The sequence below is a fragment of the Chenopodium album genome, chromosome 18, assembly GCF_948465745.1.
Source record: "Chenopodium album chromosome 18, dcCheAlbu1.1, whole genome shotgun sequence".
In the NCBI taxonomy this organism is placed as follows: domain Eukaryota; kingdom Viridiplantae; phylum Streptophyta; class Magnoliopsida; order Caryophyllales; family Amaranthaceae; genus Chenopodium; species Chenopodium album.
The window spans coordinates 30,609,338-30,681,426 of record NC_137851.1 but is presented as its reverse complement, the minus strand read 5'-3'; the positions used below and the strand labels follow the sequence as shown (position 1 = coordinate 30,681,426).

At 34.1% G+C, this 72,089-nt stretch overlaps 5 protein-coding genes, 1 long non-coding RNA gene and 1 other non-coding gene across 9 annotated transcripts; 4 read left to right on the top strand and 3 right to left on the bottom strand.

Annotated features, from left to right (window-relative positions):
• Positions 1-16,268: 16,268 nt before the first annotated feature.
• On the bottom strand, positions 16,269-23,515 carry LOC145592370 (uncharacterized). 3 transcript variants are annotated; one of them, XM_081648814.1, is made up of 3 exons: positions 23,140-23,515; positions 17,736-21,825; positions 16,269-17,294 (listed from the first exon to the last, which is right to left on the bottom strand). In XM_081648814.1, exon 2 carries the CDS (start codon positions 20,238-20,240, stop codon positions 19,140-19,142), a length of 1,101 nt encoding a protein of 366 aa, XP_081504940.1. In that variant the 5' UTR covers positions 20,241-21,825; positions 23,140-23,515; the 3' UTR covers positions 16,269-17,294; positions 17,736-19,139. The 3 variants fall into 3 exon arrangements, with proteins under 3 accessions (XP_081504940.1, XP_081504942.1, XP_081504941.1); XM_081648816.1 differs by having other exon boundaries at positions 16,271-17,294; XM_081648815.1 differs by lacking the exon at positions 16,269-17,294 and having other exon boundaries at positions 17,671-21,825.
• Positions 23,516-26,399: 2,884 nt separating this feature from the next.
• LOC145592369 (uncharacterized) lies at positions 26,400-30,653 on the top strand. The gene is made up of 3 exons (XR_014102379.1): positions 26,400-26,635; positions 28,924-28,962; positions 30,351-30,653. It is a non-coding gene; the product is annotated as an uncharacterized LOC145592369 (long non-coding RNA).
• A 9,142-nt stretch (positions 30,654-39,795) lies between these two features.
• On the bottom strand, positions 39,796-39,902 carry LOC145593242 (small nucleolar RNA R71). The gene has a single exon (XR_014102614.1). It is a non-coding gene; the product is annotated as a small nucleolar RNA R71 (small nucleolar RNA).
• A 3,582-nt stretch (positions 39,903-43,484) lies between these two features.
• On the bottom strand, positions 43,485-45,118 carry LOC145592056 (disease resistance protein RGA2-like). The gene is made up of 4 exons (XM_081648522.1): positions 44,777-45,118; positions 44,522-44,682; positions 44,109-44,419; positions 43,485-43,993 (listed from the first exon to the last, which is right to left on the bottom strand). The coding sequence occupies exons 1-4, from the start codon at positions 45,116-45,118 to the stop codon at positions 43,485-43,487; spliced, it is 1,323 nt and encodes a 440-aa protein (XP_081504648.1).
• A 7,107-nt stretch (positions 45,119-52,225) lies between these two features.
• LOC145590769 (uncharacterized) lies at positions 52,226-53,990 on the top strand. The gene is made up of 3 exons (XM_081647167.1): positions 52,226-52,331; positions 53,286-53,375; positions 53,471-53,990. The coding sequence occupies exons 2-3, from the start codon at positions 53,307-53,309 to the stop codon at positions 53,771-53,773; spliced, it is 372 nt and encodes a 123-aa protein (XP_081503293.1). The 5' UTR covers positions 52,226-52,331; positions 53,286-53,306; the 3' UTR covers positions 53,774-53,990.
• A 14,059-nt stretch (positions 53,991-68,049) lies between these two features.
• LOC145592055 (protein FAR1-RELATED SEQUENCE 5-like) lies at positions 68,050-68,733 on the top strand. The gene has a single exon (XM_081648521.1). It carries the CDS (start codon positions 68,050-68,052, stop codon positions 68,731-68,733), a length of 684 nt encoding a protein of 227 aa, XP_081504647.1.
• Positions 68,734-68,793: 60 nt separating this feature from the next.
• LOC145592054 (protein FAR1-RELATED SEQUENCE 9-like) lies at positions 68,794-70,056 on the top strand. The gene is made up of 4 exons (XM_081648520.1): positions 68,794-69,528; positions 69,601-69,746; positions 69,849-69,863; positions 69,990-70,056. Exons 1-4 carry the CDS (start codon positions 68,794-68,796, stop codon positions 70,054-70,056), a joined length of 963 nt encoding a protein of 320 aa, XP_081504646.1.
• Positions 70,057-72,089: the final 2,033 nt, after the last annotated feature.

The window sequence follows — 72,089 nt, the reverse complement described above, 5'->3', positions numbered from 1 at the left end:
TATTTGATATAGAGTATTATTTGACTCTGTTTTGGGACTGCTTACTGCTCATGTTTATGTAATGTTAGCATTTCTCATTTTCTACTCTTTTTGGTTTTCAAGTCATACTAAATGATCCGTGGCCTGGAAAATAAGTTGAGGAAGGCAATTATATTATATGCCATGTTCTATGTCTGTGCAACTACTGCAGCTGCTGCCTCGCAAGGCTGTTGTGCTCCTAATGCTGCTGCTATGCTCTATAACACTGTTGTTCTACTCTCGCTGCTGTTAATCTGCTCTACTCTACTGTTTTAATATTATTACAGTCGATATGTTTACAATATAAAACTATATTCTGTTATTTTTTGTTAATTAAAATTGTAATTTTACAGCAATATATTAATGAACATTATAAGTTTATATATATATCTTAGTGTTTATATATCAATTTAAGTGAAAAAAATGCAAAAAAAAAAATATATTTTATTTTTTGGGCCATTTTTAGCACCGGTTTTGAACCGGAACCGGTGCCAAGAACCCCTTTTTGCCACCGGTTTCGAACTGGTGCCAAAAATCCCACTTTTTGGCATCCCTCAGATGCTTAACGATTCAAAACCGGTGCCATATGGGGGTTTTGAATCGGTGCCATTTTATATTTTTCTACTAGTGCATTGGGGACATTGTGAAGTTTAGCTTGGGGGAGGGATTACTTTCTGCTTCGTATATCGTAGTTAGTTTTCTTTGGGTTGATTTTTAGCGTCTTTATACGACTATGCCTCGATGATGATATGTAATATATGTGTGATTTTAAAAATTGAAAAACTTGTGTTTTAAAAACCCATTCACCGATTGGCTTGGAATTGAACTTGTTTATGGCTAGAATGGTCTCCGCGCTCGAACAATATGGATAGATTGAGTACCTATGTGATACTTTTGAGCCATTGTTGACTAGCATATTTTATTTCAGTCATTTTTTTCATGTGTGTTAGATTTTCCTTCATGTAATTTGATTCTTGGATTTGCTTTGCGATTATTTGAGACTTTATGATGCAATGTGGAAGAGTGATTGAAGTTCCTTTTAGAAAATCAGAGCCAAAAACATATTAAGTGCTTGATGCTTCTTCTATTTTCTTTTTGTAAGGAGGGTGTGCCCATCGTAGGGGATCATTCTCCTTAGATGCCCATGGCCCTTTAAAAGCCTAGGACTTTACACTTGTTAGGGTGTACTAGGATTTGAATTCATGACTGTTTGGGGGACCTTGAATTAGAATTGATCCTATCATTACGCTTTTTTGTAAGAAACAAGTAGGAGTCGCCAATAAGCTTTAGGAAAACTCATAAACCTCGTTCATGCCTTTCTCCCAAGTAGAGTTCAAGGGATATTTAGCAAGAATCGTAAGTTTACCCATGCCCAAATTGGTCTACGTGTACCAGAAATGAGGTCGGGAGCGAGGTGTAAACTAACGTTCTTTTTAGGGAGGAATCGCTATTCTAGCCCTAGTGTGGCCTCTACTAGCTCTTCCTTTTTCACAATTTCATCACCAAATAATATACGCTACGTGGCTCCTAAAAACTAAGTTAATTAATTTTATATACAAGCATTAATCACGTAGGAATTACATTGCAAAAGTCGTTATTCTTTTGTTATTCAAATTCGTGAAAAGTACAAGAAATAAACAATGTTTGCCTTGACTTAGGTGATAAAACAATCAATTAATTATTCAAATTTTAGTCTTAATTAACACAAGAATACTATGTGAATTAAATTAATTAAAATTTTGTTTAAAGTTATCAAACAACACTATTTATTCAATTGAAATTATTGAAACAATAAAAGAAAAGTAATTTATCTAAGTGCTCAGGAAACTAACCGTTCTTCATTTATGTTAAATCTCCGTTTCATGCGTTTATTGACTTTCTTTCTCCTTTGTACCTCAAAGGACTTCAATGGATTCAATTAGGGTTGGAAAGTATTTGGGAGGAGAGAAGAAAAGTAGTATTATAGTAAGAGAGCTTGAGAGATTAGGGTTTTGAGAATGCTAGGGTTAGAATTCTGATTTTTCCGTCCTCTTTAGGGTTAAACGAAGACCCCTATTTATAGGCGTAGGAATCTAGGTTTAGGGTTTTAGAGCAGCGCCGTCAGGTGACGCAACTCTCTGAGTCGCGTTGGGTGCCGCGCGCATCTCATTGACTTGCGCGCGTCAGGCACGCGCAGCTCACTAAGTTGCGCTCGGTGTGATTTTCCTTATACAAAAACGCGTTTTTAAAACTTCCATAACTTTTGATTGCAAAGTTGGATTATGGCGTGTGAGATATCATTAGAAAGCTCTGAATTTCATGGATCAAAAGATATGGTTGTTGGAATGAAAGGGTGTTGGTTTTAAGGCCCGGTTTAGTGTTTTGATCATAATTTCTTCGTTTTAACTCGGAATTGGGCTTATAATATACCGTTGGAAAGCTCTTTGAAAGGGATATCCATCTGTATAGGCCTTGCATAGAAATTTTTCGATTGGTTTATTTGATTGGCTCGGTTTTTAACAATGTAAGATCCAGTGGATCCAATCATTGCTTTTGACGCATTTGAGTCCGTTATTAATCAAGTTTAAACATGTATGAGCATGTTTTCGGCCTAATTAGTAATTGGAAAAGGCTCTAAAATAAATTGGTCTCAAATATGGGTTTTACCTTACTTCATAATGCATTTCATAATCCATAAACACTTCAACTTTGATCTAGCATGAAGAACGGATTTTTGTAACATTATCGCACTTTCTGTCGGGACAAGAGGCCAAAAGTAGGTGTCTACATTTAGCCCCCACTTTGATCGATTCTACAATAGATGATGATCAAAGTAGCCAAGGAAATAAATCCGAGAATCATTCTGCGCAGTTCCCTAAGGATAGAGAATCTTTTAGTAATGTTAAGGATGTCGAAAAGGTCCTTGATTCGCTAAGTGTTTGAGACAAGTAGATATTAAGGATAAAAAAAGTATTTTCTAGTCTTAACACACTAAAAAATATAGATTGATCCTTTGCAAGTGTATAATGCTTTTATAAGTAAAGGCTGTCTTGGGTGATCTCATGTCTTGAGAAGATATCGGTTTAAAAAAGAGTAAAGAAGGTGATATCCTCTCAAGTATGGCATCGTTGATCTAAAGTCCCTCGATATGTCATTGAAACTTTAGTCTGATTTTAACAAGTTAAAAGATCATAAAAGGACGGGTGTTTCGGCATTCGTAGCCTAACACGTGAATAAAGTTCTTGACACTCGCTTGCCAAAACGCAGTATTTGGGGTCTACAAGATAGAAATACAATGTCTCGGGACTGGAGGAATATATCAAAATCCAGTGAGAGAGAAGAAAACCGGCAACTCTCTCAGCAGTTTTGTCCACAAGATGGAAACACGTGTTTCAGGACTGGGGGAACGCGCCTAAATAGATGCGACATCGCATGTCGCTCTTTATACAGGGGGTGGACCGACACCCTAACTGTCCGGTAAGCCAATAAGGTCACTAACTACCGTATTTGCTTCCAATCGAGAAGTGTTTGTTCTCGATTGGTTCGACGCGCCAGTCGACTTGTTTAGCTAACGCCTACAGAAAGACATAAATTCTACCGTTTTAGTTATAAGAAGTAGATCACGTTGCTGGGAAGAGGTGAAATTTTACACAACACCTACGCCATACAATTTTACGCTGTATGATAATGCCATCCTTTTTGCTGTGGACGCCAAAAACAAAGAAAATGCCAAACTTGTGTATGGGAGCTTTTATGTAAAGCACCACTATGGAACGTCTTAACACATGCTCACGAAAAACGTCCAAAACTTATGCTTAGGGAAGGCACAAAGCACGGTGTGCATGAAGGATGATGCAAAAAAAACTATCAAAGAAGAAAATAAACTACAAGATGCAAAGCAATTTTAAAACATTTTGATAATTTGCTTGTTATTACGTCTAACAACGTACAAAACCGTTGGGAAAAAAGTTTAAAACGGATCGAAATCGAAGTAAAGGTCTTTTAAGTGACTAGTGTCCGCGCGCAACTTAGTAGGTCGTGTTGGCCATGCGCGTGCAAGAAACTGGGTTGCGCTGGGATACCACGCGCAACTTGATGAGTCGCGCGCAACTCACTCTCTTCTTCTCCTCTTTCTCCAATTTCGATCTCTTTCCATTTTTAGTTGTCGTTTGAAGCTAAGGAAAGTAAATCTTGCTCCTTTTATTTTACCGAACTTTGAACTTGGTCAATAAAATGGAGAAAGCTGAATGAATGATCCTAACTAGAAGTTGGAGTTTTTTATTCGACTTGTTTTCATGAATTTGTTTGTGTTGTACGTTGTTGTGATATGTTTAAGCAATATATTGCAACAAATTTCATGTGAAGTGGTAAAGTATTGATCCTGTATGAGCATGTACAAGCATATATGTATTTTTCTTTTGTTCATTTAATTTTAAATTTGTGTTTAAACTTTATTTCTCTTTTTTGCTCACATAGACTATACTTGTTAATTTTAATATAAATTGAAGTGTTTAAAACAACAATTATGCTTTAAAATCATAAATGAAATTTTGAACTTTGATGATAGCATGAAATTGTTCATGTTTATTTTTTTCATGCGTAAGTTGCAAAATTGGTTTTATCAATGATAAAAATAACCGATGGTTATTATTATTCACTTATAAAACTGTGATTCCAAGATTTGCACAAAACATCATCAAACTAGAGTAGTTTGGCTATACTTCGAGCTTTTGAGCCCCCATTTTATATTTTTGAATATTGTAGCCCCCAATGTTGGGTGACTTTGATGACTTGTTTGTTTTTAATAATTAGACCCTTTCATGTTGCTTGAAATGGGTCTAGAAATCATGTGTTTCGTCTTATTATGATAACAACTAGGATCTTGGAAATGATTAAACTATTGTGTTTAGATAGTTTTTGACCATTCATAGTTTTAACAAAGGAAATTTGCTATGTCTAGTAATATTGGTCATTCATTAGATTAAGTAAGAGGGAAAATGAAATGTTGTTCAAATTTTTCCTCTATTCTTGCTACTTTCAAATTCTTTCTTTTAAGTTCAAATTTTGTTACTGATTTGAAGCTCGAGAAAGTTGATGTTATCCTCCTTGTGAAATTCCAATGTGTGCAACAATGAAGAATAATTTAAAATGAAGACTCCTTAATTTAGAATTTAGAAGTCTTTTGTTTACATTCTAATTCATGAAATTGTTTGTCTTATGTTAATAAAGTGTCTTGATACAATTTTCATGATGAATGATTGAGTATTTAACTTTCGTATGAGCAGGCATGTTGTATACGTTTGGACTCTGCTTTGATAGTCATGATTTTGTTTCTTTCTCTCTATACTAGTCATACTCTCTAATCTCTAGAGTAAATTGAAGTATTGAATGCACTAAGATTAGTTTTTGAAGTTGAACTTGAAAATGGCTCGAATATGTGATATGTTTGTAGTTTGTTTCTATGGCCAAGTTTAGTTGCAAACTTAGTTTTCAAAGGAACAAAATGATTATTGAATCATTGTGATGCTTTTGAAAATTGTAAGGCTCGAGATCTGCGTAAACCATTTGTAGTTTAGTTGATTCTCGAAAGTAGCTTGAATGGCATGAATATCTCATTTTATTTATTGTGGACATTGGAGCCCCCATGTGTCGAGTTATGCGCATTCTTGCTATTTCACAAGTCTTGGAGCCCCTAATATGGGATAGTTCTAATGACTCGCTTTTGTTTAGGCCATTCATATCATCATGATGTTAGAATGAGCCTATGTATCCTATGTTTTTGTGTTTTGAGAACATTTTAGGACAATGACATGGCTAACGCCTTTTAGCTAAAGCCATGTTTTAAGGAAGAAAGTTAGTTCTTTGCTTGTTTATAAACCCAAAACAATTACGTTTAAGGTTTAGTAATCTTTACCTAATGTCTAAACGTTCGTAAAGATCATTATGGTGATATTATTCTCAAAGTTGATCAAATGATTTCATCGTTCTAATCAATCTTTGATTTTAGTCTTGTAGGTGGTTCGTTTACCATCCCTAAGCCAATATTCGCAGGATGACTAGGCAAGAACAAGTTCAAGTCAAGAAGAAGTCAAATCTTAGTTCGTTCCTTTTGGAAATATTTATGCATATACATGTATTATCCAAAGGTTATTAAAAATCTAAAAATTTATTTATTTGAGAAAATGAAACAAAAATTCAGAAAGGAAATTTTGAAGACTATTTTTTAGAAATATATTATTTCGAACAAGAATTCAAAATTTTGAGGGGGTCCATTAAAGTTAATGAAAGTTTATTTTGAAAATAAAATGAAGCAACTCTTCTAGTGAACAAAATACATAATCATATTATTTTCGAAACTGGACCCAAAATGGAAGAAAAGTCTAGCTCGTAATTGAGTGTGACTTTTTTGTCCAAGATTGATGAAGGTAAGTTGGAATTTGCAACTTATTTCAACAAATATATGAAAATGTGAGCAAACTTTCGTATATGTAATTTTGTTTATGTTTTTCTTTTTAGTTTTTGTCATCATTGTCATATTTCTTTAATTAAAAGTGAATTTCTTCCAATTAAATAAGCACCGTAGTTTGAGAATGAATATTTATCAAACTTAGGTTTGATGGAGTTTTAGAATAATTTATAAAATCATTCGAATCACTTTCCAAAATATGGTCTCACGATAGTTAAGGTGAAACCCATATTTTTGTAGCCCCCGAGTGTAGAATTAGGTGACTTTCAAAATTCATGTATTCATATGCTAGGGGATGTTTCTCGTGTTTATTTGGAGCCCTATGGTTTGTATTTTCAATTTGTGAAATATCGCATAAGTTTATCACGAACTGTTTGATCAAGTAACATAATTAATTATCTTGGTCAAATAATAGGAAGTGGTATTCTTCGCTTTGTCATTTAAAGTTATTAAGATGATAAGCTTTGCCTGACATTGATTTCGTAGCATAAATAGCGTGTTCAAATCTATAAATAGGGAGAAGTGGTGATGTCTTGGCTTTTAGCCCCTAGTTTGAGGCAAAGAGCGAAACAATTATACTATACTTTTTTTTCAAGTATTTTAGTTGCCAAATGGGAGGGATCATCCCGACTTACCCCTTAAAAAAGAAATGAATAAAAAACAGACAGATTTGCATAAAAAAAAGGATGGGGAATCCAACTTTCCCATATAAGAATAAACAAAAGGTTTAGACATGTTTTCGAAAAAAAAGAATTATCGACTTAATAGTTGAATCATAGTGATGACTTGGCAGTGAGGTACACATGTAATAGCGATAACAATTATTTTTCTTATGTAGCGATCATGTTCAATCAATGTTCCTCGCTTAGAGAGGATGAAGATATCACACGCATGCGGACATATTAGTCGCTCATGATAAGTGAGAAGACCAATGCTCAATAGTTGTAAAAGACATCTAAAGTTGACGTCAAGGTTCTCGATATATCTAATCAATTTACTGTATTAACTCGTTTTCTTTCTAGGCAATGTATATAGAAATTGAATAACCTTGTTAATAAAAAGCCCAATTATTAAAAGAAAATAAAGTGATAGTCACTATAGGGAATAATTTCAAGCATCCCACAATTGAGCCCCACTGTGATCATACACTTAAGCATGGTGGCGGCCAAAGGGAAGGAAGCTAGAGCAAAAGAGTCGCCAACAAGTTTTAGGAACTTGTAAACCGTTCATAGGGTGAAGGTTACACCCCTTCACGATCCATGAGATTGCTAACTCCATAGTGGTCTGGAACCATAACTTGATATTCAGGGATGAAGGTACAAATCCAACCTAAAAGAGATTGAACCTGCCCTAAAAATAGGCCTCTACTTTATTCTTCTCATATTCATGTGCGCTTTCTGACTAACATACAATCAATATATTAATCCTAAACCTGTTTAATCTATGTTGGTTGAATATTAATGCACAAACAAATCTATTATTGGCGATCACTTGAATTAAAATCACATTAGCCTAAATAAAATTATTAATTATCTTATTAAGCGTGATTACAAGTACAAATTCCCTTTAAACCTGTAAGAGAGGACGTGATCAAGCAATAACATAATAATATCAAGCAACAATTATAACAACAATCATCTTAATCATAATAATTTCAATCTCATCAAAGCATAATAATAGCAAGATCTTAGGCATGATACTAATAAGAGTAATAACAAATCCTAGCATGTCACTAAACAATAAAAATCAAATCTTTAGCCCTAATATGATACTAACATGATATAAGAAATAGGAAGCAACCTAAACATGATACTAGAAAGCAGTAAATAACATCCTAACATGATACTAGGAAATAATATAAACATGCTCTCTACAGAAATATAATAATGAAACCACTTACTTTGTTGCCTCGTACCTCTTTCTAATAACAAAATACACACGTTAGTAACTTCAATGAAAATATTAAATCAAATAATTTGTTTAAATAATTGAAATAGGGATTTTGGACCAAACCCTCAGAAATTATTAACCTTTCACGTCTAGGGCGAAGGCAACTTTGAGCTTGGATAGGTGTTTCTAGAACTTGTGAATGCGGTATTTTGTTTGAAAAGGGAAGGCTTAGAAAGAGGGAGAAACAATAAGATATTGCTTAAGAGAGAGAGAAAGAAGATTGTTGATTATTGTGAACGATTGTTGACGATTGTGAATGAATAAAAACGGGGAAATACGACCCTATTTATGAGAAAAATAGTCCGAAAACGATCAGAAAAAGACCGAATCCTACCTGGAATAAAAGTGCCTCTGCCGCACCACGACAGGGTCCAGCACGACGCAACAGACTTGTCGTGGCGCGCCAGCTTTGTCGTTTCGCGATGGTTCACGCGTTTTCTAAAAATCATACGGAATCCTTAATCTAATTAAATTCGATTAATTATTGTCTATACTTATCTTTGAAAATCAGATTTATTCTCTTTAAAACACTTGTTTTAATCCAAATAGAATTTTTTATTTTCATGAAAGATATAATTATTAATCCTAATCCCATTAGAACTCAAAATAACCTTCTAGATTATTCTAGAAGATTAAATTCAATCCTAGTAACTTTAGGAATATTAATTAATGGGCCCTCCACTTGATCATTAGGCCATAAAACCATTTCTGGCCCAATTTAGTATTTTGGCCATAACTTCCTCATTATTCTTCGGAATTGGGCTTATAATATATCGTTGGAAAGCTCTTTTCGAGCCCAATCCAACTAAAATATCGTTGGACACTTATCATGGTCCAAACTAAATTGGACTGGACATCTTCATAAATAGAGTACATTTTCGAAAACAGAAAGAAAAGATATTTTATTAAAACCACCACATCACAAGAATTTTCACACTTTCATATCCCTCGATAATCAAATGACGCGAAAGATATTCATCACTGGGTGGGGTATTCGGAAGACACGATTAGGTGCCTACAGAAGCCCCCACTTTGACCGAGTTTGGAGAAACGCATGTTTCGAAAACAAAAGTCAAAGTAGCGATAGGGACGGAGAATGATTCAGAACGTTCTGCGTTCCTAAATCATTCTTGTAACACCGATACCTGCAAACTAGCGTTAGTTAAGTAGATAAAACAGTTAAGAAACGTATATCTTGCACCGTCGAGTACACGCCTCTAGGGTAACCGCTTTTTGCCATTTGTGACGACCTCCACAAGCTAGGGGATATCACCTGAAGACTGCTCCGCTTGTAGCTACCTTCAATTTCCGTTGTGACAGTCTTCCTCATCTCAGGGAACACAATAGAAGATCGCTCTGCTTGTAACAATCTTCTGCTATTTTGTGACCATCTTCCGCAAGCCTGGGAACATAGCCGGAGGTGACTTTACTTGTAGTCATCTTCAGTTTTGCTGTGACGTCCCTCCTTGTCTTGGGAATTCTATCGCGAACCACCACGTCTTGAGCGATTCATTGAATGGCGGTCTTCCGCGCCTTAGGAATTCTTCTTGTGAACCACTACGTCTCGAGCGATCCATTGGATGATGGTTTTCCATGCCTTGGGAATTCTTATCCTGAGCTCCTGCGCCTTGAGCAACTCACAAATGAATGATGATAAATTTCTTCACCTCGGACAACATGTCGTAGACTCCTTCGTCTTGAGAAGTCTTCTGAATGATGATTTTCCACACTTTAGGAAATCTAATAGTTTAACAGTTTCCACGCCTTGAGAGTCCTGTCATGAGCTCCTACGCCTTGAGTAGATCTTAAGTGAAATTCCACTAAGTACCCACGCCTTGGGATGCAATCGCCAACTTCTACGCCTTGGGAAGTGTGCATCAATTGACATTTTCCCTTCGTATTGGGAAAACTTGTCCAATAATTATGGGTCTCTTCGCCTTGAGAATTTTTTTTAGTCGTCCGTGCCTTAAGACACAATCAATTTTTTGTTAAATCAAAGTTGTTTTATTCGACAACCTCCACATCTTAGGGAACGCCGTCCAAGATTGCTTCGCCTCGAGCTATCTTCTCAAATCGGGTGACAACTTTCTCATCCTAGGGAATGTTGTCGAAGATCACTACGCCGTGAGCCGTCTTCTCAAATTAAGGTTACATCTTCCATAACTTTAAGGGATATTGTCAAAGACCACTACGCCTTGAGTCGTCTTGTCAAATTCTCTCATCTTCACGCCTTGGAAGTGATAGCTTGTCAAGTCTTGAAAAAACTTGTGTCTTTTGCCTTAAACCTTTGTAAAGATCACCTGTCCATATGAGACTTAGTGCACCAGCATATATGTTTTGGACTATAGGACTTTGCTTATGTTTCTCTTAGGGTTGACCTAAGGTTTGTTGTGCTTGACATTATGATTGCTTTGACTTAAGGTTGACTCAAGGTTTAATGATTGACTGAATTGAGGTTACCTCAATGTGATTTAACACGTGTGTGTAGACTCCACTCGATGTGATATGATACGACATGACTTAACGTACATGACTCGTGTGTGCATTGTTTTGTAATGTGCTTGACTCAAAATGCAGAAAAGCAAAAAAATTTCGTCATTTTTGTGGTGTTCGATTGGGTAGATGGAGCGTGAATTCCCAAGGGGTTATAGCCATATGTAAAACACATATGGACTCTGAAAAGTGAGAAAAACTCAATCAGGAAGTAAAATCGAGCAAAAAGTACTAGAACTGGTCAAAGCAAGAAGGTAAATTTCTTGCTATATATTGGAAGAACTTAGCGCAAGACAACAGGGACCGTCACGAGACAATGACCCTGTCGCCATGCGACATTACTGTCGCACAGCGACAGTGCCATCGCACTGCAACGGGCACTGTTTTCTCAGTGTCAGTTCCTACCTGCCTCGGCAGCTTTCTGTTCTTAGAATTTTCCAGTTTTTCATAGCGTTATTTCAATTCAAGTTGTGAAAGATATTTCCCAAATTTCCTACGTGTAAAAATCCTATGTTTTTGACGTATTATGGATGGTCTATCCAATGTAGACCTTTTTATGCATATGCAATTCATGTCAATCAAAATTACGCAAATGAATACTTAGAACGTTTCGAGTCTCATCCACTCATTCTAAATTATAGCCAAAATAAATTTTAGGAATCAATATAGAAATCCTCCCTAGTGGAGTCGCCAAAAACTGTAGGGAATAATTTCAAGCATCCCACACTTGAGCCCCACTGTGATCATACACTTAAGCATGGTGTCGTCCAATTGGAAGGAAGCTAGAGCAAAAGAGTTGCCAACAAGTTTTAGGAACTTGTAAACCGTTCACAGGGTGAAGGTTACACCCCTTCACGATCCATGAGATCGCTAACTCCATAGTGATCTGGAACCATGACTGGATATTCGGGGATGAAGGTACAAATCCAACCTAAAAGAGATTGAACCTGCCCTAAAAATAGGGATTTACTTTATTCTTCTCATATTCATGTGCACTTTCTAACTAACATACAATCAATATATTAATCCTAAACCTGTTTAATCTTTGTTGGTTGAATGTTAATGCACAAACAAATCTATTATTGGCGATCACTTGAATTAAAATCACATTAGCCTAAATAAACTTATTAATTATCTTATTAAGCGTGATTACAAGTATAAATTTCCTTTAAATCTACAAGAGAGAGCGTGATCAAGCAATAACATAATAGTATCAAGCAACAATAATAACAACAATCATCATAATCATAATAATCTCAATCTCATCAAAGCATAATAATAACAAGATCCTAGGCATGATACTAACAAGATTAATAACAAATCCTAGCATGTCACTAAATAATAAAAATTAAATCTTTAGCCCTAACATGATACTAACATGATATAAGAAATAGGAAGCAACCTAAACATGATACTAGAAAGCAATAAATAACATCCTAACATGATACTAGGAATTAATATAAACATGCTTTCTACATAAATATAATAATGAAACTACTTACTTTGTTGCCTCATACCTCTTTCTAATAATAAAATACACACGTTATTAACTTCAATGAAAATATTAAATCAAACAATTAATTTAAATACTTGAAATATTGATTTGGGATCAAACCCTCAGAAATTATCAACCTTTCACGTCTAGGGCGAAGGCAACTTCTAGCTTGGCTAGGTGTGTCTAGAACTTGTGAATGCAGTATTTTGTTTGAAAAGGGAAGGCTTAGAAAGAGGGAGAAAGAATAAGCTATTGCTTAAGAGAGAGAGAAATATGATTGTTGATTATTGTGAATGATTGTTGACGATTGTTGTAGACACCCATTTGTGTCTCCCCAAAACCAAACCTAGCGATGAATAACTTTTGCGTCGAATGATTATCGAATGAGGTGAAAGTGTGAAAGGTCAAGTGTTGCGGTTGGTTTTTATTAAATTCTTTCTTTTCGTTTTCGAAAACAACTCTATTTTATGAAAACAGCCAATCCAGTTAGTTTGGTCCACAAAAAGGATCCAATAATAGTGTAGTTGGATGGGGCTTGCAAAGAGATTTCCAACGATATATTATAAGCCCAATTTCGATGAATAATGAGGAAGTTATGGCCAAAATACTAAACTGGGCCCGGTTGATCTTTACATGCGGCCCGATGATCTAGGGGAGGGCTCAATGTTAATTATTATTCCTAGAGTTATTAGAATTAATTATAGTCTTCTAGAATTCTCTAGAAGGTTCTTTTAAGTCCTAATAAAATTAGAATTAATAATTATATTTTGATAAGTTTTACTTGGAATAAAATATTATTTTATGAAAAATACGATTTCAGTTTCCGTACGGACTTTACAAATCTATTTTGATTCATAAGTGGACTCCGTGTTTGAAAGCGCGTAGGAATCAAGGCTGTCGCCAAACGACAGGCCTGTCGCCACGCGACAAGCCTTGTCGCCACGCGACAGACCTTGTCGCCTGGCGACAAAGTCGGTTTTGCAGCAACAGCGTGGAGTTTTATTCCTTATCAAATTCTACCTATTTCCGGACTGTTTTTTTATAAATAGGGTCCTGAACCTCCGTTTTTATTCATCTACAATTCACAATCAATTTTCATCATCAATCATCCATATTTTCTCTAAGCTCTCTCTCTAGCTTTTCTCAAACACAATTCCTCATACATTAGCACTAGACACACCTAGCCAAGTTCGAAGTTGCCTTCGCCCTAGACGTGAAAGGTTTGATATTTCTGAGGGTTTGGTCCCAAATCTCGATTTCCATTATTTAATTTGATTGTTTTGATTTTTATTTTCCTTGAAGTTACTAACGCGTGTATTTTGTTATTAGAAAGAGATACAAGGCATCAAAGTATGTAATCTTATTGCTCTATTCGTATGGAAAGCATGTTTAAATTTGTTTAATTCCTAGCATCATGTTAGGATGTTATTATTGCTTTCTAGTATCATGTTTAGGGTGCTTCCTATGCTTTCTAATATCATATCAATATCATGTTAGTATCATGCTAGGGCTAAAGCTTTGATTTTTATTGCTTAGTGACATGCTAGGGTTTGTTATTAATCTTGTTAGTATCATGCCTAGGATCTTGCTATTATTATGCTTTAACATGATTATTATAGTTATAATTATTGTTTTTATAATTATTATAATTATGATGATTGTTATTATGTTGTTTGATGATTATTTATTGTTATTGCTTGATCAAGCCTTTTATGCATGTTTAAAGGGAATTTGTACTTGTAATCACGCTTAATCAGATAACTAATAATCTTGTTTAAGGTTAATTTGATTATAATTCAAGTGATCGCCAATAATAGTTTTCTTGTGCATTAATAATCAACCAACATAGATTAAACAGGTTTAGGGTTAACCTATTGATTGCATGTTAGTCAGAAAGCACACATGAATACGAGAAGAATAAAGTAGAGGCCTATTTAGGGAAGGTTCAATCTCTTTTAGATTGGATTTGTACCTTCATCTCCGAACCCTATTTGGTTGAAAACCTTTTGGAGTTGAGGATCTCATGGATCGTTAAGGGGTGTAATCTTTACCTTGTGAACGGTTTACAAGTTCCTAAAACTTGTTGGCGACTCTTTTTCTCTAGCTTCCTTCCCTTAGGACGCCACCATGCTTAAGTGTATGATCACAATGGGGTTCAAGCTTGGGGTTAATGGCTAGAAATATTCCCTACAATTGTGAATGAATAAAAACGGGGAAATACGACCCTATTTATGAGAAAAATAGTCCGGAAACGATCAGAAAAAGACCGAATCCTACCTGGAATAAAATTGCCTCTGTCGCACCGCGACAAGGTCCAGCGTAACGCGACAGCCTTGTCGCTGTGCGACAGACTTGTCGTTGCGCGCCGGCTTTGTCGTTTCGCGATGGTTTACTCGTTTTCTAAAAATCATACAGAATCCTTAATCAAATTAAATTCGATTAATTAACGTCCGTATTTATCTTTGAAAATCAGATTTAATCTCTTTAAAACACTTGTTTTAATCTAAATAGAATTCTTTATTTTCATAAAAGATATAATTATTAATCCTAATCCCATTAAAACTCAAAATAACCTTCTAGATTATTCTAGAAGATTAATATCAATCCTAATAACTTTAGGAATATTAATTAATAGGCCCTCCACTAGATAATTGGGCTATAAAACCATTTCAGGCCCAATTTAGTAATTTAGCTATAACTTCCTCATTATTCATCGGAATTGGGCTTATAATATATCGTTGGAAAGATTTTTTTGAGCCCAATCCAACTACACTATCATTGGACCAAACTAAATTGGACTGGACATCTTCATAAATAGAGTTCATTTTCGAAAACAAAAAGAAAAGATATTTTATTAAAACCACCGCATCACAAGACTTTTCACACTTTCATTTCGCTCGATAATTAAATGACGCGAAAGATATTCATCACTGGGTTTGGTTTTGGGGAGACACGATTAGGTGCCTACAGTCATCTCATTTTCTTGGCAAAGGATATGGAAAACATCAAATTTAGTTTGATTCGATTGCTTTATTAACATGATGTAATCAAGCCGATGGCTGTCAAATCATCAAAATTATTTGATTTTTTTTAAATGATTCTGTAATCATTACTCAACACTTTATGCATTTTATGTATGGGCATAACTACTCAAAAGTAGGTCCATATGTGCAAAGGCCTAAGGTGGACCATATTTTCGTAGAATGATGATTTTCGTGGTACATGGTTATGGTCTACCTCAAGAAGGACCTTTCTAGGGTTGTAACGTGGCTAGGCTCAAGGTTATGAAAAATGGATAGGCTTAAGTATACTCCCTTAATCCCTTACTCTTTTTTTTTTCTTTTCTCTCCTTTTCTGATAAGCTTGGTTTTGGCTTTAGAACTATTTTGCATTCAACCTTTCCTTTTTTTTTGGGTTTAGACTAACTTTGTGTCACCCTCTTATGTTTCGTTCCCCCAATTTTTTCATTTGTATCTCTTTGCACCATTCCCATCCCAAGGTTTCGAATAATGTAGGTTGAATAAGTAAGGCTCAATTGACGAAGCTCAAAAGGGCTAATAAAAAGATGGATTGTTCTAAGGTTATTAACATGGGATTATCTACGTGGAGTTTCAAGTTGCCTCCTGTGTTTGTGTAATCATCACATCTCTTCTTAGTGGGCCAACAGAAGGGCCTTTTTTCATTCGGTAAATCTTGTAAGCTAAAGCTAATTAAGATTCTTAAAGTTTTGAGTATGTATGCCTTTTTTTTTATATTTCCTTTTTGCATGTATATGTTTTAATTCGAGCTGATAACAACAAAAAGATTGAAAAGAGAACAAGATAGACGTACTTGAAAAATTTTTATTCATTAGTTAATGAGAGTACATAATAAGTAGATTCGACAGCATGAATCTCTTAGTCTATAATAAACAAAACAAAAGAAAAAGAAACAAAACAAGATCTAGGGTGCTACATCTTGAGTTATTGACAACTTCTTGAGATTGCATCTTCGATCTTTGTCCATTTCCAACGTAGGTGAAATCCACTCTAATAATCTTGTCCATCTATATGATTCATGGTTTCATTTATCAAGTCCCTTTCAAATAATGTTCCCACAGTATAGACTTTTTGAAATGTGTCTAAACCAAGGTATTGTAAATGGCACTTGTATGGTGGAGACATTTGTCTATGAACTTTGGGACAAGTTCATGATCCGGAGGTCTTTGTGAAAGAAGAGAAACCTTTGATCGCCACCTGAAAAAGAAGTCAGTAAAACCTTCTTCCCCTTGCTTAAGCAATTCAAGATCGCGCAAGTTAGTTCTGAGCTCGATGTTATCTCTATATTGGGTTAAGAACGCTTTTACAACGTCACTCCAAGTGGAAGTTTGTTTTGCGTCGAGGTTATAAAACCATGATCTAGTAGTTGGGTCCAATGAAAAAGGAAAAGTACATGCATATAGGCTTGGCTCAACCCCTTTCATTGCCATAATTCCAATAAAGCTAATTAAGTGAGTCCTAGGATATTCTGTAACCTTAAAGGTTGGTAAATCCGTAGTCAAGAACTTTTCTGGGAGAGTCTTGCCACTAGGTTATGGTGCAAGCTCATAATTAAAGTACTTATTCCCTGAGCTAGCTCGAAGGACAAGTTTCTCCAAGGCCTCTACTTTTTCGGCTCTTGCTTTTTCTTGTAGAATGTTTTCTTTTTCTTTCTCTGCTTTTATTTTAGCCTTTTTTGCTATTTTATGAGTCTTCATTAAGGCTTCTTCTTCTCGTAGGGCCTTTAGGTTTTGGAGTTCCTCTCTAAGTTTCTCCAATGCTGCTTTGTCACCCATGATTGGACTAGTATGCGAATGTGGAAGATGATCTAGTAATGTGTTTCACGAGAAATTGAGCGCGTTCACTTAAACCTTTTCTGCCAAGCATTCAAACAATGATCAAAGGTCAAAATGATTGTTTTTTTTTATCCTTGTAATACGAATTCACTATAAGCAAGTTTATTGATAAAAATATCAAAAAATTCACAAACAATCAGTAATGGAATGTCATGATTTGTGTTGACTTCATGGCACGACTGTTGCGTGTCTACCAAAAATAAACCTAACTAAAACCTCCTAAAATGTAGTAGGGTAAGCTAGGGTCAATCCCACAGAGAATTGGATTATCAAATTATTACTTGTGTAAGTTAGAAACCCCTGTTTTGAACCAATAATGATATGATATAATAAATAAGCTACTAAATAGATAACAAATAAAGTACGGAGAAATAAACTAATAAAAATTGAAATACGATAAAATCAAGAATAATGAAATAGGGAATCGGGAGATGTATTATAAGATTGGAGTATCAGCATACCATGGAGTTCCTGAGCTCAAGGCATGAAGATGCTCGTCGGGGAACTCTTCATTGATTGGAGCTTTAACTTCATCAGCTACAACAACTAATCTACTCAAATGATCAGCAACACTATTGTCAGAACCTTTTTTATCTTTTATTTCAACATTAAATTGCTGAAGCAATAAAATCCAACGTATTAGCCTAGGTTTGTACACATCCTTTGACCATAGATATTTCAGTGCTGCATGATCTGTAAACACAACAATTTTAGTACCCAATAAATAAGACCTGAATTTATCTAAAGAAAAAACTACAGCTAAAAGTTCTTTCTCGGTTGTAGTATAATTAGCTTGAGCAGCATCCAAAGTCTTCGAAGCATAGTATTTGGCATGAGGAATTTTCCAACTCGCTGCCCTAACACTACACCCACGGCATAATTAGAAGCGTCGCACATCAGCTCGAACGGTAACTCCCAGTTAGGAGGTTGTAGAACAGGGGCAGTAACCAACTTGTCTTTCATCTTATCAAATGCTTGCTTACATGCCTCATCAAAGTGGAACTCCACATCTTTTTAGAGTAGTCTGCATAGTGGTTGGGTAATTTTCGAAAAGCCTTCAATAAACCTTCGATAGAAACCTGCATGCCCAAGAAAAGAACGAACTTCCCGCACAGAGGCGGGGTAAGGCAGAGATGAAATAAGATCTATTTTAGCTTTATCGACTTTTATTCCTTCAGAATACACAATATAGCCTAAAACTATACCTTGTTGAACCAGGAAATGACATTTTTCTGAATTAAGCACAAGGTTAGTTTCAAGGCAACGTTTAAGAACCAAAGTGAGATGTTCTAAGCAATTATCAAAAGAATCTCCTTGAACAGTGAAATCATCCATGAAAACCTCTATAAAATTTTCAAGATAATATGAAAAGATGCTTACCATACATCTCTGAAAAGTCGCTGGAGAATTGCACAATCCAAATGGCATACGAAGATATGCAATTGTGCCATACGGGCATGTGAACATCGTTTTTTCTTGATCCTCCGGAGCTATAGGAACCTGCACATAACCTGAATATCCGTCAAAAAAACAGTAATAAGCATGACCAGCAAGACGTTCTACCATTTGATCAATAAAGGGTAAGGGAAAATGATCTTTTCGAGTCATAGAATTAAGTTTCCTGTAATCTACACAAACTCTCCACCCATTTTGAACTCGAGCGGGCACCATTTCTCCCTTATCATTCTCCACCACTATGACTCCTGACTTTTTCGGGACCACTTGCAAGGGACTGACCCAAGGGCTATCTGATATAGGGTATATCACCCCCACTCCGAGAATCTTTAATACTTCTTTCTTCACCACTTCCACCATAGGTGGATTAAGTCGTCGATGCACTTGTCTCACAGGTTTAGCTCCCTCTTCTAGTAAGATTCTATGCTGACACATAGAGGGCTAATTCCTTTTATATCAGCAACCGTCCACCCTAGAGTTGTTTTATGCTCCTTAAGAACTTGCACTAGCGTTTGCTCTTGAGTCGGAGTTAGATTACTCGCAGTTATGACTGGAAGAGTGTCATTCTCTCCCAAAAATGCATATTTCAAGTGGTCGGGCAGAGGTTTTAACTCCACTTCAGGTGGTTGTACAACAGAAGGTAAAAGTCTATTAGATGTAACAGGCAATTTCATAAATTTATCCGCATACCTTCCTTGCTTATTTGGAAGCACCTCCAAGGAGGAGAAAGCTTCCTTGACATCATTTTCGAGCTCAAAATGTTCTTGCAGGTTAGTGTATTGCTCTTTTTCTATAGGTCCAGTCAAAACAACATCTAATCCATCATGACCAGAGAGAAAAAATACCTGCTCAGTTAGTGTATCAACGACATCTATACTAGAAACAGATTCACAATAAGAGGGGTATCTCATGGCATCAAATAAATTAAATCGGATAACCTCCCCATCAAATTCCATGGTCAAAATCCCACTATGAACATCAATCTTGGTTCTAGATGTTTTTAGAAAAGGTCTCCCTAATAAAATTGGTGTTGCATTAGAGGATTCATCATTTGGCATATCTAACACATAAAAATCAGCAGGAAACACAAGTTCATTTACTTGTACTAAGACATCCTCAATCACTCCTAAAGGATAAGTATTAGAACGGTCAACAAATTGAATAATCACACAAGTATCTTTTAAAGGTCCTAAGTTCAGAGCTTTATAAATAGATAAAGGCATCACATTAATAGAAGCTCCTAAGTCTAACATGCACCTCTCATATCTCATGTTACCTATTCTACAAGGTATTGTAAAAATACCTGGATCCTTGCACTTGGGAGGAATTTTCCTCTGTAAAACTGCAGATACATTCTCACTTACACTGACCTTCTCATCTCCATTCAATTTTCGCTTGTTAGTGCACAAATCCTTCAGAAACTTTACATAACGCGGCACTTGTCTAATGGCTTCCAGTAAAGGTATGTTCACCTCTACCTTGGGAAATACATCTAGCACCTCCTTTTCCATCTCTTTTTTCTTATCCTTAGAAGTTAACCTGCTAGGGAAAGGAACAAAAGAAGAAAAATGGTCAGTTTTGGATGAAACAAATCACTTACCTTAGAGGGCTGCTCATTTTTTTCTGGAATAATAGTCTCTTGTTCCTCTGGCAGCACTTCACTCTTGCTTTTTTTTGGAATCTCCAGCTGCTTGCCACTTCTAAGTGATATAGCGCTTGCATTCTCCTTCGGATTTCTCTCTGGTTCGCTAGGAAATTTGTTAAAATTCTGAGCTTGGAGCTTCCCCACTGTGTTAGCTAACTGAGAAACTTGGTTCTCCAAGTTCTTTAATCCACTTCTTGTTTCTTGCTGAAAATGCAAAGTGTTGTCAGCCATTGCCTTCACGATTTCTTCCAGAGACAAGCTACCAGATTGTGACTGGGAAACTTGCTGATTTTGAGGTCGCGGCTGATATTGCGGTTGTTGATGAAAACCGGGCGGAGGATTAGATGCTTGATGTTGCTGGAAAGCTGGTTATCTGAGGTTGGAGTTGCCTGTCTGTTGCTGAACATTGCCATATCTCAGGTTTGGATGATCTCTCCACCCCGGATTATAGGTTTGAGAGAACGGATTATAACGTCTTTGCTGCCCCTGAACATCACCAACAGAATTCACTTGTTCCTCTTGCATAGTGGGGCACATGTCATTTAGGTGTCCTGCTATCGAACATATGCCACAAACTTTTTCTTGTCCTTTTTCGATCATCACTCTCTCCACTAAGGAAGTGAGTTTAGCTAATTGTTGCTCAAAGTTAGAACTCAGAACTTCATTAACTTGACGTACAGAACCAGACTTGATATTTCGACCTCCTCGATATTGAGAGTTTGTTGCCATGTTTGCAATCGGCGTCTTTGCCTCTGTGGGTGTCTTATCAACCAATGCTCCGCCACTTGCAGCATCAATTAGGTTTCGATCCGACTCCGTGAGCCCTTCATAAAAATACTGCACTAGCAATTACTCACTGATCTGATGATTAGGACAGCTGTCACATAGCTTTTTGAACCTCTCCTAATACTCATGAAGTGTCTTTGCATCTTCTTGTCGAATCCCACATATTTCTTTCCTAATGTTTGCTGCCAAAGATGCCGGAAAATATTATTCTATGAATTTTTCTTGCATTTGAGCCTAGGTTGTGATGGTTCCTGCAGGCGGTCCGAATAACCACTCCTTGGCAGCATCAGTTAAAGCAAAAGGAAATGTCTTTAACTTGAGCTGATCAAGGGTTACACCAGTAGGTTTCATCCCCGAACATGCTATGTGAAATTCCTTCAAAAATCTGTTCGCCTCATTTATGTAAACTGAACCCAAGGAACTAGTATTGCGGAAACCTGAAAATATGGGTAATGCTCTGATCAGTCCAGGCTTGATCTCACATTCTGTCCCGCCATCTAATATGCATAGCAAATTAGGATCAAATGTAGGAACAGCAAGCTGCTTTAAGGTACGGTTAGCCATCTCAAAAATTTCTTCAGTTTCCTCTTCCGAAGATGAACTCTCACTTAGAGGCAACGGAATCCGACGAGCTTGCTCCAGTATTTGAGCACGAGTCCTTTTAGCTACAAAAGACGTAGAAAAAGGATTAATTATAAGTCCCTGGTTCCTTGCTGCAAATTCCCTTAATCTTTGATTCTTCAAATTTATGTCACACATAAACAAACAAGGAACTAGATGACAAGTCAGTAAGGAAAGTTAGCAAAAACACAAGTATAAATGTAATAAAACGCCAAGTCCCCAGCAACGGCGCCAAAATTTGGCACGACTGTCGCGTGTCTACCAAAAATAAACCTAACTAAAACCTCCTAAAATGTAGTAGGGTAAGCTAGGGTCAATCCCACAGAGAATTGGATTATCAAATTATTACTTGTGTAAGTTAGAAACCCCTGTTTTGAACAAGTAATGATATGATCTAATAAATAAGCTACTAAATAGATAACAAATAAAGTACGGAGAAATAAACTAATAAAAATTGAAATACGATAAAATCAAGAATAATGAAATAGGCAATCGGGAGATGTATTATAAGATTGGAGTATCAATTATTGCTCATCGAATTATACGAATTACGTTTATATCTTAATGTTAACCAATGAACACAAACAAGCATTCGAAACTTCCCTTAATTGCAAATACACCAAACGAGCTCTCGGAATATTGTATAATTAACTAATAATCTAGAACAAGCTCTCTAGACTCGATTAATTAGCTGCATTAATAACAAGGAAGTAGTTAACTTAAGCCACAAATCTCACAAGCTCGGACTTGTGCAACTCAAAGGGTTGATAATCTTAGGTATTACGACAAGTTTTAGTCACCAATCAAACACCTATTCACTACTAATGATATTAACTAGGACAATTACGGATCACAAGTTAATACTCTAGCAATTAAACTAGCAAATTACACTAAAGATGGCCGGTCTATAATACAATCCTACTAATTTATAATAATCAAACGGATTATCAAACCAATTAAGCCATAAGCATAATACCCAATAATTACAACAAATCTATTCTCACAATACAATAGTCCATTTCATAATATATTTCCTTACCCTTATTTAATCTAGCCTGACATACTAAGATACGAAAATTGAATAACAAAAGTAGAAATTATACAATTCATATTATGACTAATGATCTACTCAACTGACGCAAGAAGCAATGACATATTATAGCTAGATAAATTAAATTAATTAGCCAAATTTCACTACCAACTTCTAAACTAACGTAGCAGAGAATTAAAAAGAGGAATTCAAAGTACTAACTTCTCTTTCATTAATAAAGAAAATCATCTAAACTAGCAAACTAACCAAAAGTGAACAAGAAACTAACAATCCAATAACAAGAAAATCCAAATCGAAATTACAGTACCAAATTTTCTAGTAGAAGCAGAGTCAACACTAACTGAACTGAGTTGCCTCATGTTCGTCCCCCTCAGCTCGGGTTCTCTATTTGTTTCTTCTTGCTTCAGTTTGTTCCCTCGGTACTGCTCTTCACTCCCTTTCCTCAGATGAATATCTTCAATTTTTTCCTCAAACCTAGCCCAGAAAAATCCCCAAAAAATACCGATCTCCCTCCAATTCGGCATCTCCATGTATATCCATTGGAGTCTTCGGTCTCCCGCAATTTCGAGTTTTTTGCTCCAATAACTATCCAATTCCATCTCTATCTTCTCTATTGTTATGATTGATACTTGCAAAAATCGCTCAATGGTTTACAGTGAGTGAAACTCTCAGTTTCCCACTTTTCTTTTTCCTAAGTGAAACGTTGGTGTACCTCATGGCCCATGTGGCTATTTGCACTCAAACATCATTGGGCTTAAAATATGTGACTTAATTCAGTCTTGTGAGCTCCACTTCTTTTGATCCAAGTAGTGGCTAAATGCATTTTGCTACCATAAGTCCATAATCTTCTTTCCTACAAACAAATAAATAAAAATAGTAGTATCTCGTGTCCGGGAAAGAAAATATTTATAATACTCTTAAATCATCAAATGTCGATATAAAATCAAGAGTTTAATATATAAAAATAATATACTTAAATGACCCTATCACTTCAACAAGGTAATCATCTACGAATTTTACTTGAAGTGAATTGTTTTCGAAAAAGGGAGAAAAGAAAGAAAAAAGAAAGTTGGATTGACATGCTCATCAACTTTTTAGAAATATTAGTCAATCTTAGTACACTCCTTAAAATGATCAATATACTATGATATTTGTTGATCATTTAGATTGAAATAGAGATCTTTATTCATTTTTTTTTTATGATGATTCTCATATTGCTCGTCTTTAAAGGATAATTACTCACTACTACAAAAGGAGTGTTTTTTCGACACTATAGCCTAGACGCCAGAGCAAGAGCGTCAACAGCTAATTGTGATTCTCATTTGATCCAAGTAGTGGCTAAATGCATTTTGCTACCATAAGTCCATAATCTTCTTTCCTACAAACAAATAAATAAAAATAGTAGTATCTCGTGTCCGGGAAAGAAAATATTTATAATACTCTTAAATCATCAAATGTCGATATAAAATCAAGAGTTTAATATATAAAAATAATATACTTAAATGACCCTATCACTTCAACAAGGTAATCATCTACGAATTTTACTTGAAGTGAATTGTTTTCGAAAAAGGGAGAAAAGAAAGAAAAAAGAAAGTTGGATTGACATGCTCATCAACTTTTTAGAAATATTAGTCAATCTTAGTACACTCCTTAAAATGATCAATATACTATGATATTTGTTGATCATTTAGATTGAAATAGAGATCTTTATTCATTTTTTTTTTATGATGATTCTCATATTGCTCGTCTTTAAAGGATAATTACTCACTACTACAAAAGGAGTGTTTTTTCGACACTATAGCCTAGACGCCAGAGCAAGAGCGTCAACAGCTAATTGTGATTCTCATTTGATCCAAGTAGTGGCTAAATGCATTTTGCTACCATAAGTCCATAATCTTCTTTCCTACAAACAAATAAATAAAAATAGTAGTATCTCGTGTCCGGGAAAGAAAATATTTATAATACTCTTAAATCATCAAATGTCGATATAAAATCAAGAGTTTAATATATAAAAATAATATACTTAAATGACCCTATCACTTCAACAAGGTAATCATCTACGAATTTTACTTGAAGTGAATTGTTTTCGAAAAAGGGAGAAAAGAAAGAAAAAAGAAAGTTGGATTGACATGCTCATCAACTTTTTAGAAATATTAGTCAATCTTAGTACACTCCTTAAAATGATCAATATACTATGATATTTGTTGATCATTTAGATTGAAATAGAGATCTTTATTCATTTTTTTTTTATGATGATTCTCATATTGCTCGTCTTTAAAGGATAATTACTCACTACTACAAAAGGAGTGTTTTTTCGACACTATAGCCTAGACGCCAGAGCAAGAGCGTCAACAGCTAATTGTGATTCTCATTTGATCCAAGTAGTGGCTAAATGCATTTTGCTACCATAAGTCCATAATCTTCATTCCTACAAACAAATAAATAAAAATAGTAGTATCTCGTGTCCGGGAAAGAAAATATTTATAATACTCTTAAATCATCAAATGTCGATATAAAATCAAGAGTTTAATATATAAAAATAATATACTTAAATGACCCTATCACTTCAACAAGGTAATCATCTAAGAATTTTACTTGAAGTGAATTGTTTTCGAAAAAGGGAGAAAAGAAAGAAAAAAGAAAGTTGGATTGACATGCTCATCAACTTTTTAGAAATATTAGTCAATCTTAGTACACTCCTTAAAATGATCAATATACTATGATATTTGTTGATCATTTAGATTGAAATAGAGATCTTTATTCATTTTTTTTTTATGATGATTCTCATATTGCTCGTCTTTAAAGGATAATTACTCACTACTACAAAAGGAGTGTTTTTTCGACACTATAGCCTAGACGCCAGAGCAAGAGCGTCAACAGCTAATTGTGATTCTCATTTGATCCAAGTAGTTGCTAAATGCATTTTGCTACCATAAGTCCATACTCTTCTTTCCTACAAACAAATAAATAAAAATAGTAGTATCTCGTGTCCGGGAAAGAAAATATTTATAATACTCTTAAATCATCAAATGTCGATATAAAATCAAGAGTTTAATATATAAAAATAATATACTTAAATGACCCTATCACATCAACAAGGTAATCATCTAAGAATTTTACTTGAAGTGAATTGTTTTCGAAAAAGGGAGAAAAGAAAGAAAAAAGAAAGTTGGATTGACATGCTCATCAACTTTTTAGAAATATTAGTCAATCTTAGTACACTCCTTAAAATGATCAATATACTATGATATTTGTTGATCATTTAGATTACAATAGAGATCTTTATTCATTTTTTTTTATGATGATTCTCATATTGCTCATCTTTAAAGGATAATTACTCACTACTACAAAAGGAGTGTTTTTTCGACACTATAGCCTAGACGCCAGAGCAAGAGCGTCAACAGCTAATTGTGATATCCGTGTTTTCTCGACGCTTTTTACAAACAAAAGAAATTTTAGACTACAAAAAGCGTCGAGAGCACTAACATGTGGCCCGCACGTGAATTTAATTAGCTGTACCGCATTCACAAAAACCACCCAACATCACGAAACCCCCCTACTCCTCATTTTCGAACATCACGGAAACTACTCCATTCTATTTTCCTTCATTCGATCTGAATTCTTTAGAGAGATTCATGGAGTCCTGGCCTAGAATTTGAATTCAGATCTCATTCTTTCTTCTTTCGTTTCATAATTCTATCACAATAATTTATATATCATGCCAAAATTATTGTCTTTATATCAGATCTGAGGGTTTGTAGAAAGTTGATTTGCGGCAACCATTTTTCTTGCTCTCCTCACAGGTTACATTTTTACATCAATCTTTGTTCATTTTCAACTCTTAATAGGTATAAATTGCTTTTATTTGTTAGTTTTTTGTGTAATTTTAATTGATAGTAACAAGTTGCAATTACCCAATCTTGTTTCAAAACCCTAGGTTATATAGATCTTGTTCAATTTATGTTTCTTCAAATAAATCTCTTAGTTTCTAGATATTTTCTTACACATTAGTGATTTATTGGATTGCTAATTCATCTGTTTAGATCTATTTCTGTATGGTAAGTAAAACTTGACATTGATTTAATTTCATGTGTTTTCTTTGATTAATTGAGTTCAAGGTTGATGTCTTCCTATTCATATCGCTCTGTCAACTATTGTTTTATACGTGGTTAGGTCCATGATTCAATATTTTATAAATTAGAGAGAAATTATTAAATTATAAAAATTATACTCTGAAATTACGAGTTAGCAACAGATGAACTTTGATTAAATTCTACTCTGAGCTGAATTGTAGCATAGTTTGTTTGAGTTGTACGATGAAACAATTTTGGTGTGGGCCTTGTCTTGGAGTGCCTTAATTTTATGGGATATCATGCATGTAAGTCAATGTTAAGCAAGCATTTACCAATAAGTTAGGTATTTTGTTTAGATTGAAATTTTCCAGATCTCATTGTTCAACTAAGTAATTTTTAACGAGTTTGAACAAGTTTTAATTACTTTATGATGCTTTTGCAAACTTGAATCGAATTTATGAAATATGTGGCCTTTTTTTTAACATGCTACAGAGTAGTTCTTTGCAATTTACAGTTCCAATTGATGTTAAATTCATTGTTGTTATTTTAATTTTAAACTAAGTATCGTTCAGGTATCTTGAAAATATTAATGATACTAGGTTTAACATGATTCTGGGTAAAACTTACATTATTACTGTTTCAATTTATTTTGTTTTGTTAGTCCATTCTTTCAGAGTAATAATTATTATTCCATTTTAGAGCTTCATTCATGTTCTAGTTGTGAAATATGCATCTGTTTTCAATCCAGTTTTTAAAAGAAAAACAATAAATTTATGCAATAAAAAAATAAATAATACAGTCAAGGATCATTGACTTCCAATCCAATTAGTTCTAGGTGAATCAGATATCCAATGGATGTTACTTTGTTAGCGGGGCTTCCCTTTTAAGCTTCAGTATATATAGTTGGAGAACTACCGATAAAGTTCTGTTTTCTTATAAATATACATGGCATTAATGCATCTGTTCCTCTACCTGGTTGTGTTGTAGGATTCTGAATTTTTTTAGAAGTGCCTGAGAGCTTTCAAAGCCCTTGCTTCATTTCATCATAAATAAACTATTGTTGGAAACGTGGTCTAGGCTCACATGCTGCTAGGGGTGTCAAGGATATGAGGGAGAATGTTTAGGAAGGAATTTTGAGTTGCTTCCTTCCTTTCCTGCTGCAGTTACTTCTATTTAAGGATTACGTGTATAATTCATTGATAATTTTTCACAAGGATGATAATTCAAAATCAGATTATCAGCAATATAGAATATTAAGTTTTTGAATCATGAGAGGTGAGGATGACTTGAAACAAATGGAGGATTATGTTCATTAGACTTTTACTTTGGCTAGTTAATATTTCAATGTAGCTACTCTATGTTACAGTCTCTGTAGAATGCTATGAGAGGTGATTAAAAATTATATGAGGTGTCTTTGCATGCAAAATGGGGGTGATATTATCCATTTTATAAAATAAGCATATATACTTATGTTGCTCAGACTTGGATATGATCGAGTGTCTAGCCCTTTCAGGTGTGAAACTGCAACTTTCCCTCTCTTATCCCCTAGCTTCTCTCTCTTAACATGATGCATTTGTTCACTGTAATTTTCATGCACTATTTAATATGCTTCTGCGTATTCTACTATAGATGTTGAGTTTCTTGCAGATTGTGAACCAGAAGCATAAGTGTCTAGAGATATAGTTTCGTCACATCTAGAGATATTAGAAGCATAAGTTTCTTATTCCTGTTTTAACATTTCATTATGGTGGTAAAATTTTCTACATTTAACTTACTGTAGTATAGTTTTGAGTTATTTTAAGGAATACTATGTCACTTTCATTAATTGCGTTGGATGATGATACTGTTTGTTAAAATGCTTCCTTTTGTTTTTCAATTTCTTTCTCCAATTTAAATAATTAAATGCATGTTTTTGTTAGTTACTGTGATTTGCTGGACACGTCTTAAGAATGACACTGTTACTTGTTGCTATATCAACTCTTAAGGATTTTTCTAACTCAAACTGGTTTCTAACTTAGAATTGCAGGCAACAAACTCTACCTTGCTGAAGAACTATGGTAAATTGCATTTCTTGTACTACCTCTGTTTCACATTTTTTCCAACTTTTTCTAAAAATGTACGCTACACATTTTTTGCAACTTTCCAAAATTTTCCAATTTTAGTATAGTTTTTTAAATGAAATTACTAAATTACCCTTACTAATATTTTCATAAACTCAATTAGTTATTTAAAACAAAACTTAATAAAAATACTAATTCAACTTAATTAATTTTATTATCTCTACCCAATCTAATTACTTCCCTCAACAACCAATTGAACGACATTCAAACATCAAATCTTTCAAGAAATCAAACCCAATTCTTGAAGTTCTACAATTCCCCATTTTCTATCTCTATCTTTCGATCTGACCCCTGCCCCTCTTACTCTTCCCATAAACAAATCATCAGGGTGGCGAAGATCTACACGAAGGAAAGTTCACGGTTATGGTGGTGGTTGAACCACCAATTTCGAACAAATTTAGGGTGAGGTGGGTAATTCGTTGAGGGTTGGTGGTCTAGAGGTGGTCGGTGGGTGGTTGATTTTAAAGGGTGCGGGCTAAGGGTAAGTGGTTTGGGTTAGTGTGAGGCGTTACGAGGTGGTTGTGTGGTTGTTGTGGGTTACATTTTAGGTTTTGGGTAGTATGGTTGCAGCGTTACTGTGGGTAATTGGTGTCGGGTTTTGTGTGGTGTGTGGTGGCTACGGGATGGGTTTTAGGTTTTGGGTGTGATGGCTAGTGGGTGAGTGGTGGTTGGGCGGTGTCCGTGAAGCTGGTGTTGCCATCTGGTACTAGGTGGTGCTGTAAAGTCCAAAGTGGTGGGGCGTAAGGTGGTGGCTGGTGTTAAGGAGGGAGTTTCATTATTAATCAATCTCCAAATTCTCTCTCCTACCTTAATTACATGTCCTTCCCTTTTCTTAATCTTCATTTCTCATTTTTTGCCTAGGAGTCCGTGTCGACTCCAAAGTTGCAAAAAATGTGAAACGGAGGTAGTATATAAAATCGATCTTTGTGTTGTTTGATTGGGAGCTTTATCTTTCTGTAAAAAAAATTCTAGTATTAAATCATATTAGGAAGAAAGCATAAGTGTTGTATATATTAAGTTTGTCTCTGTGACTAAATTGACTTACAACTTATAGCTTACAAGCAACTCTGGTTTGATTGTGCTAGTATCAAAGTGTTCTAAAATGTTTTTGTAGAGTTCATTAGTGCATCAAAAAAGTGATGTGATGTGCACAAATAATCACTTTTTGGTAGTATCCGAGTGTTCCAATTATATAACTCAAAACTGATGTGATGTTCCCAACACGATCACTCTCTGGTGCTTCTTTAGTTTAAGGTTAATATATTTTGCATTATAATAATTTGTAGTAATATTGTACTGTAATTATTCAAAAGTTCTTGCCCCAGGATCCGAAGAGTGAAATGAGCAGATTAAGGAGCAGCTTAATTGGAGATTTGATTGAAGATTGCATCAGCTATTAGTCACAATTTTAACTTTGCTTTACGCCCTCTTGCAAGCATATTAAGGAGCAGCTAAATTGGAGATTAATTGAAGATTTTTTTAGAAGAAATGAGCAGATTTGTTCCTCTACTACTAGTCAGGAATGAAGTATAAATTGGAATTATATTTGTTGTAATAGAAAACTCATTACTATGAGATATTGTACATAAACTATAATATTTAATTATATGCAATAAAAAAAAAGTTTGGCCTAATGTTTTGGTATATGTTTATATTTTTGTAATACTAAGCTAGTACTAATTTTTCAATGTGAAATATGTTTTTTGAATTGGTATACATATTTTAGATATTTTTGTAAAGAATATGGACAAGAAAAAGCGTCCCCAACATAGAAAATATAGACATAAAACAGCGTTGTAAAAATATCAAACATTAAATGTCTGAAACTCTAGACAAAAAAAAAGCGTCACCAATTTTAAGATTTTAGATAAAAAAAAGCGTTGAAAAAGTTGAGTAAGTGCACCAACTACAGCCTATTTCGACGCTTCGTATAAAAATTTGGACAAAATAAAGCGTCGAGATTTTCGACGCTTTTTGATGACGCATAATTTTCTCGACTCACATTTTCTCGACGCTTTTCTGAAGCATCGAGAAGAAAATTTTCGACGCTTTTTTGCGTCGAAAAACAGCTCGAAAAGCGTCGAAAAAGCACGAATTTTCTAGTAGTGACTATTTGTTTAAAAAAAGAATGATTGTCTCCGAACGTAAAATCCAAGTAATGAGTAAATCATTTTCTCGATTTTATCATTCATTATTCTCTCTCTTTTTTTTTGAGAAATTTTTTTTGTATAATACTTTTTTTTAGAATGGTTTCTTGATTTTTTTTTTCACTCTATTCTCTTTTTTTTTTTTTTTTTTTTTTTTTGTTTTGAGGCAATCATCTCAAGTAAGGTTCTCGGGTTTTTCCTTTTAAACCATAGAAGAGGTAAATAAATTATGCTCTTAAGTCAAGGTTGACTAATTACAACTAAAAGATGAAGACCATGAAAATAGGTACGTTTAAGAATGGGAATATTAATGACGCCCTATCAAGAGATGCGAACTTCTAATTACGAACCTTATGAGAATTCATGTCATTAGTTCGATTATAAAGTACGTAAATGAATCATCATAATCAATTTTCCATCTTGCGCTAAGGTGGAAAGTGTAACTTCGAGAGTAGTGTCTGCCACATGCGTTTTTTTTTTTTTTTTTTTTTTTTGCAAAAAAGACGCATAAAGAACGATAAAAGACTTTTTTTTTGTTTTTTTTTTTGGGAAATGAAAAGGACGATTAAAAGACATGTTTTTTGATTTTTTTTTTTTAAGGAAGAAAGATTAAAGATTTTTTTTTTTTTGTAAACGAAAAGAAGAACAATTTTAAAAAAAAAAAAAAAAAACAACTAAGTTAGACAACATTGTTAGCCAAAAAGATATTATTAGCACCTATTTAACGATTAACCTTGAAACGGTAATCGTTTTCTTCGTATAACATTGCTCGTATTGAGTTAAAGTTACGTTGAACAGTGGGCACGCGCAAGACATAGAGTTGCGCGGAAGAGCCGCACGCAACTTCTGTACTTGCGCTTGAGGGTGCGCGCAACTTTGATAGTTGCGCGCGCCACCTGGTAAGTTCGACTTTTTTTTTATGAAAACGTAAAAAAAGCGATTAAGTTTTTTTTTTTTTTTTTTTGAACCACAATGTTTTTAAGATTTTTTTTTTTTTTTAATATCTCTAGGTAACAAATTGGAATTAATTAGTTAGACACGAAGCATATAATTAAACACATATCCATATAGTCACATAAGCACATAAAGGGAACCACCGAAGCATACAATGTCATTCTAAGGTCAAGACTTGGGTGTCCAAAGGTACCATATCTAAAGAAACGATGCACAAATCAATCACTCAACGTGTTGACCCATGACATAGTCCTCCCAACATTTTGTTGGCGATATGGGTGGGATGATTGTTATTGATTTCGGGATAGAAGCTAAGTGTTGGCAATCCCTAGTCAATGAGCCAATCCCCAAGCGTTATAGTGTGATATGATTATGCATGATGCAATGTTGCTGGATAGGCTTTTACTTTTGTGGAAAAGGAAGATGTTATGCGTTCAAGTCTCGCTCTCTAACTAGAGATTATCCAAGTTAATTCCCGTTACAACCCATAGGCAACCTAGTGTTGGAAACCTTAGACCATAACTAAAAATTAATCTTGTAACCTCTAAGTCCCCAGTTGAGTCGCCACTGTAGGGAGGGTGTGCCCATCGTAGGGGATCTTTCTCCTTAGATGCCCATGGCCCTTTAAAAGCCTAAGACTTTACACTTATTAGGGTGTATTAGGATTTGAATTCCTGACTGTTTGGGGGACCTTGAATTAGAATTGATCCTATTATTACGCCTTTTTTTAAGAAACAAGTAGGAATCGCCAATGAGTTTTAGGAAAACTCATAAACCTCGTTCATGCCTTTCTCCCAAGAAGAGTTCAAGGGATATTTAGCACAAATCGTAATTTTACCCATGCCCAGATTGGTCTACGTGTACCAGAAATGAGTTCGGGAGCGAGGGTACTAAAATAACGTTCCTTTTAGGGAGGAATCGCTATTCTAGCCCTACTACGGCCTCTACTAGCTCTTCCTTTTTCACAATTTCATCACCAAACAATATATGCAATGTGGCTTCTAAAAACTAAGTTAGTTAGTTTTATATACAAGCATTAATCACGTAGGAATTACATTGCAAAAGTCATTATTCTTTTGTTATTCAAATTCGTGAAAAGAACAAGAAATAAACAATGTTTGCCTTGACTTAGGTGATAAAACAATCAATTAATTATTCAAATTCTAGTCTTGATTAACACAAGAATACTATATGAATTAAATAAATTAAAATTTTGTTTAAAGTGATCAAACAACACTAATTATTCAATTGAAGTTATTTAAATAATAAAAGAAAAGTGATTTATCTAAGTGCTCAGGAAACTTATCGTTCTTCTTTTATGTTAAATCTTTGTTTAATGCGTTTATGGACTTTCTATCTTCTTCGTACCTCCAAGGACTTCAATGGGTTCAATTAGGGTTGGAAAGTATTTGGGAAGAGAGAAGAAAAGTAGTATGATAGTAAGAGAACTTGAGAGATTAGGGTTTTGAGAATGCTAGGGTTAGAATTCTGATTTTTCTGTCCCCTTTAGGGTTAAACGAAGACCCCTATTTATAGGCGTAGGAATCCAGGTTTAGGGTTTTAGAGCCGCGCCTTTAGGTGGCGCACACAAATCTCTGAGTCGCGCTGGGTGCCGCGCGCATCTCATTGACTTGCGCGCGCAGCTCACTAAGTTGCGCTCGGTGCGGTTTGCCTTATACGAAAATGCATTTTTAAAACTTCCATAACTTTTGATTGAAAAGTTGGATTAAGGCGTGTGAGATATCATTGGAACGCTCTGAATGTCTACTTACCAATGCCATTAGAATTAGGTTAAAATATGTTATGCATCAAAAGATATGGCCGTTGGAATGAAAGGGTGTCGGTTTTAGGGCCCGGTTTAGTGTTTTGATCATAAATTCTTCGTTTTAACTAAAAATTGGGATTATAATATACCTTTGGAAAGCTCTTTGAAAGGGATACCCATCTGTATAGGCCTTGCATAGTAATTTTATGGTTAATTTATCTGATTGGCTTGGTTTTTAACAATGTAAGATCCATTGGATCCAATCATTGCTTTTGACGCATTTGGGTCCGTTATTAATCAAGTTTAAACATGTGTGAGAACGTTTTAGGCCTAATTAGTAATCGGACAAGGCTCTAAGAGAAGTTGGTCTCAAATATGGGTTTTAACTTACTTCATAATGCATTTCATAGTCCATAAACACTTCAACTTTGATCTAGCATGAAGAATGGATTTTTGTAATATCATCGCACTTCCTGTCGGGACAAGAGGCCAAAAGTAGGTGTCTACACTTTTTATTTTACATTAACTCTGAGGGTGCACCAATTTGAGCCATGATTCCCCTTCTTTCACGCCTTATATTTCATGCCTTAGAGCCTTTTTGTAGGTTTAATTGGTGGAGAGTCAATGTATTATTTATGCCATATTGAGTGGTGTTTGGAAAATAAAATAGAAAAAAAAATCAAAAAAGATAAATGAAAAAAAAAATAAAAATAAGTTTTATTATGCTCTAAGTTTCAAGAAGAAAAATATGAGTTGAAAAAAAAAATGTGAAAGTTTCGTGAAAATTCAAGTTCAAAATCCATGAAAGAAGAAAGAAAGGAAATATTTGTCATAGAAATCTATGTTGTCTTGTAAAGAAAAGTGAGAATAAGGGCATGCTTGTAAGTTATGCGGAGGAAATAAGGTTGGTTTGAACCCGACATTTGGCTATGTAATGGAATTAGGATTTTTGTTATTTTTTAGCACCACATTCCCAAATGACGTCGTCTAACCGGCCATATATAACCAAGCCTACCCTTATTTAGGATCTCATGACTTCCGTATTTACATCATCTTTTTACAAGTGGAGAACTAATAGCAAATCTAATAAAGAGGTAATTTCATGAAGTCGACGCGCATAATTGCAATTAGGATGAGTGAATTCTTATTCTAACCCGTGTAAACACATGAGTGCCTTGTTTGTTTTATTTTGCATAACTAAATAAAGTGACATGCTATTCATATATGGCTGAGTTGGTTAGGGGAGATGTGTGGAAAGATTGGTTGTAAATTTCGAGTGCTTGATGTTTATGGTGGTTTTATAATCGATAACTTGCATTTCTTGTTTTTCACTTGGTTTTGATTTGGTGGCACATATATTCTTGCTTGAAGGGCTATCTTACTCTTCTTTTGTTTCATGATTCAATGCTTGAGGACAAGCATGGTCTAGCTTGGGGGAATTTGATAAGTCGTGTATAGTACGTGTTTTTAGAGTCTATTTAGGTAGTTTTCGAGTCTTGATTAGTTGTTCATTGACGTGGGAAAAACTAGGTTGTTGACTAATCCTCCCTAAGTAAAACTAAATTTATAAACACTTAACAAACCTAAATACAAGTATAAAGGTAAGTCAATGGTCGAATCCAAAGGAACGGTTATGTTCAAGCGCTCTCAATTATGCGCCTAAGCTAGGTCGAAGTCGGAGTTGAAAAAGTAACACTAAAAACTAACAAACAAACAACCAAACAAATAAAACACTAGGGAATGGGGACCAACAGGTAATCATGACAATTGCAACAACTTGGGAAGAACATGCCAATCAATGGTTGTGAAGACTAATGATAAGAGCTATCAATTGGAATCAAAGAGCTATCTCCTAATCGTTAAGCTAGATGTCTCTACGAATAACAAAATAGGGGAATCACAATCCAAACCAATCGATAATTGCAATTCCTAAATCAATTGGTCATGTCATTAGCAATTACAATGAAATCTAGCATAATTCTCAAGGCCTAATCAAATTACACACATGCAAACTTACATTAATTACTTTAATCTCAACAATCAATCAACACAATTCCCAAATTAATCACAATCAATCAATCATATAAGTTTCACCCAATCCCTAGCCAAACAACTACTCAAGAATCATCATCTATCAACAAACAACTAAAGAAATCAAGAATCAACAAAATATCAATATCAATTACACAAATCAAGATCAAACATCAAAATCAAATCAAACAAACATGAAATTAAAGAAAACAATAAAATGAGATAGAGTTAAAAATCCTCATTGATTGATTATGGAGATCTTCAATACAATTGTCACCTTGAATCTTCAATCTCAAATCCCCAATGAAATCTCTCACTTTCTCTCTCTAAATCTACTCCTATACTAACCTTAATACTAGAGAGAGAAGCTCTCAACTAAGCTAAAATTATGATCAAAATTATGTCTAAAACTTCTTTACAAAAATCGAGTTAAATACGTATTTATAAGAGGCGCTAAAAACAAAATCGAGCGAAGCCGAAAACAGGGAGGAGCGCCCGCGCAGACAGGGGTGCACGCCCACGCATGGGGCATGTGCGCCCGGGCAAGGGGGCTGCACGCCCGCGTGTGTGGCCTGCGCTCCCGCGTACGTGGGCTGCGCGCCTGTGCTCTTCTAGGTTTCTTCGACTTCTTTGCCTCTTCGTGCGCTCACAAATGGGTTTCGTGAGCTCCACTTGATACATGTTGGTGGTGGCAGTTTCCAAGGGCCTCCACGGTGGGTTCAAAATCATCTTTCATGAGAGCATGGATTGAGAGCGCAAGAGATAGAACTTGGAACATCCACTTCCTTGTATCTTGAGCTTCCCAATGCTATGAGCTTACTCCAAAAGCATCTTCCAACTTAGAAAACCTCCAGTATCGAGACCCAAACCTCGTACAATACCTACAACCACGAAAAGAGGAGAAAGAAAGGAGAAAACACAAGAAAAACCATAAAAACACAAAACAAGATAGAAAAGGGAAATAAAGAGAAAATGCATAAAACTAAGCATTTATTAAGAAAGAAAGTTATGAGAAAAAGGTAAAAACAACCTAAATATTCATCATTCATAGCTTATTTTGGCTTGATTTGGTTTAGTTGTGATCATATTATGCTTTATGGGTATATTCGTTGTTTTTGATGTATTTCAGGAACTAACGAGGTTATATAAAGGTTATATGAAGTTGCGGATCTTGATCATAGGTTGTAATTCACTTTGAAGGCCAATGTTTGATGTTGAAGTGAAAAGGAGCTAAAAAATCTCAGCCAGACACACCCATGTCACGCAGGGCATGGGCATGTCAATGTGTTTTAAAGAAGCAGAAAGTTAGGTTTTGATGTTTTACATGAGGCATGCCCATGTCTAACTGAGGCATGCCCATGCCTTGTCAAGTGAAGTTGGCCTAACAAGACACGTCCATGCCAATATGAGACACGTTTGTGTCTTTACGAGTGACGTAGCTGATGTGAGTGCGATTCCAGCGAGACACGCCCATGTCAGAATTTGACATGACCATGTATTGCTGGAAAATGAAGAACAAATGTTTCTGACTTTAGAAACGGGTATGTCCTGTGTGACACGCCCATGCCTGGACGAATTGGTCTCTTTTAATCCGAATTCTTTCCTTATTCTATCCTATCTTTTCGCTTTATTATAAACTAGTTTTGTGCCCCATGTGATGCCCGGGTTGTTTATTGAATTTTAAAATAAATTTATAACATATATGTCAAAATTTAAAATATATTATTGATACAAATTTAGTTAGGAATCAATGTGCTTTTCTGACGATTTGCTATCTAGTAGGCATGTAATGACTAATAATAATGTTGATGAAAATGTTCGCTTTAATACATTAAAAAAATAAAAAAAAATTAGCAAAAAATAAACTATATAAGATAAATGTTCAAAGCACGTTGGATTGACCCAAACCCAAAACTTTGGGCAAGTATCCTAAAATAACCCAATCCAAGATGTTTCATGACCCAACCTAATTTACAGGTATCCATTCTATTAGATTATGAAGTATATAACTTTAACCAATTAGTATATATTATAAATGGATGTATTATGCTTTGAACTACTTCCTTCGCTCCAAAAAATATTATTATATAAAAAATAAATTTATAACATAATTTTTGAGAATTATAATCTAATAAATTTTTTTGAATAAAACTATAATTCAATTTGTACCTCTGAAATAAACTAACAATTTTATCCTAAAATTCTATCCAAATAGAATTCTACACTAACTTTTTTTTTTTATCTTATGAAGTCTATATGAATCTATCCAAGGTGGCGCAACACTTGGCGAAAAGTTAGAACACCAAGTGTCGCAATGTCGTGACCTGGCTAAAAGTTTAGCATTATATATTAGTTATATGATACTCTTTGGCATTATAATTTGATTATCTATCATCTTAGAACCCTAGTTTTCTCTCTAGACTTTATTTTCATTGTAATTCAAGATTATGCACTCAAGATTCTTTGTTTATCTCTCGTAATTCAAGATTTGGTATTTTCTTATTCTCTTTAATTCCTTTTATTATTAATTATGTTTTCTTTAATTCTTGTTATTGTTTTCATTAATATGTGTGAGTAGTTTCCTTATTCCAAGATCTAGCAGAACCCGAACATGATTAATGCTTGATTTAGTTCTTTAAATTCTCTAATGATAATTGCAATTGATATGCTTAATTGATTGTGCTCATGCCAAAGTAGATTAGGGATAATCAGTATTGTTATTTATCCATTATTTTAATTGCAGCGGGAGTTCGGTTTTGACGGGTTTGAATAAAACAATTAAGGGTTTGAAGTTCATCACGAGAGTAGTTGAATGGATGATTAGGAAGTTAGAATAGTGTGCTTAAAGTCTTTAATTTACATGATTCTACGGAAGTAAGCTTGATTGTGATTAGGGAAACCATTGATAACTCGGGAGAGACCATTGATACTATTCAGGGATTACTTTTCCTCATTAATCAATTGAATTATATGTTAGGGGTAGAACGATTATTCCATTAATTGTATTCCTGGTGATGCTTGATCCTGGATGTTTTGAGCATTTGATTTGTCATATTACTTAGATTTAATCGTTTTAATTATTTTTAGCTATTAATTCTCACTATTACTTTGGTTACTTTCTTAGTATTTATTTGAGTCTGTCTAATTAGTCAAACCATAGTCTCTTGGGATTCGATCCTTACTTGCCTATCTTCATAATAGTGGTCTTGTTAGGTTATTTTTGTTAGGTACGCGACACGCCTATCAAATTTTGGCGTCGTTGCCGGGGACTAACGGTTTCATTCCAATTATTCGGTATTCGTTTTTACTAAGCATATATTTTGTTGCTTCGGTTATTGTCCCTTGTGTCTTTGATCTCTCGTTTTAGTTTCTTTGTTGCATGAAAACTCGAACTTCAGGTTCAGATGATTTAGCACCTTTTGATTCTGAGATCGAAGCTACAGCAAAAAGACGAAGAAGTAGAAGAACGAGAAATTGAAATACGAGAAACATGGTCGATCCAGGAACAAAATATCTTTTGGAGTATGGTATTCCTGATAGAACTACCGAATTCCTCTCTAGTATTGGCAGACAACCTATCACAACTCAGAGCTTTGAATTGAAGCTTCAGTTCATACAATTCATCTCCAATGATTCTTTTGCGAGCTCACCAATTCAATGCCCTATGACTCACATAGACAGTTTCATGGAGAAGTGTGACACTATGAAGCTTAAAGGTGTCACTGATGGTGCTACTAGACTACGCCTTTCCCTTTCTCGCTACGGGATAGAGCAAGGGAGTGGTTAAGACATGAAGGTGTAGGATCTTTTGATACATGGGATAAGCTTGCCAAGGCCTTCTTAGTAAAATTCTTGGGGCAAAAGAAAACCGCAAGGTTAAGGAACGAGCTAGCTACCTTTCATCAATCTGACGATGAGTCTCTATATGAGGCATGGAGAAGATTCAAGCGTTTACAAAGACAATGCCCTCACCATGATATCCCAGAATGGATGTTAATACAAACGTTTTACAATGGTTTAACTCATGAGTTTTGCATATACATTGATGCTGCATCTGGAGGCTCTATCATGACTAAGAACCCACCCAATGCAAAGGATTTTTGGATAAGATGGCGACTAATGATAATTACCATCCAAGAGGACGAAATGTCACCAAGAGAGGAGGTAATAAACATCATGTTGATACTCTAACTATGTTGACTAGTTCTATTTAAGCATTAACTCATAAAGTTATTAATTCTCACTAATACTTTGGTTACTTGCTTAGTATTTATTTGAGTCTGTCTAATTAGTCAAACCATAGTCTCTTAGGATTTGATCCTTACTTGCCTATCTACATAGTAGTGGTCTTGTTAGGTTATTTTTGTTAGGTATGCGACACGCCTATCACGCTCCTAAGAGAGTCATTTGAGGTTTCAGTAGTGAGGAGTGCCCGCTCCTTCCCTTTGGAGCGGCCGTTCTCGAGGCCCTGTTTTGAGCGGAAAACATCTTTTCTTTTGTGCTTCTTTTTACTATCTTTTAATTATGGCCTTTCATTTGTAATCCAAGAGGTGTAATTTAAGAAATTTATGGTTTATTTGTAAAGCCTTTAAATAGGGCTAAGTTTTCTTTTGGGATCAACTTTTGCTTAATTTTGAAATCAATGACACTTTCTCTAACCATAATCTTTGTGATTATTTTCTTTCTTTGTGATTGCTACTTTGTAATCTTTGTGGTTACATTTTGATCCTAGCTTTACTTGAACCCCTATTTTATAGATCTTGTTTTAATTTGTAGATTTGAAATTAATGTTCGTTGATTTTTTCTCCTCGTTGCAAATTACGTTTTTTGCCATTATTATGTTTCTTAACGAGCCATATAGCATTATAAACTTTACTTATATCCAATCAAATAAGAGATTGTAATTTCTTTTAGAATAAAATAATTCAAATGCCACTTAAGAAAAATTGATAAATGAGATTTTAAAGTTTAAATTAATTAAATATAAAATATAATTTTTTGAGATTAGAAATTTTATCTTGATATAGAATGTAGGAGAGGAAATTTACAATTTATTTTTAAATAAAATTATTAAATAATTAGTCAATACAAAAAATAAAATAATAAATTACAAAAAAAAATATTCGTTTTAAAAAATACAGTAAAATATAACGAAGAAAAGGAAATTCACATTGCAAGTTGTCTTTGTTGTACTCTCGAAAGTTCAATTTTCCTCCCACTGACAGAGTAATTGTAAAGTATTGTTGTGCTACAAATTCAAATGTCGTAGGCTTAACCTTAGAGTACGGAAAATGGACAAATAGTACACTGCTTCTTCAAAAACTTTTGTGTATGGCTATTTGATGTGCTATCACTTCACAGTACAGTCTTTGTATTCCAGGTGTAAATATGGATTCTGCAACAAAATTGAATGTAACATATTGAACAAGAGAACAAATAACAAAATCAAAGGAACAATATCTAGGAAAATGATTTGCTCATTTTTCTTTCATTTGGTTTGTAAAGCTGTGGAACAGAATTTTCTCAACCGTGGAGTTTAACTATCCCAAGAGCGAAAGACAATTCTCTTGTCAACTTCCATTTCCATTTACTTTTTTCTACATTTCTTAGAAGGAACAAAGCAATGGATAACTAGGGTTTGTTTTTTTTTTTTTTTTTTCTCCAGAAAAATACTTTCCACGGAAAACTATTTTTGCATCAAACCATTTAGAGCCTTTAAAAGCATTGTTACATACCTGCATCCTATATCTGTGACATTAGTCCATAACGCCATGATTTATGGAGCTGAATTTGAGCATGTTTGATCTTGTGCCAGTCTTCTCCTATGTGCTCTCTGCAGCGTTCCATAAGTTCCGGACACTCAGCAATCTCGATCTTCCTAAGGGATTTTATTTCCTTGAGCCCATCAGGAATCCTTTTCAAATTCTGGCAGCTCTCATTACGAAGGTAGTGGAGTGTCGTTAGGCTACCAATCCACTCTGACAGTGCAGTCAGGGCAGGGAAACCTGATATCCACTATGATCTGAGACTTTGAACATACTTCAGCCCCTGAGGAAGAGTCTCCATACGTGGGAGTTCTCGGAGTGTTAAATGGTGAAGGAATTGTAATGATCTCCATGGAGCTCTTGACATTCCAGTAAGATTGCCTATTGTTCTTGATACCCATGATCTGGTATCACAGTTAATCTCATCTTCAGTAAGATTGAGTTTGTAGCACCTTAAAATCTCAACCTCTAAGGAAGTGAGGTATATCAGCTCTGAAGTAAATGAACTTAGTGCACGACAACTCTCAATCATGAGATGTTTTAGGCAAGGAAGGCCTCCTAGCCCCCATTTTAATACTGCAAATCCCTTCAGTTTTGGGCATCTCTTTATCCGCAGCACATTAATTCTGGAATTTAAGTTCACATGATTTTGTAAGACCGCCTGATTGAGATTGATCAAGTCAAGATCTATAACATTTGGGAACGAGGGCATATGTTCCAAAAACGGGTAATTCCATATCCTTAAAAAATAAGACGAGGAAATGATCCCATATTATCATGCAAATGCATTACCCTCATTTTTCTCCATCCTTCTAGCTTGTAGAAGTTGCAGAGGGTAAGTTCTTCGAGGACAGGGAAAAATGTCGAAGATGTTAATGTGAATTCTTGGCTGCCATCTACTGGTGATTCCCTTGATGATTCTTTTTCCATTTATCGCACATTTGCCATCTGTGTAAGGGAGAGTTGTCTGAGATATGGAAGTTCACTAAATGGTGGAAGATACTTGCAGTTGTCACATCCCTTAATGGTGACAACCACTAAATTTGGGAGACCAACAAATTGATCCTTGCCCAACTTGGAAAGCACTCCCCTCTATAACCTTCTATGCGAAGGATTTTCAGGTTCAAATTTGGTTATAGGTGTTCAAGAAGCTGTAGGTAAGATGATTTTTGTGAATCTGATTTTTCCCACCTTATCTTCAATTCTTATAGGTGAGTTACTCCTTGCAACACTTTCATTGTAGCTTCGGGCATGTTGATTGCCCAATCTCCAGACAGCTGAATTACCAGACGTCCTCTCAGGCTCACCAGTTCTCTGAGAGCAGTTAGTTCTGCAGAACAATTCTTGCTGACTATAAACTGAGTCAGTGTCTCAAGCTGAGTTAGTTTCTGTAAACCTAGATGCATGAAACTCAAGCTATCACACTCATCAATCTCTAACCGTCTAAGATTGACTAGTTGTCCAATGTTACCATGGATTCTTCTTAGCCTAATGCAGGAGTTAAGTTTCAGTGTTTGCAAATTGTACAATTTTGTGACAGATTTTGAAAGAGTAACCAGACCATTCTGGGAAAGATCTTGATATCTCAGATGGATGAGCTTACTGATAGAATCTGGCAAATTTTCTATCAAAAAATCATGCAGGTCCAGCACCCTAAGACATTTAAAATTAGAAATTAATGTATTACATACCAATCTGTCCATCTTTGTGTCGCAATCTAGTTCTTTGAATAAAAGAAGTGTGCGTATATCTTGTGCATGGATTATTGATGATGCCACTTTTGCTAAACAATCTCCTTCATACATGTTTCAATGTTGAGTCTAGAACCTGGTTGACACTTGAATCTGCCACATGTATATTCGCGGCCCCAGAAGCAAGTTCACAGGCCAGGATATGCATAATGTGATGCATCTTACAGGTTACTATGTTCCCGAAATCATCAGTGACCACATCCTCAAAGAAGCAGCGCCAAGTCAATTCATTAAAGTATCTTTCTGCATTTTCCCTCAAACTCTGGCCACCCTGTCGGTCAACATATCCTTGTGCTATCCAGAGACTAATCAGATCTTGCTTAGTGAAAATAAAATCATCCGGAAAGAGGGAGCAATACACAAAGCAAGCCTTTAGTCCTGTTGTAAGGGAAGTGTAGCTGGAGTGTAAAACATTGTTCATGACATCCCCAGGTTCCACACCAAGAATACGTTCCTTGAATGACAACCAATCGGCTGCAGTTTTACCATAAAGAAGACTTGCTGCAACCTTGATTGTTAGTGGAACACCTCTGCATTTTCTAGCAATTGAATTCCCTATATTTTTCCATTACTGGATCCCTTACTAAACCCTCCTTTTCAAATGCAAATGCTTTGAACAAAGACCAAGAATCTTTTTTATTTAGGCCGTTCAGTTGGTAAGCTTCAACACCTTCAGTTTTGGAAACATCTGCAACTTCACTAGACCTTTTAGTCACTAAAATATGACTTCCTCTCGCAGCTCCAGATAGCAACTTCTTCAAGTTAAACAAATGTCTGGTAGAGGCATCATCTAGAACGAGTAAAAAGAGTTTTCCCTTGATCACCCTCTGAATTTGGTGTTTAGAGATGACAGCATCATTCTCTGTGATACCACCAACAAGAAGAGTTGCAATTGTACCCGAACTTTGACATCTTAAAAGATTATGAAATTGGGATTGTGGAATGTTGGCGGGTTTAAGATTTTTGAAATCAGTGGACCTCCTATATGCACAAGGATTCACAATCTCTCAAATAATATCCACCTCATCAGTGATCTGTGTCACCCGGATCCAGATTTTTAAGTCAAAATTTGTATCATCATACATAACTTTGGCCAAAGTTGACTTTCCTACATCTGGTGGTCCAAAAATGGGGATGACTGATACAGTGTTTCTAATATATGTCTTGGGTTGCAGCAGCATATTTATGATCTTTAGCTTATCAGAATCCCTACCAATGAATCTGTTTACATGAATCTTGTAATTCTGAATAAGCTCCCATTCACTCCGATGGTCAACGCATTCAAACGAAGAGAAAATCTGTTCCGCAAGCTCTAATTTTTTGGCTAATTTTTGTAACCTGAAAGTCCATTTTTGACGGGAAAGCAACTGTATTACGAGTGGAAAGGAAAAGGCTAACCTTTCTACTGAACTCGCTACTGTTATTGAGCTTGAAAGTAGTGATTTTGTCAAGGAGATCATCAGCTTGATAAAGAAGAGTTCCAATATTCCTGAGCATACTGCTGTTGAAGTTATGCTCAGATTGTTCTGACTCTGCGTTGCGGCTGTGTAGAGCTGCCATGACATTTGCAGCCATTTCCACTGATTCCTTCAAGTTCTTGAGCGGGCTCATTGCTTCGAGCAGTGATTCGTTCTCCAAGATTCTTATGATATTCTTACATATAGCCATTTCAGCTGCCATTTTATTTTATTTTATGGTACGTAAGAAGCTGATAAACGGAATATTGTAGTTGTAAAGAGAGGCTACTAGCAAGTGATTCAGTACAAAGAGATTGAGCACAGGATTAACCCTTTGTTTGGATAGGAAATAAGGAAGGAAAGGAAGGGGAGGGAAAGAAGAGGAAGGGAAGGGAGAAGAAAGGGAGGGGGAGGTGAGCTCCATTTTCCCTCCAAATCTCTCCAATTTTGAAGGGATTATAATTATTAAATAGAGAGGGAAAATGGATCCTTCCCTCTCCTTTCCCTTCCTTCCCCTAATCCTTTACCCAAACAAGAGAGTTTGTCCTCCCTCCCTTTCTCTTCCCTTCTTTTCTTTCCATTTCCTTCTATCCAAACAAAGTGTAACTCTCTCTCCTCTTCCACTCCCTCTTCTCCTTGATTACTGTACGAGGCAACGTTTCCAGCGATGTTGCTAATAGTTTTATATTCAAGTTAATTTTTTATTTATACATCCTACCATTGATGTAATCATGTTTCCCCGGTAATACAGGCATACCTCCACCACCACCACTTTCTTAATGAATTATGTTATGGCCTGTTTGGTATGGAGCATTTCATTTGAAATGCTGGAATTGGATCAAACACCTTGTTTGGGTAATCCAAAAAATTTAGAATTGGAATTGGCCCAATTCCAACCCACTTAAACTTAAGTTTATTTTTCATAATTTGAAATCCATCAAAAAAGTCTGTCATTTGAAATCCAAAAAAGTAACGACAATGCATCTTTCTCTCTCCCCGTGCTTTCTCTCTCTTCTCATGAGCTTTCTCTCTCTTCTCGTTCGCTCTCATTGCTCGTTTGCTAGGAATTTGTGCGAAACCACATCTCTCTACAAGGGTTGTTCAATTTGTTTAGCTTGAATTTGTTGTGTTATTGGTTAATTTCTGAGAAATTTAGGTTTTATTTTCTATAATCTTAGGTTTAATTGTGTTGGATCTTCTTGGTAATTCTCTGATTTTCCTTCAGATTTTATTTTTTTCCTTTGAATTGGCCTAACTTTCCTCCAAATTGGCCCAATTTTCTTTCTATAATATATTTTTTTCCAATTGATTTCGAAGTTTGTTTCAAAAAAAACAAAAAAAAAAAAATTGATTTCGAAGTTATGTGCATGCTTTGATTGATCTGTAAATTTTTTATCTAATGATGATTTGGTAGGTTTATTTCATTCTTGATAGTTTCTAAATTTGTGTAAGATTATCTTTAAACCCTAAAATCCTTAATTAATTGTTGAAATCAATTGTTTACTGCAAAGAAAGGAGCAATTTTGTTCTAGACATGTTGCTGCTAGTAAGCTAATAGTGTAATTTCCAAGGAGTCTAAATTCCAAAGGACAAGACAAAGTGTTGTGAATAGGTTTGTAAAACAATAGATTCGATGAGTTCAATATGATTAAAAGATGTATCGAATTAGCAGAGTTAGTCTAAATTTTATATGTAATGATGAATTGATTATGATTAGTAGATTTGTTTAAGTGTGAGTGAACTTGAATTACAACTTTGATGTAAGTATGTTGTATTTTTGTGGTGATTTTATTAGCAGAATTTGCCTTTGTTTGAAATTCTGGATTTGAAATACATTGTATTATCAAACATCTTATTAGCATTTGAAATTCCAAATTCCAAATTCATAATTTCCCAAACAAATGACTTGGAATTGAATTCTAGCAATTGAAATTCTGGAATTGAATTTCACTATTTGAAATGAAATAAGAGTATCCAAACGCAACCTTAAGGATTTTTATGTTTTTTTAACAGTAAGATAGTTTGTTAATTAGTTTTTTAATTACCAACTAGTGAGCGTCCAAGGAATACATTTTATACTTTTCTTCTAATGACCGCAATTACACATTATAAAATAAACAACAGTGTTAAAAAAAAAATAACAATGTAATGTTGGATTTTGTTGGTTTATTTTTCACTTTTTACTTTAACATTCCTTCGCCACACTTTTTTTTACCACAAAAAATTTTTTTAAAAAAAAGGTCTCAATATTGCTCTACTTATCAATTATCAACTATATACTCCCTTTTTAAATATTTGCTCCATTTTTCTGTGTACGGAGTTTTAAGAGAAGTTGGAGAAAGTAATAATATAATGGAGGTAGTGGAATAGATAGAAAAATAAAAAAATTATAAAAAGCAAAAGTAGTGGAGAGGATTGAAGGAGAGAGAATAAATATGAAATTAATAAAATATGATCATGGTGGGTCCACTAAGTGAGAAAAATTATTTAAATATTATAAAAACTTTTCAAATAAGGGAATGCAGCAAGTATTTAAAAAACGGCCGAAAAATGAAAGTGGAGCAAGTATTTAAAAACGGAGGGAGTATTTACTTTCTTCAAAAAAAAAAATTTGCAAATTGCATCCATTTAAAACTTGTATTTTGTAAATTGCAGGCATTTAAAAAAAAAATTGCAAATTGCAGCTCAAAAGTTGCTATAAACATTAAATTGCAACCCAATTCAATTTTTTCATCAGTTTGCGTGTCAAAAAATGTTCGGTTAAGGTTTTAGAGGCCATTTTAGCCATTAAGGGCTCAAATTTAAGCTCGAAAGTGGTAAAAAATTAACGTAAGTGCCTACTATTACAAGGAAAAAATAGTTGCCCACAAATCGATACATTTTTGTTACACAAAATGAGGCACTTACGTTATTTTTTTTCCCAATTCGAGCTCAATTGGGGCTCTTAAGGGCTAAAATGGCGCCTAAAACCTTAAACGGACAATTTTCGACACGCAAACCAATGAAAAAATGAATTAGGCTGCAATTTACAATTTATAACAACTTTTGGGCTGCAATTTGCAATTTTTTTTTTAAATGGCTGCAATTTGCAAAATACAAGTTTTAAAATGACTACAATTTGCAAATTTTTCAAAAAAAAGAAAAAAAACTGTATACTTTCTTTGTTCCCTTAATATTGCAATAAAGGTGATAGGCACGGTTTTTAAGACGACGAGGGAGATAGAGTGCTAAAGACCTATACCCATGTGATGTGATGAGGAGAAGGTAAAAAGAGCTAAAAGCATATATGCTCATGTCACGAGGAGAGAGATAGAGATAAAACATATACAATAAAGGAAGTGTTGCAATATTTGTGAAACATCCTAAAACGGCACTCCCTCCGTTACTCCGTCCTTTATTTATTGCCCTATAATGTAATGTTACTTTATTAATTTTTGGCTGGAAAAAAATAATGAGAGAGAAAAGTGGTGGGATTCATGGGGTGGTTGATGTCCAAATATGGAATGGTGCAAAATTAAAGGAACAAACTCAAAAGCAAATTGAGGCAAAAAATTAAATAAGGAACAAAGGGAATAATTGTTGCAATATTAAGGGAAAAGGGAGGAAGTATATTATTTAAGGACTTGTCCTCTATTTTAATTTTTAGTTTCCTACTCCTTCCGTGTTTTAACAAGAGCTCGAATTCTCTTGAGCACATATGTTGATGCAAATCCCTAACTAAAAATTATCGATAAGTAAAAAATTGAAAGTTAGCAATTTATTCATCATTAAGGCAATTCCAGCAAGTACACACAAGATTAGTAGAGCACTTCTTTAAAAATGGAGAGAGTATTTGATTGAAACCTAAAACTACCCTTAGTAAAAGTCAAAACACCCTTGTGATATACTGATATCAATGGCGGATGCATGTGGCCTTGATGGGGAGCACTTGCATCCCCATTTTGCAAAAAAAATAATGAAATTCAAGGCTAAGTAGTATGTACGGGTTGCTTCTTACTCTAATAGCTTTTGCTCTCCCATTTTCAAGTGTGTTTCCTTATACACATAACCAGTAATAGAAATTCTTGATATATCATATAAAAACTAAAATGATATATTATTTCTACTTCGTATTTTATAACTATTGCAATGTTACACTTTTAATCACTCTTATCATAAGTCTTACTCTGTTTGTAACCACATATTGTAATTTATACGTCATGAAAATATAGTTAGTTGAGGTTTTGTTATAAAGTTCTCTTAAGGTTTAATTTATGCAATAAGAGACGATGTAATTACCTAATTACCTCGTATTACAATATAAAAGGAAATGATGTGCGTAAACTTAGCTAACTAAAATAAGAACTAAAAAGTAAAAACATTTCGCATGCATTATTAAAACTTTTAATAATATTAGTCGACATTTGATTTTGTAAAGAATATCTATTTTTGTTGTGATACATTAAAGTTTAAAAAAAAAATTGTAATACCCCGAAAATGCCCTTATTTTAAAATACTTTTTTTACTCTAATTAAAATTATTTTGAGAAAATAATCAAAATATTACCGCCACCGTGATAACGGCTAAGGCTATTTTCAAAGTTACACAACAGAAGTCTAAAATAAAAACCAACTTTCAAAATAAAACTTGAGTTCACAACCTCAAAACAAAATAGAAATTATTAAATCACAAGTTGGAACCAATCCAAACATGACCCTTTTAAAAATCCAACTTAAAATAAACACATCAAGGTTAGTCCACAATAAATAATCAAAACATAAAACTAGGAAAGTATAACAAGTAACTCTCGGCACTCATTCTCATCATGCTCTTCATGCTTCAAGTACCTGTCACTTCCTCTTTATTTCAACCCTCTACTCACCATATAAATGGGTCATAGTAGGGCCAACTAAAGGAAAGCCAAACACAAACACAAAAGTATGAATACGCAAAACCTGAGTACATATGCACCACACTAACATGAATATCCTATCAATAAGAAATAATAATAAAACATGACTGTCATACAATTAAAGTCAACTTACCTTAGACTCACAACTAACAATATTAGTTATTAAATAATAGCTTTGGATTACGCATCAAATGGGTTTCCTTTCTAAACAATAGCCTATTAAAAATGGAGCTTTCAATCAGGGAGCCACCCTCAATTGGCACCTACTATGTCACACCTTGGTGACGGAATTTCAGCGCATAAATAATAATAAAAGAAAGTACAGCGTCTTGTACCCCTGTAGAAGCTATGGTTAAATATAAAACCTCATAACTCCCCCCATATGTTCATATTCAAGGTATATACTTTCCCAGAGTTTTGGTGCGTATACTCTTACACTTTACGTGATTTATCAATTTAACATGTGTAGACTCCAACCAATCAATCAAGAATATTCATAAAATAATCAACACATTCTTCCAATTAATTCTTGAATTAATTAATGAGCACATACTATTTATTTTAATTAAGGTTCCTTGCCTAATTTTGGACACAAAATTGAATGATTACTACCTTGGTGCATAGAATGCACTAATAAACTTTCTTGACTCAATCTCAACTTACTTGAGTGAGAAAATAAATAAACTAACTTCCTTGACTCAACACCAGTAATAAATGGGTGAGAATAAAATTCATCAATCATGTACAATAATTCTAATCATAGCTCTTTTAAACATATATAAGTCTTGCTTACTATTTTCATACTTCCTTGATACTCAAAAATAAAACATACTTCCATGATTCACATAAATTCAACTTGTATCATGCTTCAAATATCATGTTCACATGCTTGCATAATAATTCATGTTCAACCAACATCAATTCAAGCATATAATCAACCAGACATGCTACTAATTCATCACTTCAATCACAATTCACAATCCTAGCATGATACTACGCATACACAAATATTCTTGTGCACATACGTACCTTGAATAACGTCTTAACTCGGCTACACTCGCTAGAATCACTTAACTTGAAACTTTCTACAATTATAAATACATAACTATTATTAATCCACTATTCTCACAAATTTCTAGCAACTATAATACTATTTAAACCATACTAATTAACCCCTTTTAATAACATAAAAGCCATAATAATTTTTCTTTAAGTGGGTACTTCAAATCCTTTCAAAAAGACTTAATTTTCATGACTTAAATAAAATTCCTTCAAACTCATGTAGTGTAAAACATCACTTTTAGACTAGAAAATCATATATAAATCATTAAAACCTTTTTCCCTTTAATGGGTAATCAAACATTAACTCAATAATTAAAAAGTAGTGTGCATAAATAAATTCAAGCATTAAATTGAAGGTTTTAAACTCATCAAAAACATGATTAGACCATGAATTAATCAATAACAACAACCTAGCCTCAATCCCTAACCAATTATACAAAATCCCCAATTTCTAGGGTTTATAATTTGGGGTTTTTGATTAAATAAAAATCTGAAATTTATATTAATAAATTAGCAACATCAAAATCCCAAAATCAATACCAAAACATAATAAAAATCATGCCTTTAAAACACTAAATCAATATAATTATTTTAGCATTAAAAGAAGTTTTTTTATACATACAAACCGAAAAGAGGAGAGATAAGAAGTAGAAGAGGCGTCGGCCGGTTAGCTGTCGCCGCAGGTGGTGGTGGTGACACCGGTGGTGCTGGACGTGCAAGAAGAGGGAGAAGGAGAGAGGACGGGCGTGGGATTTTAGGGGAAAAAGAAGAAGAAAAGGAAAAGAAAAATAAGGAGAAAATAAAGAGAAAACCTTAGAATTTTTTTGTACAATTAAGAACTTTTGTGGAAAAATCTTGAGGTTTTAAAGTATTTATACTCTCCTTTTAAAAATAAAACTCATATTTACAAGTTTGTCATTACTAATTCCTACTCCCCTTCAAATTCTCACTTGGACCAACTTATTGGGCCCTAAGTTTCCAATAAGTTGGTCCACTCATTTAAATAGGATTGACCCAATTAAAAATACTTTTGTTGTCTCAATTCATGATCCATTTAATTTATACACACTTACAATTTATTTAAACAAATAATTTCTTTATATATATATATATATATATATATATATATATATATATATATATATATATACATATATATATATATATACATATATATATATATATATACCAAGTCCTATAATAGGAACTAGGACTCATCGTTATCGTTGTTGCTCTCAATCCGACGGCTTGTGTTTCACCTGCCTTTTTCAATTTCATTAAGGGCATTTTGGTAATTTCTCCACTTGAATGGTCTTTCTCCTGTTCTTTGCGTAGCTCTTTTGTTTCTCTCTCCTCTCTTGCTCTTTCTCTCTCTACTCTCAAATCTCTCTGTATTTTCGTTTCTCTTGTATCGAAATCGGAACTTTGTTCTTCGCTGATCAATTTTTTTGTTGTGATCCTTTTATTTTCGTCATTATTTGAGGTAATTCTTTTTAACTTATTATACTCTTTGTGATTTTGTGAATTTTTTTATCGATTTGCGATCTGTTTTGTTCGATTTGAGTGTGAAATTAGGTTTTCTCCATTTTTGTTTGATTAATTTTTGTCTGCGTTTTTTATAATCAGATATTTGATTTGGTATTGTTATAATTTCACATTATGTCTTTAGGAAATAATAATTAGTTTGAATTTTGTATAATTTGATTTATTTTTCTTATTTGTTCGATTGAGGTATTCTTCAAATTTGACTGATTTTAGGGGTTTTGTATTTGATGTTCTAAAATTATGGCTTCAATCTATACTTTTGTTCTAGGCTTCTATACTGGAAATTTCATCTGTTTTTTTTCTAGGGGATAATTCAATGGTGAATTGGGTTATCATCAGGGATATGCTTTGGGTGGTTGGATAATAATTTACTTTTAGATAATTACTTTTAATAAAATCTTATTCACTTTTATGAGTTTTTGTTTCACTTTTATGCCTTGAGTTCGCAATTGCGATTTGCGAGGCAATAGTATCTTGTTCAATGTATTGATGTAGTGGAAATGGCTTGTATTTCACTGGTAAATTAATCTCTACTTGTATGAAATGAATGATAGTATAGCTTTCATTCTTGACTATGAGTTATGTCTTGGAGAAAGCTGATTGTGTTAGCTTGTACGTTCTTAACATTGCTCTTGCACTAAAAGAAAGCATTATGAGTAGGACAACCTTCATACTTCTATTGTAGCTATATATGCCTGATAGACTGCAAATTTGTATGCTCTTGTTGGCTTATATTTGTATGCTCCATGTACCCAAGCTTTTGATTACTTCACCAGCTACACAGGTAGTTCTAATTACACCCAAAACAGTCCGTACCAAAAAAACCTCGGTAATCTCTTAGCCGAGTTAACTGCCAAAGCTTCAATTTCTGGTTTTTATTACACATTTGTAGGTCAGATCCCTGATAAAGTCTATGGCCTTTATCTATGCCGAGGTAACATTGGTGGTCAAGGTTGTGGCCAGTGTGTATACCAAGCTCAAGGTAGTATCCTCAAAGAGTGTCTGACCCAGATATGGGTTGTTCTATGGTACGATAATTTCATGCTTCATTTCTCTAATGAGTCATTTTATCATCAGATGGATGATTACCCAAGCAACGTGGCATGGAACCCTGAAAACATTACTATTAACGAGACTTGGGCATTTTCTAAGATGCTTAACAATACCATGATGGATTTGACACCAGAGATTGCGAACAACAAGATGAAATTTGGTACCAAAATGGCTAACATCACAAGGTCAAAAAAGTTATATACCTTGGGGCAGTGCACGCTAGACTTTAAAGGGAACACTTCCAAATGGACAAGAAATAGCAGTGAAAAGGTTGTCATCCACCTCAGGGGCAAGGTATTGCAGAATTCAAGACAGAAGTTCTATTAGTTGCAAAGCTTCAGCATAAGAATTTGGTTAGACTCCTGGGATTCTGTTTGCAAGCACAAGAAAAGTTACATGTCTATGAGTTCTTGCCTAATTCAAGTCTTGACAAAATCCTACTTGGTATCATATGATTAATTTAAGGCAACCAACATTTCAATTCTGTTTTTGTTTGTAGTATATCAAGATTTTGCTAATTAATTAAAATTGCAGATCAAAACAAGCACATATCATTGAAGGCAAGTACCCCGGTTCCCTCTCCCCTCTCAACGTCTCTAATTCCTCTCTTCTCTCTTGCAAGTCACATGCCTGCTCTTCCGCTCACTCTTCTTTGTCTTCCTCTGATTTCAGAAGTATAGAAGGTGAATTTCTTTTTTATTTACTTTAAGAAATATTTTATTTACTTTAAAATATATTGAATCTACTTTTATTACTTGAAATTCAAACTCACTTATCCAATGATTAAATATATGAACATGTAGATTAACTCACTTATCCAATCAAGATCACTTTTGAGTAAATATTACCTACTTTTAAGTTAATATATTTACTTTTGAGTTAATATTAATGTTAGTAATATACTTTGACGATATTTGATTTACTTTTTAGTGTTTTTTATTTACTTTTAAGCTATTATGATTTACTTTTGAGTACTTTTTATTTGCTTTTGAGTAATTTTGTTTAACTTTGAAAGTTGAATATACACTAGTCTACTAGATCAACAGGCAGAGCATTGTGTAAATGCACAAATGATGTGGGTTCGAATCTCACGTAGGTTTGTTTATTAGATAAAACTTTTTTTTTATTCACTTTACTTTTGAAATTTTCATATTTACTTTTTGAATATTTCGATTTACTTTAAAGTCTTTCTTATTTACTTTATATTTATTTTATTTACCAAAGACCATAAAATTATTTTTTTTATTCACTCCACTTTGAGACTTTTTATTTACTTTTAGAATATTTCGATTTACTTTACAGTATATTTTATTTACCTTTAGAGATAACCTATGTAGGATTCGAACCTAAACCTCTATGCATCCGCATAGTGCTCTACCATTTGAACTTATAGTTTTACTTTAAAGGCTTTTTTATTTACTTTAAATTCGATTTTATTTACTAAACTTATCTAGAACTAACAGTCATAAAAACTCTAACACAAACCCAAGGCTAGATGAATCAAAGACAAAAGAGGAGCAAGAGAATATAGTTTACTTTAAAGGTTTTTTTTATTTACTTTAAATTCAATTTTATTTACTTATAGGACAACTAAGTTTTTTATTGCATACAACCTTGTTAATTCCAAACGGCTTATCTAGAACTAACAGTCAGTATAACTCAAACATTTTGAATAACTTTAGAGTGTTTTGTAATTACTTTTTAAGATAACCTATGTAGGAATCGAACCTACACCTTTATGCATCAGCATAGTGCTCTACCACTTGAGCTAATAGGTTTACTTTAAAGTCTTTTTTATTCACTTAAGAGTCGTTTTTATTTACTTTTTATTCCTGCTTCTCTAACAAACTTAACTCTCATCTCAACAACTTATTTCTAATAAATCAGCTAACAATCAACTAAAATGCTAATCATTTTTCAATACAATGCTGCAATATGCTAATGAGGACGAGCTTTATTTTTGATACTGCTAATGTATTATATATTTATTATTTGTGATGCATATTTGCGGGAAGGGATCACAAATTTGCTAATAGTCTTACCTTGCTTGCATTTAGAACTGCTTCCGCAGAGCTTTCATCTTTTGGTTGATACAATATCTTCTTCGCTATGATATTATTTTTTAGAACAAGTAGAAACAGTCATATTAGGTATGTTATTTCTGAATTTTCTCCAAATAAAATAACTACTTCTGTGCATATTCTAGAAAAATTATTATCTTTTGAAGTTGTTATTAAAATTGCTAGTAGGTAATGAAGAATTTGATTATTAATAAATTTACCCTTTCAGACTGTTATGAACAGCAACTGCCCTTCCTTTTCTTGTGTATGATCGATTTGTTTCTCCGTTTGTTTCTCACTCCTCTTCTTGGATTTCCTGTTACAAGAGTTAAAAACATAAAACTATAAGTTTCCATGCTGAAACTGTTTTAAAAAAAAGGGGGGGGGGGTGCTCTAGATCAATCTTGTGGCCTAGCCAGTGATGGAGAAGAAGGGATTCTTGTAGGAATTAAGCTCCATGAGATTTTATTTTCTGTCATAATGTTGTACCAACAGAGAAAGATATCGGACAAATAGGGAATTCTACAGAATTTCAGTCTTTAATTAGGATTTTACATGCTAAAAGGTTTTGCAAGGTTCAATTTTATACAAATCATCACTCTTATTTCAGAATAAACTTGGTTAGTCATCTAGGATAAGGGCTGAGTAAAACTTATATTCAAGCATATAACGCTTGATTGCTTTTCTTAGCATCCCAAATAAGATTAGGTCTCTCCTCTACCTGAACCAGTAGAGCAAAACTATAGCAAAATAAGACTTCCAACTAATAGCAATTTCATAGATATGACTCTCATTAGCACAATCATGAGCATAACTAGTTGATGCAAAAATTGTGAAGATGATCTATAGTTACGAACACTACTAGTTGAGCAAAACTATACAAGTAGATGAATATACTTATTTTTTTTTTTTTAAAGAACCCACAAAAACAAAGGAGACTAAATAGATAAATCAGAGCAAGCTACATCAATAATACGGGGTGAGATTAAATTATTCCACACTCTTTGACCGATCTCCCAAGGTTGGAAGTGAGCCAATTCGTGTGCCACTCTATTCCCACCGCACTTAACAAAAGACCATTTAATGCAAACATTGAATAAATCTCTAAAATATCCTCTAAAACTAAATGCAATGAACTTGATCCTACTGACTTGTTTCTCAAAGCCTGAATGACAGCAAGGCAATCTCCTTCCACAATAATACTTCTCCCACCCAAGTTATACGCAAATTTCATACCCCATATGATAGCCATAGCTTCAGGTACATTCCCATCGTTCGATGCCCTACACCACAAAACAACCCTGAACCAAGCCATTACAGTCACGCAACACTGCCCCCAGACCAGCCCCTAACTCCTCTGCAACTCCAGCATCAACATTCAGCTTTCCCCACCCTTCATCAGGTAGTGACCAAGCTATAGGAAGGGGCATACTAGCACCCCCTTTTTGATTTACTCTTATCATATTTCTATCTGCTTATTACAGGGGGGGTAAAATCCTCAACCATAAACTCATTGATTATCTACTTTTTGAGCAATTTAATCTACTATTAAAAATATTTAGTTTACTTTTAGTGGAATTATATTCAAGTCCACTTATAATTTTACAGATTCTAGAATAAAAATTCAACCTACACAAAAATCCACACTCTCCTCTCATCAGTCTTGCTGCCAGCTTATCCACACCACAACAACAACACAAAGCTGTCCACAAGCAGCTATCTTCCTACTTCCTGGTCTCCTCAAAACTAACACAACAACAACGTCTACCATAATGTTATTATAAATTGATTAAAAGTTAAATTATAACTTCTACCATTATCTTAGCAAAAAAATTCTAGCACATTCAACAATCAATCCATCTCAATTCGATTTGCAACAGAAGAATTCCAAAATTGAAAAACTGGTAAAGTAAAATGGAAATTTGATATCAAAATTGACCGTATGAAGAAATTTCGAAGAGTTTGATTTTTTTTTTAGAAAAAGAGAAGATAAACCCTAGATCGAGAAATATTGAAATTTGATGATTAAAAAAAGAATGAAATAAAACATCTAACCTTAGATGCTGCGTTAATGGAGTAGAGAAAGCTCGAGAGCCACTTCAATGGAGTAGAGAAAGCTCAGAAGTCACTTTCATCGAGAATTCAGCGCAGCTTCAATGGAGGAGAGAGATTGATCAGAGGAGCGAGAATTTGGAGTGGGAAAGTTGCGTGACCAAATATTAAGAAGATCTTATCCGTCCATTATTTTTTGATCCAACGGTTGTAATGAGTTCCTAGTTCCTATTATAAGATTGGTTCTCATTATAACCTGGTCCTATATATATATATATATATATATATATATATATATAAGAACAATTTTAATTTCTGGATCCGCCATTGACTAATATGCAGTTAAGCATAGCAAAAATCTACCCTAAACGTGAATCAAACTACCAAAGTAAGAAAGAAGGTCAATACAAGAATAATCTACCCTAAACTACTGCAGCTCTTCATTTTACCAAGAGCAGCCTCTTCCATTCGAACCAATTTACTGCAAAACAGTTCAACATCTTCTTCCTCTTCTTCCAATGTGATCCTGAATTCCTTCCATTGGTATTCACCGCTACCACTTAGAACTTTAGCCAACATATCAAAGCCCTTTTTGTCAACCGACAGAATGTAGGCATCCTTCACAACATACAAAAAGTAATTTATAGCTCAGAATATGCAATAAAGGACCAAACATGACATCATAATGCAGGCCAATTTGGTTGTTGTTAGATATAACTTCAATTTCATTACAACCCCTATTTCAAAACAATAAAACAAATATGGTTGAATCAAAATTTATAAATAAAAAAAATAAAAAGGTTAACGCAATCGGATGGAAATGAATCAGGTTGACCAAGATAAAACCTGAAATTCAGTTTGGCCTAGAATATGCGCCTAAAAAATATGGAAAAGAACTCCCCATCTATTCTCCACATTTTAACTTGGGTTTGAGTTCGAACAAAATACAATGGAAAGAGAAAAGGAACGTTTGCCACGAGGTATTCATTAGAGATACTGTAAAGATCATCGTAAATAGGAATTTATCATAAAGGACCTTTCATGCTACTCAGTTTGTGAGAACATACCTTTTATAAAGGTGGAAAAAAAGGATTTTATGTGTTCTTTGTTGTGTAATGGGACCTAACACCGAATTTCGAGAGTTTCGAGCATTGATCACACGTGATATTAACAAAACAAAAAAAAAAAAAAAAAAAAAAAAAAGAACCTTTTATGCCACCACTTTTGTTATAAAAGGCCTTTCTTTAAATGAAGTGGCAAAATAGAACCTATAATTTGTTTTTGGTTGTGGAATGGCACATTATGCTCGATTCCAAGAGTTGCATTCAACTTTCCATCGTTGACCATCATGTGCATGTCATGAGACCTTTTCCCTACCTTTTAAAAAGTATGAGAAAAAATTTATAATAGTATGAGGACAATTATATCCTCAAAAATGTTTTTTTTACCTATATGCCCTTATTCATATGATGTTAATTGCACCTAAACTACTTTTCCTTTGTGATTTAATGATTAACTTTTATGAATAGTGTTTGGAGAATTATATCCTTTAAATGTGTATTTACTTAATTGCCCTCATTAACATTAATTGCCTTTTCTAAAACTTTTAAGAATAGTGTACAGACATTTATACCCTTATAATCTATTTATATATTTCCTTCATTAATGTTGCCAACAACTAAAATGGCATGATGTGCGCATCACGCGCGTTAGCCACCCTAGTTTTAAAAAAGAAATCGTTCTCATCTTTTCCCACATTTTAGCCCTAAAGGATCCAATTTGAAATCAAAATTGGAAAAAAATACTATAAATAATGACTTGATTTGCATGCCAAGAAATGTCTTGGACTGCATGGCTCAATTTGCATGCAAAAAAAGTGATCAGCAAAGGCTTTGGGAGTCATGTAAACCCGCAAGTATAAAATATGGGATCAAATTTAGCCAAAAAAAATTACCACAAACGTCTCGGTATGTGTGTCACGATGTTTAAGTGGAATAAATTCTCAATGAAGGTTTCGCAGCACCATGTTAAACCTTGTGAGTCAATTTTAAGAAAAGGAAAACAAACAAATACCAAAAACACTTCGATTTGCCTCCACCGAGGTTTTCTTAAGGCTAAACAAGGCACTTTCGATAATTTATTAGTAAATTTGACCTCATATTGGATACTTAACAGCCAAAATTACCCCCAAAAACCTTAACCGAGCAATTTTCTCAGCATCCAAAACACGCTCTTGTATCAAAACATTTCTTAGCATGCAAAGTGAACCAGGTATGAAAAATGCACCACAATCTACAACCTTAGTATCTAAAATGTACTTCTTTTGTTTTTAATTTATTACAACAATAGCAAGTGGCGGCTGGGTTAAAACAAATTTCAAGAAGAAAAAAAAAAGTAAAAGAGTTATGGACCAAAAAACTCCTATGGGATTATAAATAGAAGAGGAAGAAATAAAGGTAAACAAGTGGGTTGGGCAAGGGTTAACTTTGCACTATCATTCTTTCATAATGTTCTTAACACTTATGGTTTAAAATTAAGGTAAATAAGTGGATTGAGAGGATAAAATCCATGCTAACTTCATTTCATAATGTTCTTAACATTTATTGTTTCATATAAAGGGTAAATAAGTGGGTTGGGGTGAACTTTGTATTACCTCCAATTCATAATGCTCTTAACATTTATTATTTGCAAAAGAATTATGATGGATTAGTTCTTACTCGCAATGGGGAATTTGTGGGGAAAAGCTTTCGTATTGGGGGACTTTTTACTTTTGATGTTTAAGTACTTCTTCTGTTTATATTGTTGAGTTTATTTATTTATGGCATGCTAGTACTTCTTCTGTTTATATTGTTAAGTCTATGGAAAAAAAATGCTAGTACTTCTTCTGTTCATATTGTTGAGTCTATTGATTTATGGCATGCAGGATTGGGTCACATTAATAAATTTTGATTCAATTAAAAGGCTTTAACACTTAAACTTAATCCCACAGTTTTTCAATACTGGTTTTTTGTGTGTTGAAGCCAAGTTTTCAAAAAAATCATTTAAATCAACAGATAGGTAGACTAAAGTACTAGAGCTTGTTCATAGTGACTTAGGTGATTTTAATAATCACGAGAGCGGAGGGGGTAGATATTACATTACTTTTGTTGATGAATGTTCACGTTTACAAGAAAACCAATTGGGCAATAAATTAAGAGGGTTAGGGGTGATAGGGATTAGTGAGTATAACCCTAACATTATTAAGGAATTTTGTGAGCAAAGACACATATATGAAACGATAGCTCCCTATGCACCCGAACAAAATGGTATAGCAGAAAGAAAAAATAAAATTTTAAAGAATGTGATGAATTCTATACTTATTAGTGTTGGGCTTCCTGATAACATGTGGCGGGGAGGCTATTCTTTCTGCTTGTCATGTTTTGAATAGGGTTCCTCCCAAGATGCTTGACAAGACTCCATACAAAATATGGAAGGGTCGAGTACCAATCTGAAATACATGAAAGCGTGGGGGTGCCTAGCAAAAGTTGGCATACCTACCTTCAAGAAAGACAAAATTGAACCTAAAAACTGTTGATGCTATTTTTAATGCCTATGCGTATCAAAGTGCAGCTTATCGTTTCCTCGCGAAGGGCACTAACAAATCTTATGAAGGTGGCCAAGCCATATCGTTGAGGAAAATTGGAAACTAATAGTCCCACCTTTGCCTCTTCTGCTCAAAACAATCCCATCTTTTCGAATTCCCAAAATAATCCCACCTTTGACCCCCATCTTCTCAAAATGAGTCTTTTAACCCATAACTTGTTTAACAGGTTAACTTTTTTTTTTCTTTTTTTTTAACCTCTCATCTCCCACCTTAGCTACCCACCATAAACCACCACCACCCTTCCATAAGCACCACCCCATCACCACCTAACCCCACCACCTTCTTTCTCTCTCCTAACCCCGACCACCCCCATCCACCCACAAAACCCCCCTAACACCAACCACCCCAGCCACCCCGAAATACCGCCCATGAAATACCACCGCCCATGGACCCCAGCCACCACGAACTCCCACCGCCCATGAATCCCGACCACCCACGAAACCCAAACCACCCCCGAAATTCCGATCTCACCCACGAAACCCACCAACCATGAAATCCCGACCAACCCACGAACCCCAGCCACCACAAACTCCCACCACCCACGAATCCCGACCACCCACAACACCCAAACCACCCCCGAAATGCCGATCTCACCCACGAAACCCACCAATCCAAAAATCCCGACCAACCCACAAAACCCAAACCACCCACGAACCCCAACCACCCCGAAATATCGCCGCCCACAAACCTCGACCACCCACAAACCCCGATCTCACCCACGAAACCGAGAAAGGGAGGTGGGGAAAGGGGAGGGGTGGTGAAGTGGTGTCTAATGCGGTGGACGGTGGTGGGGAGTTCTTTTTTTTATTGCAAAAATTAAAATTGTACCAATCAGAAGGTGACACGTGGCAATTCACCTTCTAAAATAAGTTACCAATTTCACAAACTAGTGAAAGGCTCATTTTTAGAAGATGGGGTCAAAGGTGGGATTATTCTAGGAATTCGAAAAGGTGAGATTGTTTTGAGTATATGTCGAATTCTTTGAGATCATTTGTCCTAGGAAAGTGTCTTCTTCTAATGGATTATTCTACTGTGTCATTTAACAAAAAATGACACCAAAAGATGATGATGTGTCAGGTTATGATTGTTCATTTTTTATTCATTTTTAAAAGCCTAAATGTACTATACATGTATGTTTGATTGTAAATACATGTATTTTTGTAAGAATACATAATTATAGTTTTTTAAATTCTATTTTTATCTTTTTAAAATCATTTTTCGAAAAATTAAATTATAATTAGATTTAGAAAATAAAAAATTCATCATTATTCAACAATGTTCTTCATTCATCTCATAGATCAACCACCCATTCCCAAAATCATTGTTATTTGTTAAATTATACTCAAATTTTGGCCTAAAATTCTCATTAAAATTCATAAATGAATTGTACCGTGTTGTAAAGTTTTGTTTTTTTCAGTTTTGATTTTAAGGTTTTTGTTCATAAAAAATCTCAACAACAATCTCATTTTTAAGAATCTGTTAAAGAGAAATTATATGCATAGGTGTTTTGCAATATCACGGTGGTCGGCGGCATAGTGATTTAGGTTGAATGATTGCTGTTCTTCCGACTATGTAATCGGAGAAGACGACCATTTTTTTTTCTTTTCGAGTCCCATTAGTTTGATCTGCAAAAGTTAATTAATTTTTTGCGAACTTGTTTGTGGATTAGGTAATGACCTAAACTTCTTTTGGTCATTACATATAGGAAAATAGTGTTTTATATGCTCTGTTTATATTTAAGGCATTTACTTATATTTACTTTGGGCATAACCTCATAATTATATACAAAATCGTAGCATTGATGGCTACAAATCTATAATCAGAGGGTCAAAGCTATAAACTAGAAAAGTATATCTACAGCCAACTAATTTACAATTATACAAGTCAAAGTCTATAAACTAGGAAGGAAAATAATACACCTAACTAATTTACATTTACAAAGATATATACAATATATTTAGCATACAATATACTTAACACTTCCAAACATAAATCATAATGGTTTTTTTGACGAATTGTATATTAATTATTATAATTACCGAAATTTATCCTACTATTAAATATTAGTTATTATCTTAAAATATATTTTATAATAACCAAAATTATCCCTATTTAATATGTTAGTTATTTTCCATTCAAAAAAAATATATTAGTTATTATCCTATAATTTGTTTAGTATTGTAATTAAGAAAATTTATCCTATTTTAAATTATGTTTCATTCTCATATTTCTGAGAATGAATAAAAATAGAAGGTTTAATTCATGATTAAATTTACATTGTATAATTATTGTGTCGATAAAAATGATAATAATATCACTATTTTAATTAAATAGGAGAAACGGATTAATACTAGACATGACCTAATATAATAAAATATTTGTAATTTCCTTACTTTATATAAGGTGGTCGAATATTTGTTTTAAAATAAAAAAATAAAAAAAATTATGTAGCTTACTTACATTATATAACACGCTTCCATATTTAGATATAAGTACTCTAGGTAATGACCTAGACATTTATAAGTCATAACATTTTTATTTGATGTTATTTAATTAGTGTATCCTCGTTCTTAAAGTATCAATTGAAAGTCTAATAGATGTTAGTCTAACACTTTATAAATGAAAATTTTATTATCTTTAATTTATAGTTGTAACACTTTCCTAAAATGGAAATATCACAATAGTTGCAACACACTATAAAAGGAAGGTTTGGGGGATTTTTCTACGTGGCCGGCCACAACATGTTGTAGGGGTTACTCGAGTTACTCGGTCAGGGGTGACTCGAATTACTCCTGACCGAGTAACCCCTCAAGTAACCCCTGACCAAAACCCTCAAGTAACCCCTGACCGAATAACCCCTTGAGTAACCCTTGACCGAGTAACCCCTCGAGTAATCCATGATCGCGTAATCCCTCGAGTAACCCCTAAATGAGCAACCCCCTAAACGAGGAACCCCCTGACCAAGCCCCTCAAGTAACCCTTGATCGAGTAACCCTGACCAAACCCCTCAAGTAATTTCTGACCGAGTAACTCGAGTTTCCCCTAACCAAGTAACTTGAGTAACACCGGCCACACGGTGTGTCCAGCCACATAAAAATTTATGTTCAAATTAAAGAATGTATACGATTACTTCCAAATATAAATCATAGTAAGCAATTATTTTATCTCAGTGTCAAGAAAGACAATTAACAAGTTTGATCTTATTAGATTTCTTTTATGATAATTTTCAAAACATCAACTTTTTAAAAATTTTACTTATACGTAGCTGAAGTTATTAATGATCAAAGTTGTTCATTGAAAACCGTACAAATACAAAGTGAATCGAAACGTTTAGGAATGGAGGGAATATATCAATGGAAAAATTTCCCGCAATAATCCCACCTTTTGGTCGTCCGCTAAAAATAATCCCACCTTTGGATTATTTTTAAATAATCCCACCTTTACCCCCCATCTTTTTTAATGGTCCCAACCGGTCGGTTAACTTGTTATAGCAAGTTGATTGACACGTGTAAGCACCTAATTGGTCCAATAATAAAATTTTAAAAAAGGTAATTAAAAAAATCGATTAATTAATTTTAATCACCAGCCAAACCACCTACCAGCCACACCTACCTCCTCTACCACCAATCCCGGACTGCGCTGACCTCCATTGTCTCAGGACACCAGCCTCACCGAACTCCTTGATCCACGAATCCGGCCACGCCAAACTCCTTGACCCACGAATCCGGCCTCAGCTCGCCGAACTCCTTGACCCACGAATCTGGTCTCAACTCGCTGACCTCCCCTACCCCGATTTCGGCGTCACTAACCTCCCTCATCCCTCGTCTTTCGGCTTCGCCGACCTCCCCTATCCACCGATTCTGCCCAGCCAACCTCCCCCGTCTCCCAATTCCCCTACGTCATCAAACTCCCCTGCTTGATTCAACCCGTTTACTGGGATTTACCGATTTAGTTTGGTGGGTTTTCGAATGGTTGAGTTAATGGATTAATGGGGTTGGGTTAGCTGGGTGGCTGGGATTCCGGTCAGTGCAATCTCCGTGGGGGTGGTTTCGGGTCTAGGGGGGATGGTGGTCGTAGGGTTTGGGTTTGGGTGGTGGTGGGGATGGTGGTGGTGGTGGTTTTTTTTTTTTTTACCTTTTTTGTACTACTTTTTTTTTTTTAATTTTTGACTAATCAAGTAGCTACACGTGTCAATTAAACTTACAAAAATAAAAATTACCTACTCAATCGGTTCCTGGTAAAATGGGACCAATATAGTAGTAGTAGTAGTAGTAGTAGTAGTAGTAGTAGTAATAACATCAACTAAAACGTACGGAGTAATGACCTCCTGGTAAAATGGGACCAATATAGTAGTAGTAGTAGTAGTAGTAGTAGTAGTAGTAGTAGTAATAACATCAACTAAAACGTACGGAGTAATGACCTATATTGTGTTATCCCATTACCTGAATTTGTTATCTAAAAATAATTTTTTATACCAATAAAACTTATTAAATAATTGCCTTTCATGACACTGAGATAAAAAAAAATTGCCTACTATGATTTATATTTGGAAGTAACCGTAAACATTCTTTAACTTGAATTGTTCATCAATATTAGACTTCATAAACAACATGTACATGATTATTCTATTTATATGATATATATATTTTAAAAGAATAAACTGCATACTTACTCCATTTCTTTATATTTATTATAACACAAAATTTATCATGGTAGTTAACAAAAAGTGGACCTCACATGTTATAATGCAATTAAAATGGGATTAAGAGATTGTTAAGAGTATAATCAAGTGGGTCATGAGCTTTAGATAAATGTAATAATACAATTTTCACCATAGAAACCTTCCGATTATAGTGTGTTGCAACTATTGTGATAAATCTATTTTATAAAAGTGTTGCAACTATAAATTAAAGATAGTAACATTTCCATTTATAAAGTGTAAACTAATACCTATTAGACCATTATTAGACATTCAATTCAAACTTTAAAAACGGGGATGCACTAATTAAATAACATCTAATAAAAATGTTATGACTTATAAAATTTTAGGTTATTACTTGAAATACTTATAGATAAATATACAAGCAAGTTATATAATGTAAATACGTAAGCTACAGATATCTTTTTTATGTTTAAAACAAATATTCGACCTCCTAATATACAGTAAGAAAAATACATATATTTTATTATATTAGGTCATGCCTAGTATTAATTTGTTTCTCGTATTTAAATTAAACAGTGACAGTATTGTCATATTTATCGACACAATTATATTACAATATAAATTTAAAAATGAATTAAACATTCTATTTTTCATTCTCAGAAGTATGAAATATATATATATATATATATATATATATATATATATATATATATATATATATATGGGATCATGTGAGAACCTTAGTCTAGAATAGGAACTAGGAACTAATCTGGAGCGTTGATCACTCTCAATCCAACGGCCCTTGCTTCACCCGCCTTTTTCATTTCAATTATGGCATTTTGGTAATTTTGCCACTTTGAATGACCTCCCTTGTTTTTCTCTCTCTTCGCTTCATTTCCTCTCTCTTCGCTTCAACATTTTCTCTCTAGAATCGTATTCTCTCGCTGCGATTTTGTTCGAGCTTCATTCTTTGCTTCTTCGATTTTGATCTGCAATTATTTCTCGTTCTTCGATTTTTTTTCATTCATTGAGGTAATTTTGTAATTATATTTGTATTTTCGTTGTTTATTTTGATTTCATAGTTTATTTTATTACGAGTTTTCCGATTTAGGGTTTTTTATTGTAATTTTTATCAATTTTTACTTATTAATTATTCTTTGAATTATTCTATACAATTTATTGTTTGATTTTGGGTTTTATTTTTACGATTTAGGTTTTTTAATTTCTATTTTATGGTTTTACACTTACGGAATTCATTGTAGATGTTGTGCATATAGTTGCTATATGGCTTGTTGTTATTAATCAAGTAGTATAACTTGTTGTTGTTTTAAATTTACTTTTTGCATTGAGTCATTAACTTTTCATTATTAGTTTTACTTAATCCTTATAACTTCATGTTTTTTAGTTTCTTTAAGTTTTTTTAATTTTTTTTTACTTTATGCTCTGAGTCATTTACTTTTTAGTATATCTCTAATAGTTTTTATTAGTATATTTTTTAAATTTTGTTTACTTTTAGTTATAGTTTATTTACTTTTTGTTATAGTTTATTTACTTTTTCCTTTGATTCATTTACTTTTCAGGAACATGACTTAAAGTGTAGAGCATTGTTCTGCTGCTGTTAGTAATGAAGATAAGAATGTAAGAATTTTCAAAACACCCACTCATCCTGTGCTTCCTAAGATATATTATAATTCTGGAGGTGATAAAGAGTATATGCCTGGTTGTTCTTTGGAAAACGTACCTTTTGTTGGATTGATATTTGATACTCTTGAAGATGGTATTGCCTTTTATTACAAATATGCTAATGAGTATGGATTTAAAGTCCGTTCTAGTACTACTAAAGTACAAAAGAATAAGGATGATCCTATTAGTAAAGGAGTTAATGTAATTAAATATTTATTATGTAGCAAAGAAGGGTATGTGACAAATAACAAAAAATCTGGTAAACAAGTTGAAGGTGCATGTTTAAAGAGAAAGACTGTGAAGAGAGTTGGATGTCCCGCTAAGATAAAATTTAGGTTTTGTACTGGTGGTTTATTGTTTTTATGAGTCTCATTCTCACCCTTTTTGTACACCTATTACTAGGGAGGTTACTAAACATGAAGTTGGTTTAAATTTTTCTCATAAGAAGTTTATTTTTGACAACTCAAAGTTAAATATAGGGGTTGTTATGTCTTATAGGATCATGAAAGAACTTTGTAGTGGGTTTCAAAATGTGAGGGGCAGTAAAAATGATTTCAAAAATTTTTCTAGGGACTTGAAAATTTATATCTCTAATGCTGATGGTGCAATGTTTATTCAAAACCTTGAACAAAAAGTGAAAAACAGTAAAGGGGGTTATTATTTTGATTACTGTGTTGATGAAAGCAGGCACTTGACTCGTGTTTTTTGGGCTGATGCTACTGGTAGAAGAGATTATCAATTGTTTGGGGATTCTCTATCTTTTGATTCTACCTATGATACAAATAAATATTCACTGGTTTTTTGTCCTTTTACTGGAGTTGATAATCATAAGAGATGTGTTACATTTTATGCTGCTTTATTATCTAAAGAAGATATAGAATCTTTTGTGTGGCTATTTCAAACTTTTTTAAAGTGTATGGGAAGAGAACCCTCTTGTATAATCACTGATCAAGACCCTACAATGGGTATTGCCATACAAAAGGTTTTTACCAAGACTAAACACAAGTTATGTATGTGGCACATAATGAGGAAGGTACCTGAAAAGGTTGGAACTCAGTTTTGTAATGAAACCGACTTCTTGAAAAAGCTAAGTGCAGTAGTTTGGGATAGAGAAATTGATCCCCATGTATTGGTTGATGGCTGGAACAGTGTTATGGAGGAATTAGGTCTTGTTAATCATGATTGATTTGCATACATGTTCAAGATTAAACATCTTTGGATCCCTACATATTTTAGGGACTTATTTATGGGTGGCTTACTGCGTTCCACTTCTAGGTCTGAAGGTGAAAGCAGTTTCTTTTGTAATTTTACAAACCCCCATGTGACCTGTGTTAAATTCTTTGTTCGTTATGAAACTGCTCTTGATGCTCAAAGGCATGAACATGAGGAGTTGAACAGGCTTAATAAATCTGAGCCTCAATTGGTTACTCATTTACATTTGGAAAAGCACGCTGCTGTTGTTTATACTCGTGCCATATTTTATGATTTTCAAGAAGAATGCCAGGGACCCTGTTTCTCATGTGGTGTTGAAAGTTGTAGTTCTCTGTATGGAGATGATGTGGAGTTTTCAGTTATTGTTGATCATGAGAAAAGGAAAAACTTTGATGTAAATTTTGACTTGGCTACATATGAGTCAAGTTGTACATGTAAAATGTTTGAGAGTCAAGGCATCTTATGTAGACACATTCTGTTCATTATGAAAGGCAAGAGTATACGTGAAATTCCTGATCCTTATATCTTGAATCGTTGGAGAAAAGATGTGCTTAAGAAAGCTTCTGCCATAAATGATGTTGTGGATGATGCTTCTAAGTATGAAAAGAAGAAGCAATTGGTGAGTGATGTATGCTCCAAGATCTTCAGTTGTGTGAGTTTATCTGACCAATCTGAGGTTGATTTATTTGAGCTTATTAGGACATTATCTTCATTTGAGGAGCAGATGATGACAAAGAATAATCCTGAAAATGCAGCTACTTCAAAAGAGGTGAAAGATGCTGATATATAGGTTTTGGTTGGGTCAAATGAAGTAGATTTAAACATCTTACCTCCAAATCAGTGTCTTAATAAAGGTTCTGCCAGAAGTTTAAAGCGGTTGAAGAGTGCAAAAGAAATAGCTTCTGAAGAAAATTCCAAAAAGGGCAGAACCTGTAGAGCTTGTGGGCAATCTGGTGTTTCACATGACAGTAGAAACTGTCCAAATAAGTAGTTCTTCACGTATTTTACTTTAAAATGTGTTCCATTTACTTTAATCTTTTATTTATTTACTTTAACATTTAAATTGGTTTACTTTTTATTTTTGTGCAGGTATTATTATACTTGGTACTTTTTTTTTGGTATATTACCTTTGTATTTTTCCTATTTACTTTAAGTTGTAAATTGTTTACTTTACATTGCAATTTATTTACTTTAATTTGTCATTGATTTCTGATGTTTATTTTTGTGCAGTTATTATAATACTAGGAAATTTGAAGATGTTTTGGAAGATCAAGATCAAGATTTAATGAACAAATAATTTTTTTTTTATTTTTATTATTCTAATTTTTTTATATTTACTCTAAGTAGTTGTACTACATAATTAAAGTTCATTTTATTTACTTTTAGCTATTATACATTAACTTTATGAAATAATTCATTTACTTTTATGATATTTTATATCGTATGAATTGTTTGATTTATGTAATGTCCTTATTTAAAAAATTGAAGATAATATTGTGTATTACTCCCTTAGTCCTAGAGTATTTGAGACCCGAACTCGAACATGAATTGACGTGTAGATGACTCGACCTAAATGTAACCCATTAATTATTGACTTGCTGACTTGAACTTAATAATGATTTGACTTGGAAATTAAATGATTCAACTTGATTATAACCTGAAAATTATTGAATTGAACCAAACCGGACTAAAACTTGAGAATGACCTAATTCTAACCCGATAATTGTTGACTTGAACCAAAGCCGACTCAAACCCGAGAATGACCCTAACCCATTTTAACCCGTGAAAACCCGAATTAAACCCAACCTACTATTCACCTGACTCGAATATAACCAACCCGACCTGTTATTAAACCGAGCTAAACCCGACCCAAACCTCATAAGATGTAAAGCCTGATGTAACCTGACTCAAGCATGACCCAATCCGAATTTGACCCACATAGGTTACGGTATTAACTCCAGTTGATTTGACACGAGTGGACCTGACACATTCTTACTCGACCCAAACCCGAACCGTACTTACTAAAATAGTGTTGTGCATGACCACCCAATAAACAATATTTTAGAAATTTGTACTTTTTTTACTTTAAACAAGCATTGACCTACCACCTCCACAACCACCTCACAACCACTTTCACAACCACCTCCACTTCCACAATCACCTCACAAAGACTTTATTATTTAATATTTCATTTACTTTTAACTTCATTCTTTTTACTTTAACACTAATTCCCTTTACTTAAAATCGAACATCATGTTTTTTATTTGAATTTTTTTTTTCTTTTTTTACTTGATTTTTTTTGCCATCTGCACCTCTACTTTCATTCTTTTTTTACTTTAATGATAATTAGTTTACTTTTGGTCCATTTGCTAATACTTTAACAGTATATTTGTTTACTTTAAAATCGAACACCATATTTCAGAAAGAATTAATTTTCTAAACTTTTTTCTTTTACCTTTAACATAGTGTTATTTACTTTAATACTGTTTTTATTTACTTTTATATCAGCACCATTTTTCAAACAGAATAATTCTACTACTTCAATAGTATGTATTCTTCATACAAACATACTACTTAAACATTCAAACAAATGTTCTGGATTAATATTATACTACTAAAGTACTCTAATGTCTGATATATTCAAATCTATTAAAAGCATTTACAATTGTTCAGATTCTTTCTTCTCTTCCCAATCCTTAACATTTGTCGGCAGTTTCTGTTGCATTTGATTGTTATCATTGAGAAGTAGGTCAAGTACTGTTCTTATATGATGGTGTGTCAATCTTTGAAATTCCTGTAAAAAAAAAAAGATTGACGTTAGTTTAAATTAATTATACTCTAAGTAATTCAGATAAGTTATAGAATTTAAAGACATCAAAAATAAGTATGGTAACTTACCTCTTGTATTGTTCCCAATCCTATCCCATTAACACCATCATACACCTTCATATGCAACAGTAGATAGCTTGCTGAGAAATTTTCTTCTTTTTCTTTTTGGAATGGTAGTTTAATTATTCTCAGCTTGTAGGACAGTATATCATTTACCTATCACTACTACAATTCCCTTGCTTTTTCGATGCTTTTGGGTTGACGCTGTGCCTAAGGCGTCAATGAATAAATTTATATCCCGTGTCTTTTCGACGCTGTTTGGGGTCTTCATAATGTCTTCACATTGAAAAGCGTCTAGAAAGTCATATGCCTTGCACGTGGCTTCAATTTGAAGCTACTTGGATTAAAATAATTCGCCCACTGTACATTACTCATTCAACACTAGAACTTTCTCCATCAACCTAAACCTAATTACCGAATACCTCTTCGTCAAATTCCATC

Excerpts from the sequence above, each read along its gene's own strand:
- LOC145592370 (XM_081648814.1), bottom strand. The coding sequence starts at position 20,240 with ATGGAAAAGGAGGTGCTAGATGTATTTCCCAAGGTAGAGGTGAACATA.
- LOC145592056 (XM_081648522.1), bottom strand. The coding sequence starts at position 45,118 with ATGGCAGCTGAAATGGCTATATGTAAGAATATCATAAGAATCTTGGAG. Across the intron at positions 44,420-44,521 it reads TCAACTTTGGCCAAAGTTAT|GAGGTCCACTGATTTCAAAA; the intron begins GTATGATGATAC and ends TTGTGCATATAG. Across the intron at positions 43,994-44,108 it reads AGATGTTTCCAAAACTGAAG|GGAATTCAATTGCTAGAAAA; the intron begins GTGTTGAAGCTT and ends GGAAAAATATAG.
- LOC145590769 (XM_081647167.1), top strand. The coding sequence starts at position 53,307 with ATGGCCTTTATCTATGCCGAGGTAACATTGGTGGTCAAGGTTGTGGCC. Across the intron at positions 53,376-53,470 it reads GTGTGTATACCAAGCTCAAG|ATGGATGATTACCCAAGCAA; the intron begins GTAGTATCCTCA and ends TTTTATCATCAG.
- LOC145592055 (XM_081648521.1), top strand. The coding sequence starts at position 68,050 with ATGAAAGAACTTTGTAGTGGGTTTCAAAATGTGAGGGGCAGTAAAAAT.
- LOC145592054 (XM_081648520.1), top strand. The coding sequence starts at position 68,794 with ATGGGTGGCTTACTGCGTTCCACTTCTAGGTCTGAAGGTGAAAGCAGT. Across the intron at positions 69,529-69,600 it reads ATGCAGCTACTTCAAAAGAG|TGTCTTAATAAAGGTTCTGC; the intron begins GTGAAAGATGCT and ends CCTCCAAATCAG.